The sequence below is a fragment of the Myotis daubentonii genome, chromosome 19, assembly GCF_963259705.1.
Source record: "Myotis daubentonii chromosome 19, mMyoDau2.1, whole genome shotgun sequence".
NCBI classification, from domain to species: domain Eukaryota; kingdom Metazoa; phylum Chordata; class Mammalia; order Chiroptera; family Vespertilionidae; genus Myotis; species Myotis daubentonii.
The window spans coordinates 9,402,122-9,473,788 of NC_081858.1; the positions used below are offsets into that span (position 1 = coordinate 9,402,122).

General features: G+C 46.0%; 1 protein-coding gene and 6 pseudogenes across 1 annotated transcript; all 7 read right to left on the reverse strand.

The window, feature by feature from the left end:
* Window positions 1-4,583: 4,583 nt before the first annotated feature.
* Window positions 4,584-6,119, reverse strand: LOC132221781 (tripartite motif-containing protein 75-like; annotated as a pseudogene).
* A 585-nt stretch (window positions 6,120-6,704) lies between these two features.
* Window positions 6,705-8,153, reverse strand: LOC132222133 (ATP-dependent RNA helicase DDX39A-like; annotated as a pseudogene).
* Window positions 8,154-11,983: 3,830 nt separating this feature from the next.
* On the reverse strand, window positions 11,984-12,364 carry LOC132222043 (baculoviral IAP repeat-containing protein 5-like; annotated as a pseudogene).
* Window positions 12,365-33,115: 20,751 nt separating this feature from the next.
* On the reverse strand, window positions 33,116-34,509 carry LOC132221775 (ATP-dependent RNA helicase DDX39A-like; annotated as a pseudogene).
* A 4,108-nt stretch (window positions 34,510-38,617) lies between these two features.
* On the reverse strand, window positions 38,618-39,441 carry LOC132221645 (PHD finger protein 10-like). Its single transcript, XM_059675877.1, has one exon. It carries the CDS (start codon window positions 39,403-39,405, stop codon window positions 38,719-38,721), a length of 687 nt encoding a protein of 228 aa, XP_059531860.1. The 5' UTR covers window positions 39,406-39,441; the 3' UTR covers window positions 38,618-38,718.
* Window positions 39,442-39,469: 28 nt separating this feature from the next.
* On the reverse strand, window positions 39,470-40,414 carry LOC132221643 (mediator of RNA polymerase II transcription subunit 8-like; annotated as a pseudogene).
* A 5,242-nt stretch (window positions 40,415-45,656) lies between these two features.
* LOC132222199 (DNA-directed RNA polymerase II subunit RPB2-like) lies at window positions 45,657-51,850 on the reverse strand (annotated as a pseudogene).
* Window positions 51,851-71,667: the final 19,817 nt, after the last annotated feature.

Consider the following 71,667-nt stretch of genomic DNA (forward strand, 5'->3'; position numbering starts at 1 on the left):
GGTGGTGGTGACTCTGGTGGGTGGCTGTGCAAATGCTTGTGAGATGAGAGCATCAAAGCATATACCATGTTCTTCTCAGGCCTCTAGCAATCAGAAATCATGAGAGCTGTTGCCAAGAACAATAACTAAGCCTGGTCCTTTGGACACTGTCCTACCCAATCATCACCTCAAGGACCTCCTGAGATCTTTGCTTCCAAAATATTTGTTCAAGATGCTTTAAAACAGCATTGTGTTAGAGAAGAATACAAAAATGTGGTCCCAAATATTTTTGAATTGAAGTCTAGACATCTTATAGTGGAGTAAACCACTCAACCAATAACTGAATGCCTGGCCTATTCTGGAGACGGTTTTAGGTGCAGAAGAGACAGACTTGGGGGCCAAAATTCCATATGGCCCCAGCAACACTTACTGGGTTAATGCTTGATTTAGCTCCTGACACCACTTGTTGTTTTAGGGGAGTCCCTGCCTGTGTGAAATGTTCTCGTTGGGCACACAGAATAAATCGTCGTGAAGCAGCCTCTGCAGCAAAAAGGCTAAGAGTACGTAGAGGAGCCTTGCACTTGGTGTCTGACCTGGGCCTGAAGCTGCCTTGGTTGTGGGTAAACTACTTACCCATACCTATCCTCTGCTCTGGATCTGCAAAAGCAGTTCCATCATTTTCAGAAGAGTTCATGGGGTCCTGGAACTGAGCTGCTCTGCAGCATGAGAAAAGGTCTCAGACGCCAAGTGAGTTTGAGGGAATGCTATATGTCGTATTCTTCTCTTGGAGGTTCACATGCATATTAGCATATTGAAAGCTCTGAAAAGTTCTGCAAACGAGTATTTAATGCTGTGTAAACTAGTCTCAGGAACCACAAACTACTTCTGGGTTAACAGTGGAACCAGGATCCTGAGTGCTAACTTATGACATGAGAAAAAATTAAGTCCCTGCGATGCAAATTTAACTCATGTTCCACTTGAGTCCTTGGTCAAGAAAAGCCTTTAATTGTACCTGACTGTAAACCATGTTTTTTGTTTGTTTGTGTGTGTTTTTTAAATATATTTTATTGCATTTTTTACAGAGAGGAAGGGAAAGGATAGAGAGAAGCATCGATGAGAGAGAAACATCGATCAGCTGCCTCCTGCACACCCCCCACTGGGGATGTGCCCGCAACCAAGGTACATGCCCTTGACCAGAATCGAACCTGGGACCCTTCAGTCCACAGGCGGACACTCTCTACGCTGAGCCAAACTGGCCAGGGCTGTAAACCATGTTTTAAGATAAAGAAGGGCCACCTCATGTTCAAGTGACTTTATATTCCAGGGGAATCCCTTAACTGTCACTTTAAGCTGATCACATCAGAATGGGAAAGGCTGTCCCCTCTCCTGAAAGAAACGCAGAAGATGGCAGAACTGTGTAACTTATTCTGCATGGGAGAGTCATGACATCTGAAAGACCAACTTAATGGAAACAGTTCAGGTTCTTTTCTTGAGATCGAATTAAAAACTTGTCCTCAGATTCTGGACAAAACGTTCATATTTTCACACCCAAGGCAGCTTTCTAGAAATTCTCATTGAAAGTGGAGAAACATTAAACCTAAATGTTAAATAGGGTGATAAGTAATTGAATTTAGGGAAAGTGGGGTCTCCTTAGTTGCTGGGGTGCCCGGCTTTGGGGACCTGCCAATCACAGTGAGCAAAGTAATGTGGGATTTGATATTTTGAAGGATTTTTGGGTTTGTTTTTTGGTTTTGTTTTGGGGTCGATCTGTTTTATAATCGGCGTAGTCACTGGCTACACCCAGAGCCCTGCAGACTTTTAGGTTCATCAAACGGAAAGGCAGTGCTTCTGAGAGGTTCCCTGGAGCCAGACAGATCATGGCAACCAGGAGTTAAAGACAGTTCACTTAGGCGCAGTGGTCGGCAAACTCATTAGTCAACAGAGCTAAATATCAACAGTATTTCTTCAAAATTGACTCGCCCAGGCCAAAAACCGACTTCTGTGCATGGGCCACGAAGTTTCAATCACACTGTACGTGCGCCTGCACGTGGTATTTTGTGGAAGAGCCACACTCAAGGGGCCAAAAAGCCGCATGTGGCTCGAGAGCCACAGTTTGCTGACCACGGATTAGGGGGTCTTTTACGACTTCATTCACTTTCTTCTCCTGCAGCTCCCTGGGCTCAAGGATTCTTGTTCTTCATGATCTTCATAGTTTCTGGGCTGAGCTTTTGAGCAAGGCACTCTGCCACCCTGTGTCCCTCAGCCAATTGCTCTCAGAAGCCCTGCTCTAGGTAGTTGTCAAGGTCACGGTGGGAGAGGAGGTCCTTGAGGTACTAATTAAGCAGGACAAATATATCTTTTCCTTCTGGCATTACTGAGTCAGCTCTTATGCCTGAACTTTAATTAGAAAGTCAAGTTTCCTGTCCTTTATCCATCCCTGATCAATCATTGGTTCTTTTTCTTCTTTACCCTCCTCATCTTCATGATTTTCTGCTTTAGAGTTTTGGGTGTTTTTGTTTTTGTGTTTCTTTAGTTTTGAGTTGAAGGAGCGAGCCTCCTAGGCTTGTAGTCTGAAGCATACCTGGCTGGCTTTGGGCTTCTGGACACAGGTTCGCAGATTTGGGGGCAGAGATTCCATCTGGCTCCAGCAATGCTTGTTGGGTTAGTGTTTGATTTAGCTCCTGACGCCACTTGGTGTTTGGCGGGAAGAACTCTTTGCTCATTGGTGGAAGGGCTGGAACAAATATAGTAAGTGTCCCAGGTCATAATTCGGAGGCCAACAAACAGGACATAAAAGTACACTGACTATTAAAAAACCCAATATGGAATGTTCATATAGTGCGTGTATGTGGAAAAGATTAAAAACCCATAAACCTGTGCAAGTTAATGAGGACAGATGGTCTGCACAATGGATAGGAGAATAAATCAGGGCCTTCCCTTACCTGTCAGCCCCATCTTGGGCTGCAGGCTAACCTGAGTCTCTTCTCCCCCCTCCTTGCCTCTCCCCCACTGCTGAGACCAGCTGGAGAGGAAATGGAACAGTTCCCAAACTGAAAAGGAAGTTCACCTCAGAGTCCCAGCCCCGGGAGGGAAGAGGAGGAAGGAAAGATGGCACAGAAGGAACTTGGATAAAGAGATGTAGCAACTTGTTGAAATCGCCTGGCCGTGAGTTTGAATTTTGCTCATAAAACCCAGACGTACTGCTTAAGGGTTGAAATAGGTGACTCCTAAAAGCTCATTTTGTTGGCCATTTGTGTTTTAGATTGGCTTCAGGGGGAAGCCCTGGTGTTTGTATCGGCAGATGCTTGCTTTTGGAGAAGCAGAAAGGGGGATTGCCACATCTCCCCTCCATGTGTGCTTCCCTGGAGCACCTAGTGGTGCATGTGTGTAGATTCTTAGCCCGAATAAGGAACAGTAAGCAAGCTTAAAGGTGTAATGCAGTTTTCTCTTCTGGAAGATCATCACCCTTTGCCTCTGGTTCTCATCTGATGTTGCTGTAATGAAGCAGGTGTTTCTTAAAGAGGTTCATCTATCCATTCCTGCAAGAAGGATGGTCTTTTCAGAGGGGCTGGGTGCCCTGTATGAAATAGATTTTCAATCTCTCCTTCCTTCCTGGGGGAAAGAGGCCAGCAAACAAGCCAACCCAGCCTATTAACTGGTGTTTCTGAGACTTGATCACCCTCAAAGATGGAAGGAGTCCTGTTTTCTTATTCTTCGGCTAGCCTATGTCTTTTGATTGGAGAATTTAAGCCATTCACATTTAAAGTGACTATTGATAGTACATATTTATCACCATTTTATTCTTTTTTTAAATATACAAAAACTTTATTGAACTGTGCCTTATAATGAACATTCTAATCCAAAATTTCAGAAGCACTTCAGAAAGAATTGATCAATCAATATTCCAAATTCTCCACAATTCCATTTGTTCCCACACACCTTGCTCTTGAAGAAAAATCGTGGGGGGGCGGAAAGGGGGAGAGAAAGACAGAACAAATATTCAAATCACAGAAGTGTTTTTAATAAAATATTGGTGCCAACCCTGGCCAGTGTGGCTCAGTTAGTTGGAGAATTCTCCCATGAACCCAAAGGGTGGGCAGGTTCGATTCTGGGTCAGGGCATGGGTGCATTCTGGAGGCAGCCAATCAATGGCGCCCTCTCACATTGATGTTTCCCTCTCTAAAAATCAATACAACCAAAGAAAAAATGTTGATGCTGGATCACTGATACCTGTATATAAAATTCTACCCACAAAAACCAGGTAATACCTTCAACAATATATATATAAAGTAAAAATAAGGTCCAGCTGGTTTAGCTCAATGGATAGAGCTTCAGCCTGTGGACTGAAGGATTCTGGGTTCAATTCAGTTAAGAACACATGCCTCGGTTGGGGGCTGGATCCACAGTAGAGAGTGTGCAGGAGGCAGCCAATCAATGATTCTCTCTCTTCACTGATGTTTCGATCCCTCTCCCTCTTCCTTCCCTCTGACATCTATAAAAATATATTAAAAAATAAAGTAACAATAAAATTATAATTAAAAAAATTCTACCTACTGCCTATAAATCACAGGAAGAAAATGAGGCAAAGTAACAGTTCATCCTTCCTAATCTCTTAAAGCACAGATGGTAAGAGGTTTGGGATCACATCCGATATAGAAGTAAGGCTTGAGCACCTCAGAAAATGTATCCCTGAAGGAATGGATGTTAGACATGTCATTCAAACTGTAAAAGGAAACATGACCCAACTCATAGTCCAGATAGATGCCAATCCCTCTGGGCATATCCTGCAGCACAAGGGTGACAGGAACAGGCCCTTGAGCCACATAGTCACCATCCTTCAGCTGAATCATCCAACATCTCTTCTCCTGTCTGAGCAGGGGCTGCTTTCTCTCCTTGGAAAGGGAGTCTTTACAGACCCCCACGGCCCACTCAGGCTTGTCATCCACCTGGACCGCCCAGTAATGTAGGCCACAGTCAAACCCTACAGAACCCAGGACAACTGGGTCGACTGCAAATCCCTTTGGATTCCGATGAACTCCTTGCTTTTTCCTCACAAATGTTACAGACTTTTTATCCTCAGACACAAGCAGATTAGGATGTGCAGTTTCGGGATCCAGAGTAACTTCTCTAAATGTCTGCATGATTTGCAGCAGGGCCGACCACTGTGGAGGAAGACTGAATTCTTCTCTCTTATACTTCAAGCAATAGACATCTGGAGGTTCTAGGTTATCTCAACGGTGGAGGATACCCTTGATGTTCATCAGCAATTTCCCATCTGACACCACACTCGTCTCTGCCATCTCCTTTCATAGAACTCTAAGTTTGGAAATGTGGTCTGAAAATGCAGCTTTGTTTGCAATGAGATTCCGTAGAATGTGCTTCTCTTCTGCACTAGCCTTGAGTGAACTGCCTCTTGCTCACACTCTACGGATTCTATCACATTCTCATATTCAAAGGCTAACTTTGCTCTCCGGTTTTCCACCTTTTCTCTCAGTTCTGATCATTGCCTGTCGTGGGTGGATACTAGTTCCTGAAGGTCTGCCACCTGCTTCTTCAGGGACTCAGCGTAACTTCTGAGCTTTTGCCTGTGATGAGAGGCAGCCTCCTCCATGGGCCTCACCTGGTGGCCCAGGTGGTCAAGGGGCTGAGTGCACAGGGGGCTCAGTGCCACGCTGAGCAAGGAGATCCGGCCAGTCCGCAGGAAGTTCATGCAAGATCCCATGGAGGTGTTGGTGGATGACGAGACCAAGCTCACGCTGCATGGGCTGCAGCAGTACTATGTCAAGCTCAAAGACAGCGAAAAGAACCGTAAACTCTTCGACCTCCTGAACGGACTAGACTTTAACCAGGTGGTGATCTTCGTGAGGTCGGTGCAGCGCTGCATGGCCCTGGCCCAGCTACTCATGGAACAGAACTTCCCAGCCATCGCCATCCACAGGGCCATGGCCCAGGAGGAGCGCCTATCACGCAATCAGCAGTTCAAGGACTTTCAGCTTTAGGTCCTCCTCACGGAAGAGGGTCAGGGCCTGGTTGTGCTTCTCACACAAGCGCCTCTCTTCCTGCTGCTTCACCTTGGCCCCTGTGATCTGGAGGAGCTTGGCCATGTCAACCATCCTTCCCAGTTGGGTGTTGCTCCACATGTCACCATTTTATTCTTTAAGAAAAGAGGAACATAGTTATAAAGAAGAGCCTTTAACATTTCTTGTAATATTGGCGTGGTGGTAATGAACTTTTTAAAGCTTTTTTCATGTGTGGGAAGCTCTTTATTCCTCCAATATTAAATGACAGCCTTGCTGGGTAAAGTAGTTTTGATTGTAGGTCCTTGCTTTCATCACTTTGAATATTTCATGCCAATTCCTTCTGGCCTGACATGTTTCTTTTGAGAAGTCAGCTGACAGTCTTATGGGAACTTCCTTGTAGGTAACTGTCTTTCTCTTGTTGCTTTTAAGATTCTCTTTGTCCTTAACCTTGGTGTGGGTCTCTTAGTGGAAGGACTCTTGAACTAGAGCTGGATGAGGTGTCCTCCACTTCCTCGTGAGGGAGAGCATTCACTTTCAAGTTGGATAACGTCAACTTCTTCCAGTTTAGGAATATTTAGTCATTGGCTCAGGATACATCAATAGGAAGGGCAGAAGGGATTGTGTTGGAACACTTAACTGAAATTTTAAGAACTTTCCAATGAGAAAATAGGATTGGGGTTTGACTGTTCCAGATACCTTTTTTTTCCATAATACAAATTTATTGTTACACAAATGTACAGTGTTTGAACAGAAAAAGAAAGCCCCACTGTCGCCTAGAAAGAGGACTTGAAGCAGCACGTGGGAAGCAGGGTGGCTCCGGGATGTCAGGTGTGTGGTTACCGGCTCTGCTCAATGTATGTGGAGATGTCCCTTTCTTCAGGAAGCTCCGCCACATCGACTTCAAACCTACCCTGAACCTCATTGAGGATTTTGGCATTATTCTCATGGGACACAAAAGTGATAGCCAGGCCTTTGGTGCCAAAGCGACCGGCATGGGCCACCCGGTGGAGGTAGGTGTCCGAGTCCTCAGGCATGTCATAATTGAAGATGATGTTGACTCAATGTCCATCCCTCAGCCAAACAGATTGGTGGCCACCAGGATCTGCCGCTGAAAGTCCTTGAACTGCTGATAGCATGATAGGCGCTCCTCCTGGGCCATGGCCCTGTGGATGGCGATGGCTGGGAAGTTCTGTTCCATGAGTAGCTGGGCCAGGGCCATGCAGCGCTGCACCGACCTCACGAAGATCACCACCTGGTTAAAGTCTAGTCCGTTCAGGAGGTCGAAGAGTTTACGGTTCTTTTCGCTGTCTTTGAGCTTGACATAGTACTGCTGCAGCCCATGCAGCGTGAGCTTGGTCTCGTCGTCCACCAACACCTCCATGGGATCTTGCATGAACTTCCTGCAGACGGGCCGGATCTCCTTGCTCAGTGTGGCACTGAACATCATGCACTGCTTCTCGCGTGGCGTCAGGCGAAAGATCTCCAGTACGTCCCGCCGCATGTCCAGCTGCTCCAGCATCTTGTCACACTCATCCAGCACAAAGTGCTTCATGTTTCTCAGGTTGAGGCTCCTGTTCCGCACGAGTGCCGAGATGCGACCTGGAGTCCCCACCATGACGTGGGGATAGTTCTTCTTCAACACCTCTTTGTCCCTCTTGATGGAAAGACCCCTGAAGAACAGGGACACCTTAACACTGGGCATGTACTTGGAGAAGCGCTCATACTTCTTCCTGATCTGAAAGGCCAGCTCCCAAGTGTGGCACATGACCAGGACAGTCACCTGTCCATTGACGGGCTCGATCTGCTGTAGGGTGGCCAGCACAAAGACTGCAGTCTTGCCCATTCCAGACTGGGCCTGGCATAGGACATCCATGCCCAGGATGGCTTGGGGAGTACACTGGTGCTGAACCTCAGATGGATGCTCAAAGCCACAGTCCACTATGGCCCTCAGGAGCTCAGGCTTCAGCACAAAGTCCCGGAAGCCAGAGCTGTGGATGGAAGCGTAGGACCCCTTGACATCTTTCTTGGGGGGTACTGGGGTGCTCTCTGTAGGAGCCTGGGGCTCTTCATCTTCTTCATAATCCAGAAGCTCGTTTTCCACATCCTGTTCCGCCATAATACTGGTTCCCCGTTCGCCTCCGCGTGCTCAGAGAGGCTACAATGAGCTAGAGTGCTTCCTGCCTCCTGCATTGGATCACAAGCCCATATTTTTAATTAGCTTTCCAGGGGAACTCTGCCCTTCCCGGCTGCACACTGTCTCACCAGCTCTGTATACTTCGCCAGTTCGGGGTGGGTATTATTAGTTTCTGCTGCTCACTCCATTTGCTCCGGGACAAGACCTGGGACGCATCTGCCTATTCCGCTGCCATCTTGTCTCTCCTGTATGGTCGGTCGGTGCAGGCCCTCTTCCAATTGCAGACTTCTGACTTCTTGTATTCTCACTTGGGGAATGTCTGTTCCAGATACCTTATCAAAAGGATTCCAGCTCCCTCCCTGGCAAGTTCTGCAAGTTGCTACACCTCTTTATCCAATTACATTCTGCCTTTGGCTCCCATGAAAAGGCTGTTACTTGCAGTGGGGTGTACATTGCCCTTCCTGAAAGAAAATTTCCCACCAGAGCCCTTTGATCTAGGCTGGGGTTGGGGGGTGCTTATGCTTCAATACCATCTTTTTTTATAAAAAGACAGTAATGCTTATTTCATGGGAATGAAGGTGGGAAGTTAAATAAATGCTGCCATTTTCTGAGATGGAGGGACTAGGGAGGGATATTAATTAGCATAATCGAAGTTTGTTTTCAATACTGTGAGCCCCATTTGAAACTTTCCCTTCCAATGCAAAGACACGTACAAATGTATTATGCACAGCTAAAACTCTCCTCTCCTGAACTTTGTGAAGCACATCGTAGTCTATTTTAGCTAGAGGTGAAGACTAAGTATTAAGTTCACACTACTTGGGTGGCCCTGGGCTGGTTACTAAACTCTATCTCCCTGAACTCAGGTCGGAAAGAAAAGTGTCTCACTTATCCCAGTGATCTACCAATCTTATTTGTGTACATAACTGCCTCTAACTAGACTGTGAACTCTTCAAGAATAAGGACTTTAGCTTTTGGTTCACCAAATTTCATGTGGACCAGAGCAGAAGAAAGACATTGTATAAAGTGAACATAAGGTGTGTTTCCCAAATTTTCCCTCCAAGGGGGAAACCTTATGGTTGACTCTTAAAGTCATGCAAACCTTTAAGCTTGCTTACTGTTCCTTACTCATGCAAGGTCTTCTCTCAATGTATTTATTTACTAGAGGCCCGGTGTCTGGGGTCTCTCAGCCTGGCCTGCACTCTCACAATCTGGGACCCCTCGGAGGATGTTGGATAGCCGGTTTCAGCATGATCCTTGCAGGCCCGATCGAGACAGGAGGGAGCCTGATCCTGTCGTTGAGCATTGTCCCCTGGTGGTTAGTGCACGTCATAGCAACCATTCAGCCATTTGGTTGCTTAGGCTTTTATATAGAGAGATTTTTACCTTGAATTGGTGGAGATCATTAAGACCCACAAAGGATGTTAGCTCTGCCCACCCCAGGCCCACATTGAATGTGTACTTGTGGGAGTTGTCAGGGGTCGCGGGGATATGTGAGGGAGCCCTCTTGCCCTGAGCCTCTTCTTCCAGCTCTGGATGCCAGCTGTACTCCCTGTGAGTCCATCTATGGCCCCTGAGTCACATCTGATTCAGTGGGCCTGGATGGAGCCTGAGATTACAAATTCTAAGGATCTCCAGCTTAAGGTGAGGCTGCTGGTCCATGGCCCACACTTTTCGTCACAGGAGTCTAGACTGGGGCTTGGCAAATGATGCCCTGCAGGCCAAATCCAGCCCCCAATAGGCATTTTTTGTTTTTAAATTCAGGCTTTAAAATTGAGGATTTACATTTCATTTAAAATTAAATTCATATAACATAAAACTATTTTAAATTGAATCATTAAGTGGTATTTAGTAAATGCACAATGTGTATAACCAACTCTATTGAGGATGGTGTGTGTTCTCTGGAAAACTCCTTAGGACTATTTTGTCTTTCTGATTAAAGAGCAAGACTCCAGCCTTGTAACTGCCCCTCATTCCTCCAACTCAGGAGTAATGGCTAAGCCTTGTCCCCATCCCTCAAACCCTGACTTAGGTCTTTATATGCATGGGAAACCCTAAGGTGGAATATTTAAGAGATGTTCTACGTGGACATACAATCTTCTTTGTGCCTACCTGCCCCTACTATATGCCCTCAAAGTTCTTTCCCCTGTTCATAATATGTGCAGCCAACTATATACCTGCACAATCATGGACAAGGGAACCTGTCACCTCCTCTGAGTCTGGCTTTTCCATGGCCTAGAATGTGGTCCATCTTGGTCAACATTCCATGTGAGCTCAGAGAAATGTGTATTATGCTGCTGCTGAGTGAAGTACTCTATAAACGTTCATTAGATTTCCTTGATTGGTGTTGTTTGGCTTAAATATCTTTGCTGAGTTTCCTGTCTGCTGGGTCTGTCAATCACTGATAGAGGGGTGTTGAGGTCTCCAACTATAAAACTGCCAGGTGAAACTGACGAATCACCCTCAGTTTTCACCTCACCTATCTGATGCTGTAACATGCATGAGCACTAAGGATTGTTATGTTCTTAGATATGACTCCTTCATTATGTAAAGCCCCTCTTTATCCCTGATAACTTGCTCTGAATTTTGCTTTATTTGAAATATAGCTACTCCCTCTTCTAGTCAGTGTCAGCATAATAGATTAATAATGGGATGGAGAAAACATCTGTTTTAATTTTCTTTGTTTTTTAGAGTTGAAACTCAAATATCACTGAATTTATTATAAGACTGCAAACAAGAAAAAGTTATTTAAAAATATTTTCTCAAAAGGTTTTCCAATATAATTTTAAAATTTTTTCCATGTCCTACTTTAGGAAGACTCATATTAGAAAGACAGTGAATTGTCAGCTGCCTAACCAACATTGTTAATGGAAAATAACTGTTTGCAGAATACTAGAAATATGAAGCCAGGAGCTCCTTTCCTGGGTTTTCCTCCCACCCCCTCTCACCCCGCCTGTGGATGGAGCCGTGTAGGGCAGGACCCTGGGACAGCCCACTCATCCAGCTGTAGAGGGTAGGGCACCAGGCCGGGCCCTGGAAATTCATGTCTGGCATTGAGGACCTTTCCTTGTCTGTTCTGGGGAAATGTTGTAACCTTCCAATGTGCCCATTGGAGGGGCAGGATCTTCAACGACCTCAAAGCAAGAGGCCAGCTTTACTCAAGATTCCAGTCCTCACTGTCCCTCCCAGCCACTCGGGCCTCCCAGCCACTCAGGCCTGCCATGGGAGGGGCTCTACCTACAGTCCTGAGGCAGCCAGCAGTTGTCTCTCTGCAGCCTTGAGGATTACAAAATGATGACCAGGTGAAGGAGACCCCTAATACAGCACAGCCAGAGATCTGGCAGGTAGAAGGGTGGTCACAGGACTTGTTAAGGTGAAATAATAGAGTATTGGGAACACAAGACATGCACAATATAAATTTAGATTATGCAAAAAACTGAAATTGGTGTCCTTAATTCTCTATTCATCCAATGGACCTATGATCGCATTCATATCAAATCTGACTCAACAACCGTCAGCAGGAAACCCAGACACTGTGCTGTGCAAGGGTTCTGCCCACATGACCAAACCTATCACCTCCCACCCTGGCACCTCCAGGATCAATGAAGCAAAAACTATCAAAGGAAAAAGAATGAGCCACTGTACTTGGCAATACCAGGTGCAAAGACAGAAGTAGGCGTGGCATCACTTTCAAGAGAAAACAGAAATGGAGTTTAAATGTTCTCATTTCAAAATGTCCATGTTCTGCTTTCCTAAGTCACTGTTACCATCCCACAGAGCAGCTGGTAACACTGGGGACCGAGCCTTGGCAATGATGCGCTCTGCACTGGGACCAGGGAGTATGCAGGAGGCATCACTCCATGGCTGCCAGCTGCTCAATGGCACAGAGGACTTTCTTTGTGGTTTCTTCAAATTCTCTCTGCTTACTGTTGGCTTCCTTTGCCATTTTCTTCAAATTGCTTCTTGACAGAAAGGAAAGGAAAGCACAACCAGACAAATACTTGTTATGTTCCTCTGGTGGGGCGGGAGCTTCCCTAGCCTTCCAGCTCCTTGAAGCAGAAGAAACACTAGGCCAGGTGGGGCTTGCTCTCAGTGGGACAGTGGATGAAGCCGGCCACGGCCATCCAGTCCAGGGTGCAGGTGCCGCCCTCCAGGAAGGGCCAGTTCTTGATCGTGGAGACACCATGGTCTTGAGGTAAAGCTGCCAGGCCGTGGGCAACAGCAGGACACCCATCCCACTGCCACCCTGAGTGGTGCGTGATTCAGATCGGGCAGTTGGCAGCCTAAAGTAGCTTCTTGTAGACAAAAAGATGGGTGGCTCTTCTAATTTAACAAAAATTTGTGAAAAAATGAATTTATGACTCGGTCATTTTAGTGGTGCGTAATACGCCATAACAAACTCACTGATCCCTGAAGCAGGAGTTCCTCATAGTTTGGGGGGGCAGGGGGCGGAGGGGTGGCCACTAATCAGTGCTGAGTAAACACTGTTGCATGTATGTCTTTGTGAACCAGTACTTTTACTACCATGGGAGAGAATCCCAAGAGTGAGATTACTGGTTTGAAGAGGGTTACAAGTAATTATCTTTTTTTTTTAGGATTTTAAAAAAATTATTTATTAAAAACATCATGTTTGACATTTGGGGCTTTAAGTAAAGCTTTATCTCAAATACATATTTTGCAAAGAACTTAAAACAATGAAATTTAACATACCCCAAGAAATAAGCTTTTTTGGTCTCACAAAAATCACTGACACCAACGTGAGGGAGCATTTCTTTCTGTAAGACTTCTTTTGCATAGTTAATTCTTTTCTCTTTAGTGACACCAGGCTTTGCCCCTCTTGAGCCAATGAAATTTAGTGCAACATTCTGTTCTTGGATGACAAAAGCTTCATCGAGAGAAGGTTTAACCATATCCAACATCTCTGCAACATCAAAATCATAAATAATATGCTCTAAAATATCTGTCAGACACGAAACCTAATGCTCTGAACACAATAATAATGGGAACTTCTTGCTTGATATATGGTAGAGTTGCCACAATGCGCTGGCCAATAGCATTCTTTTTTGCACCCTGTCCTCCTCTTGCCAGCATGCTAACCCAAATAGTACTGGTGGGTCGGGAAGAATTCCCCAAACATGATCTACACTCTCCTGTGTAGGCATATTTAGAATCCTTTTTGACAAACACGTAGACTGTGTTCGTTGCCATTTTTTCTTGCGCAATTAGATCCTTTTCTGATCCATTAATAATGAAATAGCCACCAGGATCCAAGGGGCATTCATTTAACTCACAAAGATCACCATCTGTTAAGCCATTCAATAGGCAGTAAGTTGAATGCAACATAATTGGAATTTTTCCTATACAAGTTTTCTGATGCTGAGTCTGAAGTTGTTCTTCACCTTTTTTAATGACTATTTTTGTTATATCAACATAAAGTGGAGCAGAATACGTGAGGTTTTGTAATCTGGCCTCATTTGGCATCAGTGGTGAAGGAGCACCATCGCTTTCCCAGTAAGTAGGCTTGGAGAGAGAAATTTGTTCAAACTTCAGCAAATATCTTGGCGGTTCTTCCACTTCTCCACTAGCATGCTGAGCTTCAGCTTGTAGGTCTATAGGTGGAGCATCTTCCACAGTTCTTTGAACAGACATCTGAATAAACTCATCAAAAGAATCCAGCTGCTGTCTGACCAAGCCTTTCTCGTCAAAATACGAACTGATTACAATCCAGCATGCTTTTTGCCACAAATCTGAGGTGATTTCATCCTCATCCTCATCATATTGCATATCCTCGTCTGCATCATACATTGTGGCAAATGGTCCGCGAACTCCTAACGCTGGAAATCACAGACAAAAATGCCCGCAGCAACCACAGACACATGCAGCGTGAGACAAAGTGATTTCCGCATCCGGCGTTCCCAGAACACTCTGCGTCTTCCCCCGAAGGCCACCTATAAAGCCAACGTAAGGTTCGCGCATGCGCGAATGGTAGGTTAGCGTGGTAAGGGTTAGAAATGCGCAGGTACCGATTGTGGGTCAACGCCTCCTATGGCTGATTGCGGGGACCGAAACTGCAGTCTGAGGATCGGATCCAGCCAATGAAGTTTTGTTTGTTTTTCAATGTTGTTACACAAATGACATCTCTGGCCTGGCGAGCACAATCTAGATCCTGGAACCTTTGTCACAGCTTTAAGCGGGCTCTCAAGCCTCGGAGCCTTGATGGCGAGAATTAACGGGATTAGGAGCAGGAGGAGGAGTGAAGTGTGGCGGCTGACTCACAAGTAATTATCTTACTAGCTGTTGCCAAATTGACTTTCAGAAAGGGCAGTGTACACCCTGCTGCAAATAGTAGTCTTTTCATGGAAGCAAAAGGCAGAATGTAACTGGGCAAGTGTCCAGAGAGTTGGAATCCTTTTGATAAGGTCTCTGGAACATTCAAACCCCAATTCTGTCTTCTCGTTGGCAAGCTCTTAAAATTTCAGTTAATTGTTCCAACACAATCCCTTCTGCCCTGCCTATTGATGTATTCTGAACCTACATCTAAATAACTCCTAAAACAGTTCAGCCAGTATGGCTCCTTGAACATCAACCCATGGGTCAACACACATGCCCAGGTTTCAGGCTTGATCCCCAGTGTGGGGCATGTAGGAGGCAGCCGATCAATGATTCTCTCTCATCATTGATGTTTCCATCTCTCTCTCCCTCTCTCTTCCTCTCTGCAATCAAATTATTTTTTAAAAAATACTTCCTGCCCTAACCGGTTTGGCTCAGTGGATAGAGTGTCGGCCTGCAGACTGAAAGGTCCCAGGTTCGATTCCCATCAAGGGCATGTACCTTGGTTGCGGGCACATCCCCAGTAGGGGGTGTGCAGGAGGCAGCTGATCGATGTTTCTCTCTCATAAATGTTTCTAACTCTCTGTCCCTCTCCCTTCCTCTCTGTAAAAAATCAATAAAATATATATTTTTAAAAATACTTCCTAATCACAGATGTGCAAATATCCCATCTATTTCCAATCAACGTTCCTTGCAGGATATGTTGGGATAAGCATTTTGTGTCAGGAGAAAAAACCTGAATATGGTTGAGTCTTTAGACTCATTAAGTTTGAATCTTTAGCCAACACCTGAACTGGAAGAGTTCAGCAAATGGTTAATCATTTTTTGCCCACTCTATCCCCCTTTTCAATAGATGGGCATTTCAAAACTGCAACTTACTAACAGGGAAGCTATTTGGATGGGATATAACAAGGGTGTTAAACCAAATTGTTTGTGGCTTTGGAATGTGGGACAGGATTTTGCACCAGACTTTATCTCTATCCCCGCTTGCCACTAATAGGTCATTAACTTATCTAGGCTATGAATGCATCCTCATTGCATATGTCCATCAAACCATAAACCCACAGCCACCCTGGCAGACTGCACATGCGATGCTGCAGAGGCCTCTGTTTTGGAGCCAAGTGCTTTATATAACTCCCCAGTGGTGGCCCCAGCCAACTTGCTTTTCAACAGCTCTGTGTGGCACCCTTGCCTGTCTCTTGGTGACAAGCCCGGACCTTCTTCAGGCATTTTCTCAGCGGGTTAATCAAATGGCATCAGTGGGAATGTTTACAACTTGCTGCCACTTAGGGAGCTTTATCAGAGCCCTTTTAATATCAGCCCCCAACCCAAGGCTGATAACGGACCTGGAGGGGAGGAGGGGATGGACAGCTTTGGGAGAGCTGGTAAAGACCAGAAAACAAGATGTCAATCTAATCTGAAAGACCTCCCAGAGGGTCTCGGCCGTGGGGTAGCAGATTGGTCTGGAAATCATTGATATCACACATTTCTAGTGCCTGACAGACGCTTGGCATCTAGAGCTATTGGTCCATTCAACACTAGAGTGCCAACCATGTACCAGGTTCTGTTTCTATGGTGATAAGATGCTGTTCTTTCTCTACCTGTTCATAAATGTCTTGGGCTAAGACTTAAGCCTGAGTCTTATTTATGCCTCTGTTGTATGGCTTTGAACAACTTTTTTTGGTCATTCTTGACCCCTGTTTTCAGGGGGTATTTTCTTTCTTTTTTTTTAAAGTATTTTAAAAACATTCTTATTGATTGACTTTAGAGCAGTGGCTCTCAACCTTCCTAATGCCATGACCCTTTAATACAGTTCCTCATGTTGTGGTGACTCCCAACCATAAAATTATTTTCGCTGCTACTTTATAACTGTAATTTTGCTACTGTTGTGAATCATAATATAAAATATCTGATATGCAGGATGTATTTTCATTGTTCCAAATTGAACATAATTAAAGCACAGTGATTAATCACAAAAACAATATGTAATTATATATGTGTTTTCCGATGGTCTTAGGCGACCCCTGTGAAAGGGTCGTTTGACCCCCAAAGGGGTCGCGACCCACAGGTTGAGAACCGCTGCTTTAGAGAGAAGGATGGAGAGAAACATCTATTTGTTGTTACACTTATTCATGCATTCAGTGGTTGATTCTTGTATGTGCCCTCACCAGGGATTGAACCTACAACCTTGGCATATCAGAATGATGTTTAAACCAACTTGGCTACCCATCCAGGGCCCTCAGTGGCTATTTGCTGAATGCCACGTGTGTATTTATCATCTGAGATGTGAGGTGCTAAAGATCAGCTTTGACCCTAAGGAGCTTTGATTTTTCATCTAGACTTAGAATATACCTGAGCTTTATCAGACACCTTTGGGAAGAATGGGATAAAGACATTAAGACAGGAAACCTAAAGGCAAAGATACCGTGAGGGGCTCCAGTGAAAGATACCAAGAGGGACCCTCTTCAAAAGTCCGAACTCGCTGCTTTTACTTTCACTGGGAAATATATCATTGGTATCACTCATCTTTCAAAGTGTAACACTTTTAATCCTCTACCAACCTACTATGGATAGTAGAGGCATTTTATGCTAAAATAGGCCGTGTGCAATTATCTGACTCTGGATTAACCACAATTTTAATACCAGTCGGATTTCATGCCTTCCTATCCAGACTTCTCACTGCAACAATGGCAGGGCCCCTAGTGACAAAGGTAGCCTTGGTACCATAAGCAGAGTATTGCTGCCTTTTGTTGTTTAGAATTACATTATGCATTGAAATCCAGTGCTCTGAAGTCGTGGATTGAAGGGCTGGATCATCTATCAGTGATTCTGGATCTGAACTGACTATAGGCTAGACCAGCCGTGGGCAAACTACAGTCCGCAGTCCGGATCCAGCCTGTTTGAAATGAATAAAACTAAAAAAAAAAAAAAAAAAAAAAAGACCGTACCCTTTTATGTAATGATGTTTACTTTGAATTTATATTAGTTCACACAAACACTCCATCCATGCTTTTGTTCCGGCTCTCCGGTCCAGTTTAAGAACCCATTGTGGCCCTCGAGTCAAAAAGTTTGCCCACCCCTGGGCTAGACACACCTGACGGTGAAATAAAAGGCACTGTAGTCACTCAAGTTGGCAGCCTTAACCCTGTGCACCTTAAGTACCTTTCTGAAATGATGGTGGTTCATTGAACTTTTGTGACGACATCTCCAGGTGCTTAGTACACAACCAGCTAACCTGCCTTGAGCCCTCAAGGTAGGTGGTGTGTGGGGAGCGATATAGGGTTAAGCCTCGGACTGACCTGTTGGCAAAGTCACAAACAGGTCTTCCGAGTCTTCAACAACCCAATCTGAGAGGTGGCTGCTGACTTACACGTGCTATCATTTAAAAAATAAAAAAGGGGGAATTTGCCGGAAGCTGGTCCATCCTTGACACAGTCGCTGCAGGGAAGAAACATCTGCACAGCATATGTTTCAAGGGACCTGGCGTATATGGCATACTGTTCTTAATATGTTTGCTCCCCTTCTTAGCACTATGTGTTTTAACCAAGGTCACCTCTCCAAGAAAGGTTGTTTCCCCAGGTGGGGATTTTTCCCTGGAGTTAGGGATTAACAGGACTAAGGAAAGGAATAAAGCCCCTTAACTAAGTTTGAGGCAGGTAATTAATCACTTTAACTATGAACAATCACTTAGGATAATCTCCTTCAGTTACTTCCTTATAGCTTAACAGAACAATAGAGTAGTGACCTTGGAATGGAGATAACAAACGCCCTAACCTTTGGAATAGAATGGATAGGATTAAAATCAACTGGTATAAATACAGATGTAACAGGACAATAAAGACCAAACCTGGCTGGAGAACCTGTCTAGAGAACCTGGCTATGATGATCAACTGAACGCTGCCTCCGTGTTATTCCTTCTTCGCCAACTCCATCCACACCTTTGGGAACCCCTGGACCTGATGGGGCTGGACCCCAACAGTGGTGGAATTCCACCCATGGGACACATGAAGTTCACAAGGTTAACCAGTGAGTTAACAGAAGGAGAGACTCAAACTCGGGTTTAAGGCTTTTCTATGTGCAAGCTAACTCCAACTTCCACAGGCAGTGTCTGCAGTCAACATGGAGTAAAGAGTTGACTTTCAGATTGAGGAAGTGGATTGATTAGGTGATGGAGTTTAGGTTGTGATCTGGATGAGGGTTTTGGCAGGAGAGGGCTGAGCTGAGTTTAGTTCAAGTTTAGCTTCTTGCTTCAGCATTCACCTCTCCACTGTGTCTTGAGTTCTAGCATGTGGTGGAAACTCCACTTAGAGAATAGACTTGGAATCTTCAATGGGTACAGGTCTGTGTTTGGGGGAGTGGTGACTGAGTATGTAACTGCTCTACCCAAACTCGGCCATTTGGCCTCACCTCACACCCATCTTCCCAGGGCCTGGGGCTGCCGGCCCTATTGGGTGGATCCCATTTGCATGTGTCTTTTCTTTGCAGACATTAGTTTCTCCATTCCTTTTCTTCCAAAAACTTCTAATTCCCCGCTGAATTGTTTGTTCCTATGAACGAACACCTTTAATTCTTTTGAGTGGAATTTGGGGAGGGAAAAGAGAAACGTAATCAGTCTGCTATATTCACCTGGAAGTTCTAATGGCATCTTATTTGGTATTCGAATTTTTAAATTTTAAATGCCCTACACAACTAACCATTACTTCAGATCCATAGCTTTTATAATCATAGCATTTATATGAAAGTGCTATTGTTTGTAGTTCATGAGGACCTTGCAAAGAGTATACTCAAAATATCCAGTAAAGTTTCTGTATCTCTTAGGGTAATCAGATAAGGAGTGAAGAAAGACAAGTTACAAACAAAGACTCAGATGGATGAGTTGCTGGAGCTGTGTGGGTGTAACATAATTATTCACCTTCTGATCTGGTGGGCTGTTGTACTGAGAAGATGTATCAGTTATCACCTAGTAGTTGGTGGTTATTTTTAAGTGTAATTGGACTTGGTTCATCCAGACAAACATTAGGAATGGTCTCTTGCCAGCCTTATATTTTGTTTCAGTGGCATCTGTAACATCAATTTTAACCCGGTTTTACCAAAGGGCACCTGGGTAAGCTTTCTGCCAAGGGACTGCCATAAATGCCATGATTCTGAAATGTCAGCAGAACTGCCTCTTTGAAATGGATACATGGTCACAGGGAAAGCTGTAGACATAGTCAATGAGGCTTTGCCCTTGGCTGGTAATGGTCATGGTTAACCCTCCTCTTACTGTGCATACCTCACTGTGGCTTTGAGATTGAGCATTAATCCAACCAATGAATTCCTTCTAGGTGACTTCATGATGTTTTGTTGAAACAAGTTTTATTTCCTCTAGTCATTACCAAGCGTTGAGGCTGATAGTCTTAGCGAGTGCAGACATCACTTCCAGGGAAGTAGCTAACCTGAATCTTGGCTCACTTCCTTTGAGGTGCTCAGTGTCTCTCAAGCTGGCAGTTTCCATTGTGAGATCTGTGACTTCTGTTGGCTGGTCCTAGTTTTGACCTCTAAAGCTATAGGTTACCTCCAGTGCTGGTCAGATTTTCCAGGAAACAGACTGAGATGGAGTGAGGAGTACAAAAAAATGTATTGAGGAGTTAGACATATGAAGGGAAAATGGAAGCAGGAGTGAACAGAGGCAACCATTGGACCATGATGTCTATGTGGCAAAGTCTGAGGGCCTCTGGAATCATGCCTGCCCACTAGAGGAGCCTTGCATTCCACTGGCTCTTGGACCACTTCCGTGCATTTCCATATCATAGCATAATTCCCCTGTGGCGTGAAGAGCTACTGTGTTTAAGTCCTTCACCCATGCCTTAAAAAAAACACTTGCAGCTGAACATCTACTCTTTGGATGCTGTCTCAATGATAATAGGGTTGCTAGATTTAGAAAAAATTCCGAATTCCCAGTGAAGCTTAAATTTCTGAAACGTCTTCTAGTATGAGTATGTCCAAATTACTGCATGGGGCAATACTTTTATCTGACAATCAATATAGGGAAGTAAACACAAGCATTCTAGAAGTTATACTAATGTGAAGAGAGCCCAAATTTGAACTAACTTTGGCAGTAATATGGTTAATGTCTATTATTAAAGGTTTTTAAGTTTCTTCCACCTAAATGCTAGGAAAGGTTTTTGTTTTTGTTTTTTGGGCTAAATAAATCTGATCTATTGGTTAACCTGTGGTTAACAGCTCTGCCCTGTACCAATCTGCTCCACTCTGCCCTGCTCCTCATGCTTTTCTCCTCTCTAGTTTGTTGAGACATCTTTGGTATTTCATCTTGTTCAAGTGCAACTAGGGAAACGTGGTCTTCAGTATTTGGTGGAAAGGGAGCATGACACAGTCTGAGCCGCGTGGGGAGCTGACTTATATAGACAGAAGTCCTCATCCCTGGTCCCTGATTAGTCTGTCCTCATGCAAATGAGGACTCCAAATCCTCACAGCTTGATTGGTCCAAAAGGCACTGTCCTAATTGGTCAGAATGGGGCCACTGGTTGGTCAGTGAAGATGCTGATGGGGATATAGCTGCGTAGCTCCAATTGGATCAGGAAGCCTCAGTCCTATTGGTTGAAATGCAATTCCAGAAGCCCCTTTATAAAGACTCAGATGTCGGGAACACAGTGCCGGCAGGTAGTTCAGTGCAGGCTTCTCCCCAAAGTGCAGTTTGCATGAGAGGCACCCCTGTAGGAATGGCTGCTATGCTCTGTTTTAAAGTTTGACCCCAGGAGCCCTCCTCAGTAGGTATCTTCTTTCTCAGGGTTTATATATCCTTAAATTAATCTTGGTGAAACTGTAAGATTAACAGCCTAGAGTGAGACTACAGTTGGCAATGTAAGTATTCTCAGCTTTATTAACTGTACCGTTATTAATTAGACCTATGTCTGTAAGTCACTGATAAAACATTGAACAGGATATATCATTTCTGTGTGCTCCACTAAACTCCTCTCCTGGCGGATGTGACTCCGTTAATCTATGCTCTGGTGCTTACCTCATCCAAATGCACTTTAACAACTTGCTTCATTGGCAAAGGTATTTTGGGGTTCATGTTTCCAGGAGCTAATGTGGTTGCTTGGTGTTGTGCATCAGAGTTCAATTTAATATCTTACTAGGACATTTGGGAGTTTATTGAGAATTTTAGCCTTCTGAAAATTGTTGTTTTTTCATTTCTAGCCTTGAAGAAATCATAAAGTAGCTAAAGATGATACTGCAGGGTTGTGTTAGCTGTTAATACCCAGAGGCTTAAATCATTAAAGCCAAAAATTCTTACAGCCCTATCTTTATCTTTGTCCATATTGGTTGCTAGGCAATCAGAGTTTGATAACCAAATCAAAAGAGCATAATCCCATAGCTTAATAATACTGGACATGAAAAACAAAGAATTACCCTAACTCAAGTGTCTGCTCTCAGAAGAGCACTGCCTGTCCCAGAAAGCTGGTCGGGTGATCCCTCTAACACACAGCTACTCAGTGAGCAAAAACTTATGCAAATATTCTGTTTCTGCTTAATATCCAAGTATCTCCCCTCATATATTTAGTAATTACAGAGGGGGAATTTACAGTAGAGAATCCAGGAAGACACCACTTGAACCAGATACTCATGGTTAACATCACCAGCAATACCTACTGATGTCAGGTGCCTCCTGGTATGTACTGAGAAGGGTACAAGATCACTTCCCTAGCGTTTTCCTCCCAAATGCATAACCTCAATCATGAGACATCACATAAGCCCATACTGAGTGACAATGTATGAAAAACGGAGCAGAACTCTTTAAAAAACCAAGTCATGAGACAAGTAAAGACTGAGAAATTTATCAGATTGGAGAAGATGGAGACCATGATGAATGAACGCAACATGGTGTCCTGGATTGATCCTGGAACCATAAGGATAACACTAGTGAAGCATCACAATCATAGGTCATGAGCCAGCTAGTCAGCTCTGGGGATGAGAAACAAGATGTCCTTGTACTGGAATGTGAAGGGCCTTCCTTTGATAAGGAAAAGTATGTGAGAATGTTTACATCGGGACAGTAAGCAGTTCTGACAGAGGCCAAGCTAGGATGGCTCCAAGCAACCTTCTTGTTTAACACTCTGAATCCTGCAAGTGAACACAACCGGGACCCAGGTGCTGGCCCAGGTTCAATGACTCTCCTGAAGTTTGCCATCTACAGACAGGACTCCTTTTTCTTCCTCTGTTGATGATTGTTACACTTTGGTCCCCATAATCAGTCCTCTGTTTGAAGACTTCTTTTGAAATGTTACCCTTTCCAAGGACAGGCTTGCCCTCAGGTCTTCTTTACTCAGCTCTCAGAATCCCCTTCATAGATGTTCAGTTCATTCCTCCCAGTCTACTACCAGGATCCCAGGCCTTCCTCCCTGGTAAACAAAGCTTTGTGGGGATGTTAAACCTCCCTGGTAAGATCTTAGGTTTCATCTTTACCAGTTCAAGGAGTTTTTTTGCTTTAGCTCATCCTAGCTATCAAAATAGGTACAAGACCACAGACTGTGAATAGCAGTAAGATGCTATGGTCTAAAGCTAGTGTAAGGAAATGCCATTCAGTGCTCCAGCTCCGTATTAAATTTGTGTTGAAGCTTTTGATTAATGGCCCTTTTATTGCTTTGCCTTATATCACCTGTTTAGGGTACCTAACTTCCGTTGGGCCCTTGTGGGAGTAGGTAGGGTAGATGGCAGTATTTGGTTTTCCTAAATCGCTGGTCTAATACAATGAAATTCTATGTTGATTCTCATCAGAGACTCTTTATAGGTAGGAACTCAAAGCCTGGACATGAGAAACCTACCTGGAACCACACAGTTGTGTATATATGAAGATACTCAATTTCATTTCCTGACTGGAACTTTCCTGGTTTAAAAAAATAAAACTTGTTAGTGACAGAGACTAGAACTTGAATCTTCTGACTTTTTCATAACAATCATTTATTTAATTTGCACATCACTATGTGCCAGAATCATCGGGTACAGATATTTGCCCTTTTGACATATATACAAGTGGGGAACATCTGTCAGATAAATCCCAAGCTATAACTTTGAAAATTTTATAAAGAACAGGCATGCAATATTAAGGGACTTATGAGCAGATCTGACCTATGTGAAAATTCATAAACTAACTATGGGCATGTACACTTGAGCTGAAAATGGAAGGATGGAGGTAGAGCTTAACCAGAAAATGATGTGGAGAGGGAGTGTTTTATGTCATCTGCAAATAATGAGTTTCATTTCTTCCTTTCCAATCTGGATGCCTTCCATTTCTTGTCTGATTGCTGTGGTTAGAACCTCCAGTATTATGTTGAATAAAAATGGTGAGAGTAGGCATTCTTGTCTTGCTCCTGATCTTAGAGGAAAAGCTTTCAGATTTATTCTATGGAGAATGATGTTAGGCCTTTATTATGTTGAGTTACCTCTATACCCATTTTGAGATTTTTTTTATCATAAAGCATTTGGCAAAATACTCTATTTTCTGCATCTATCCCTAAGATTGTTTTTTTTTTTAATCCTTCATTTTGTTAATGTGGTATATCACTTTGACTGATTGTGGATGTTGAACCATCCTTGTATCCCTGGAATAAATCACTTGATCATGGCGTATGATCTTTTTAATGTATTGTTGAATTTGGTTTGCTAATACTTTGAAGATTTTTTTTTTTTTTGCATCTATGTTCCCTCTTCTGACTCTTGAAAGAGTTTGAGACAGACTGATATTGATTCTATGAATGTTTGGTAAAATTCACCAGTGACATTGTCTGATCCTGGATTCCTGTTTGTTAGAGAGTTTTTAAGTTACTGATTAAATCTTCTTACTAGTAATTGGTCTGTTCAAATTTTCTACTTCAGGATTCAGTCTTGTAATATTGTATGTTTCTAGAAACTTATCCAATTCTTCTAGGTTGTCCATTTGTTGGCCAGAGAGGGGAGTGTTTTAGATAAGTAGGTTACCTATCTTCTGACCTATGAAGAAGTTTAAGTCTAAAAATGGACCAGGCCATCAGAAAATGGCTATGCTTGAAGTATTCTTTCTTCTCTCTGTGCCCAGACTCCTTTTCCCCTTCTCTCACATAGAGTGACGACCAGTCATCTCTGTTGGGACTCTCCCAGATTTACCTCAAACAGTCTGCATCTTGGGCAGACTGGGATGGTTGGCTACCCTAATCACACTAGGGCTTTATCACTGAGTATAATCGACGGCAGCTTTTGTCAGAAAAGTCCATGCCTTTCCTAAACTATTCTACCAAGTACCAATATCCCACAAAATTAAAAAGAGCCACCATAGCTATTCCTTGCATAGTAACTGACTATATTAAACATCAAGAACACTGGAGTTCATGCCTAAAATGACACAGTAGATTGGCAGATGCCAAAAGTTCAACCAAGAAGTCACCTGATGCAAGAATGCATGAACTGTCCTATCAGTGCATTATTGAGGAGCCAATTAAGAATGGGGAGTGGCTGGTGTAATTGCCATGGCTTATGAGTCAGAGTGGGGCTCAGCAGAGGTCAACCAGACTTACACTCTATTTTCCTCCTCCTCAATCCCCCTTGTATTGTCATCAGAAATCCTAGAGTGGCAGATAGCTGAGAGCATGGGCTACATAGGCAAACCAGAGTTTAAATCTTAGCTCCACCTTTATTAGCTATGTGATGCGGGGTGAATGTCATGGCCTTTCAGCCATGCCTCACTTTCCCCTTGCCCAGCTTTAGAAAGTAGGACTAAAAGAAATTAAAATAAAAAGTAGAATTAATATATTCCTTGCAGAGCTGTTAGTAATGAACAAGTATGAAGGCAAGAAATTAGTATGCTGCCTGGACAAGTGGTAGCTATCGCAATAAAAGTAGGTAAGCCCTCCCAAAGACCTGTGGGAGTTTCAGAAGCACAAGTTTGCATGTTGCTAGGCAGCAGGTCTCCATCTTAGAGCTTAGTTGCTGAAAGCTCTCAGAGCTGGACCAATCCAAAGCCTTGCTGATGGAGGGCAGAAGGCCCTAACTGGGGCAGGAGCTATGCAGAGAGGAAGTGGGGGTGGGAGGCCAAGTGCCTGGCCCTGCAGCTGTGTGCCATTACCTACAGCAGTCCTGGGTAAGAACAGTCCTAATGCTGGCCATTTGTCCATAGTTTTATTGCTTTAATCTTACCATACTGGCCAAGGCCAGGCCATGATAATATATTTAAGTAATGAGGCATGACAGCCAGGGCCTGCCATGGTGATTAGGACACACCTAGTAGGGTGTGAGAAGGTCTAAAGGTGAGAGTCCTAATCCCTTAAATGCCTGCAATCATGAGATGGCAAATGAACACAGAATGTTTAGACCCAGAGCAGAGCTGATAGCCAGTTGCAGACCCTCACTGGAACCAGGTAAACAGCATGAGAGTGAAGGGCTCTTTCAGGTTCAGGTGGATAATAGTGTTTGGTAGACTGTGGCCAATTTCAGACACTTGGCAATCACATGTACATCTTGGGGTGACTATCTCTGAACCCCCACAGGGCCTTCACACAGTTCCTGGTATATCAGGACTCATTTAAGCTACTAAGCAGCCACTGTGATCTCGACAGCACCAAGTTCATTCTGCTGGGGAACCAGATGAATGTATTATAGTTCAGTGAATGCTTTGGGGGTCAAGAACAAACTGTCTTGGGAGCTCTGAGAAGAGGTCCCTGAAACCCAGTGGCAGGATGCCGGCAAAGGCTTCCTGGAACAAGTTGTGTCTGAACCAACTTGCCGAGTGTAGGATTTGAAGCAGGGGAATGAAAGAAGCATGTGATAGGAGAGACACATTGTTTGGACCCAGTAGAGGTTGACTGGGTCACTTCACTTCATATTGCTTAAGCCTTTGGAAGTACCATTGGTTAAAGGAATAAACTTGGGGATGAACTGTCTCCTACTCCTTGCAGGAGTAGAAGGAGGAATAGAGGAAACAGAAGCAAACTTGGACAGGGTAGGATGTCACAGCCAAGAAGTGTGCCATTATCTCAGTTCTCCACACACCCCCAGGGCAAAGGGATAACTGCAAACCAGGTGGTCCTAGCCTCTATCCCACCCTCCACCCTCCCTCCCTCCAGGGTCCCAGCACTTCCTGCCATGGCTTATGAGGCAGAGGAGGGCTCAGCAGAGGTCAACCAGACTTCCCCTCTATTTTCCATCCTCCTCATTCTCCCTTATATTGTCATCAGAAACCCTAGACAGGCAGATAGCAGACAATGCCTAGTGCCAGCCCTGAGCCTGCCGGAGCCCTATGAAAGAAGGGCGCTTGAGCGTACGGTGTGTGTTCTCCCTGACAGCCATCAGCAGGAAATGCATTCATTTCCAACCTGTTGGCAACACACTGACAGTGAGAGGAGCCACAGCTGTTGGTGTGGAAAGGCTGCAGGGGAGAAACAATTTCCTAGCCCTGAGCCACTGCGGAAGGAGAAATTGAACACTTACTTGTAATTTCCCCCTGAGGTCGGTCAGGGACTAATCTAAGTAGGCACTTGGGCTGAAGGGCAAGAACACTGGAAGCTGGGACTTTTTCCAGTGGACAAGTTCAGTCCCAGCCCCCTACGCCAGCACCACCATAGCCCTAATTCTAGGGACTCTAAAGACTTTTTAATCTCTTCTTAGGGTTGATCCCTCTCTTCTATTAAAAACAACAACAAAACCCTCAGGTGCAAAATGGTGTCACTTATGCTAAGTGCCCATGATATCAACCCAAGACTTAATATCTGATCTAATTGCAATTTCATTCTCTATCAGAAACATTGTCTTAATCAACCAGGCTGGAATTTATTTGCCAAACACCAGTAAGGTAATGTCAAATGGACCCTCTCCATCCCCTATAGAAAGAGGAGGCAATCTCCATAATTAAAATCCTTCTCCTTTTCATCCCCTAAGAAAAATCCTTTTCTTCTCTAATAGCTCCCTTGTCCCACCCTTCTTCCTATAAAATCCTTCCATTTTGTATCCAATTCCTTGACTTCTTGACAAAGGGCTGCAGAAACAATACAGCCCAACTGTTGTCCTCATGTAGGACTCGGATGTGTAGAAGGAGAAACATACCACCAGAGACCAGAGGACTTCGTCGGTAACTGGCTGGGATTGAATTAGGTACATACTGTGACGTGGCTAAAAACATAGCGTAGGAGTTAAAGTTGGTTGTTGAGCCCTAACCAGTTTGGTTCAGTGGATAGAGCATCAGCCTGCAGACTGAAAGTTCCCAGGTTTGATTCCGGTCAAGGTCATGTACCTTGGTTGCAGGCACATCCCCAGTAGGAGGTGTGCAGGAGGAAGCTGATCAATGTTTCTAACTCTCTATCCCTCTCCCTTCCTCTCTGTAAAAAAATCAATCAAATATATTTTAAAAAAATATTAAAGTTGGTTCTTGAAATCCAACTCTGCCATGAGCTAGGTGGTTTCAGGCAAGGTGATAGCTCTCTCTGAGCCTCAGACTCATCTGGCTGGAAAACCAACCTCACAGGGCTTTTGGAAGTCTAGAGAGGACTGCCAAGACTCATCCATCTTCTAAAAGAAGATATAAATTTGTTCCCTGGTTTTGGCACCAAAAAAATAAAAATAAATAAATACATATATAAAAACTCGGGGGAATTCATTTTTGATTAAAAAAAAACACAAAAACTCTCATCAACGTGGGAATAGAGGGAGCACATCTTAACGTGATAAAGGCCATATATGACAAACCTACAGTAAACATCATTCTCAATGGGCAAAAACTAAAACCATTTCCCCTAAGAACAGGAACAAGATAGGATGTCCACTTTCACCACTCTTATCCAACATAGTACTGGAAGTCCAAGCCACAGCAATGAGACAAGAAGAAATAAAAGGCATCCAAATTGGAAAGGAGGAAGTAAAATTCTCATTATTCGCACATGTCATATTATACATAGAAAACCCTAAAGACTTCACCAAAAAAACTATTAGATTTAATAAGTGGATTTGGCAATGTAGCAAGATACAAAATCAACACCCAAAAATTAATGGCTTTTTTTTATACACCAATAATGAATTCTCAGGAAGAGAAACTAAACAAGCAATCTCTTTTACCATTGCAACAACAACAAAAAATTAAAATACTTAAGAATAAATTTAACCAAGGAGGCAAAAGACCTGTATTCGGAAAACTACAGGACATTGGGGAAAAAAGAGAAGAAGATATAAACAAGTGGAAGAATATACCATGTTTATGGATTGGTAGAATTAACAATATTAAAATGTCCATACTATCCAAGGCAATCTACAGATTCAATGCAATCCCTATTAAAATACCCACAGTAGCCCTAATCGGTTTGGCTCAGTGGATAGAGCATCAGCCTGTGGACTGAAAGGTCACAGGTTCGATTCCAGTCAAGGGCATGTACCTTGGTTGCAGGCACATCCCAGTAGGGGGTGTGCAGGAGGCAGCTGATCGATGTTTCTCTCTCATCGATGTTTTTGTCTATTCCTGTCCCTTCCTCTCTGTAAAAAAAATCAATAAAATGTAAAAAAAATACCAATAGCATATTTCACAGATCTAGAACAAATACTCCAAAAGTTTATATGGAACCAAAAGGTAGCTGCAGCAATCTTGAGAAAGAAGAACAAAGGTGGAGGAATCACAATACCAGATTTCAAGTTATACTACAAAGCCACCATAATCAAAACAACCTGTTACTGACACAAGTACAGGCATATAGATTAATGGAACAGAAGAGAGACCCCAGAAATTAATTCAAGCCATTACACTCAATTAATATTTGACAAAGGAGGCAAGAGCATACAATGGAGTCAAAACAGTCTCTTCAATAAATGGTGTTGGGAAAATTGGACAAATACATGCAAAAAAAATGAAACTAGACCACCATCTTACACCATACACAAGAATAAACTCAAAATGGATAGAAGACTTAAATGTAAGTCATGAAACCATAAAATTCCTAGAAGAAACCATAGGCAGCAAAATCTCAGACATATCTCATAGCAATATGTTTATGAATACATCTCCTAGGGCCGTGGTCGGCAAACTGCGGCTCACGAGCCACATGCGGCTCTTTGGCCCCTTGAGTGTGGCTCTTCCTAAGTCTTAGGAGTACCCTAATTAAGTTAATAGCAATGTACCTACCTATATTGTTTAAGTTTAAAAAATCTGGCTCTCAAAAGAAATTTCAATCGTTGTACTGTTGATATTTGGGTCTGTTGACTAATGAGTTTGCCAACCACTGTCCTAGGGCAGAGGAAACTAAGGAGAAAATAAACGAATGGGACTACATCAAAATCAAAAGCTTCTGCACAGCAAAATGAAAAGGGAGCCCACTGTATGGGAAAACATATTTGGCAATGATACATATGATAAAGGGTTAATATCCAAAATATATAAAGAACTCATACAACTTAACAGAAGGAAGACAAATAATCTAATTAAAAACTGGGCAAAAGGCCCTAGCTGGTTTGGCTCACTGGATAGAGCGTTGGCCTGCAGACTCAAGGGTCCCAGGTTCGATTCCGGTCAAGGGCATGTACCTTGGTTGCAGGCACATCCCCAGTAGGGGGTGTGCAGGAGGCAGCTGATCGATGCTTCTCTCACATCGATGTTTCTAACTCTCTATTCCTCTCCCTTCCTCTCTGTAAAAAATCAATAAAATATGTTAAAAAAAAAAGGGCAAAAGACCTAAACAGACTTCTCCAAAGTGGACATACAGATGGCCTAGAGACATATGAAAAAATGCTCAAAGTCACTGATCATCAGAGAGATGCAAATTAAAATGACAATGAGATATCACCTCACACCTATCAGAATGGCTACCATCAACAAATCAACAAATGGCAAGTGCTGGTGGGAATGTAGACTGGTACAGCCATTATGGAAAACAGTATGGAATTTCCTCAAATTAAATATGGAACTGCCATTTGACCCAGTGATCCCACTTCTAGGAATATATCATAAAAAACAAAACAAAATACCAAGCAGAAAGAATGTATGCACCCCTATGTTCATAGCCACACAATTTACAATAGCTAAGATCTGGAAACAGCCCAAGTGCCCATCAGTAGATGAGTGAATAAAAAAAGCTATGGTACATTTATACCATGGAATACTATGCAGCAGTAAAAAAGAAGAATCTCTTACCCTTTGAGACAGCATCAAGAAGCCTGGAGCATATTTTGCTAAGTGAAATAAGTCAGTCAGAGAAAGACAAGTATCACATGATCTCATTCATATGTGGAATCTAAGTAACAAAATAAACTGACGAATGGAATGAATCCAGAGACATGGAAGCATGGAACAGAGTGCAGAGTCTCGAAAGGAAGGCGGGGGAGGATGGGAGGTAATCAACCAAGGACCTTGTATGCATATATGCATGGCTCATGGACACAGATAATGGGGTCAGTGAGGGCCTGGGATGGAGGGATGGGATGGGCTAGAGGGGGCCAATGGGGGAAAAGAAGGGACATATATAATACTTTCAACAATAACTCAGGGGTTTTGAGTCTGCTCTTTTTTATTTGACTAGATAGAGATCAGCCAAGTCATACCAAAACATGATAATTTGTCAACTAAACTTATTTCTCCTTCAAATCCTGTGTGTCCAGAACTGGTGCTAAGATCTCATCCTTGAACACCTGTTTGACACCTCTCCACCCAGCATTGGTAAAAGGTGATCATCAAAGGCACAGAGGACTTCCACTGCTCAGGCCCTCTTGTTTTTGTCAGTGCGTTTGAGGATGAGGCTGTATTAGGTTTTCCTAATGACAATTGCTAAACCTAAGAGAATAGTGGCTTATCCAAATGGTTGTTCTATTAGAATCTGGAGGCGATTTATGTAGGGTTGGCATGATGTTTCATGATGCAAGGACTCAGGTTCCGTCAGTCTGTTGTTCAAGGCACACATTCCCAAAGTTGCCTCATGCTTCTAGATGGCTGCTGGAGCTCCAGCCATCATCTGGATGCCAGCCAGGAAGAAAGCAAAAGGACCTCCTTACTCTAAGAACACTGCCTGGAACCCAAACTCACTGATTCTACCTATATCCTATTTTGCTGGACATTTACTGACATAGCCAAACCTAGCTGCAAGAAAAATGGGTCTTGTTCTGGGCCGTCGGGTCTACCCAACTAAAAATGGGAAGTCTCATTACTGGGAAAACGCAGGAGCTGATATTTGAGGCTAACTAGAAGTCTCTAGTTAATGGCTTTGGAGTTCTAAAACCAGTGCTGTTGTCTGCTGTTAGCTTCTTTCATATCTGTGAAATGGGCATGCTGTCATCCTCATAGGTGTGTGAGGATTGGCTTAGATGATGGGGATGTCTCTCCAGTTCTAACACTCAGATCCTGTTACTCGGATCCTTCCCTTCAGAGTCGGGCATGCTGACTTGCACACTCCACGGCGTGTACCTTAGTGAAAAGGCTACCACTCCAGAAAGAAGTGTCTTCATGGAGAAATGCGAGTTGGATGTAGACATCTGGGCCTGATTTAGGAAGCCTCTGTGAGATGGATGCCTTGCAAAGAACAATGCTTTTCTCAGAGGCCGCCAGCATCACAGGGACACTTAACTGCTAAGTACAAACAGCTGTCCCACATCTGCAGGATCCATTTTCAACCACTGTATACAGTAGACACTGCTGATCATGAACTCGGACCCAGCAAGGCTCAGGTCCTACAGCGTAGACTAAAGGGGCTGCCCGGGTTGCAAGGTGCACATGTTGATTACAGATAGCCAGGAAGCTCCGGGAGGCTGCCCCGCCTTCAGACTCGATTTCTGAGCTGAGTAAAGTGAGACTCGGGCTGTCTTAAACTGTCTTGATTTGTAAAAACAAGATAAAATTGCATATGGCTACCCAATGGGCTTGAATGCTACCCTCTCCCTGACCCTAAAGAACCTGGATACAACAAATCAGTATCATGAAACATTAGAGCAGAGAACCTAGAAAATCACCTGATCCATTTCCCTGTCTGGGCAGGAAGATGTACTTTAGAAGTTTGAGAAATATCCATTTTTTCATGGAAGCAGCTCACATTTTATTTAGGTATCTGTTTTTGACCTATTTATTGCCCTAATACTAGAAAGTGCTTCTTAAGTCTCTGGCTAGAAGGTCTCAGGTGACTGGAGAGATACTGGATTGCCTCAACGTTAAATTTAGGAGGGTGACTGGGACCTACTTTCAAACCGCACCTTCACCCCCACCTCAGGGGCAGCCCTGCCCACTATAGCCATCAGCTCTACTTTCTAAAAGAAGAGCATAGACACTACCTCTTGTCCCTGGCCAGTGTGGCTCAGTTGGTTGAGTGTTGTCCCATGCACTGAAAGGATGCCGGTTCAATTCTGGGTCAGGGCACATGCCTGGGTGGCAGGCTCGATCCCCAGTACAGAGCATGCAGATGGCAGTTGATCAGTGTTTCTCTCTTCTCCCTCTCCCTTCTTCTCTCTGAAAATCAATAAAAATATTGTTTATTAAGGAGAATCAACTACTCTCTGCCACTGCAAACAAGGAGACTTCCTAGCTTATCAAGAACTTGAATGGTTGTCCTCAAATAAATTGGTACCTTACCTTTGTTCTAAGAAGCATTTAAACGTGCCTTAACAAGCCCATATTTTTACTTATTTTTCCATAATACAAATTTATTGTTACACAAATGTACAGTGTTTGAACAGAAAAAGAAAGCCCCACTGTCGCCTAGAAAGAGGACTTGAAGCAGCACGTGGGAAGCAGGGTGGCTCCGGGATGTCAGGTGTGTGGTTACCGGCTCTGCTCAATGTATGTGGAGATGTCCCTTTCTTCAGGAAGCTCCGCCACATCGACTTCAAACCTACCTTGAACCTCATTGAGGATTTTGGCATTATTCTCATGGGACACAAAAGTGATAGCCAGGCCTTTGGTGCCAAAGCGACCGGCATGGGCCACCCGGTGGAAGTAGGTGTCCGAGTCCTCAGGCATGTCATAATTGAAGACGATGTTGACTCGCTCAATGTCCATCCCTCGGCCAAACAGATTGGTGGCCGCTGAAAGTCCTTGAACTGCTGATTGCGTAATAGGCGCTCCTCCTGGGACATTGCCCTGTGGATGGCGATGGCTGGGAAGTTCTGTTCCACAAGTAGCTGGGCCAGGGCCATGCAGCGCTGCACCAACCTCACGAAGATCACCACCTGATTAAAGTCTAGTCTGTTCAGGAGGTCGAAGAGTTTACGGTTCTTTTCACTGTCTTTGAGCTTGACATAGTACTGCTGCAGCCCATGCAGTGTGAGCTTGGTCTCGTCGTCCACCAACACCTCCATGGGATTTTGCATGAACTTCCTGCAGACGGGCCAGATCTCCTTGCTCAGCGTGGCACTGAACATCATGCACTGCTTCTCGCGTGGCGTCAGGCGAAAGATCTCCAGTACGTCCTGCAGCATGTCCAGCTGCTTCAGCATCTTGTCACACTCATCCAGCAGGAAGTGCTTCACGTTTCTCAGGTTGAGGCTCCTGTTTCGCACGAGTGCCGAGATGCGACCTGGAATCCCCACCATGACGTGGGGACAGTTCTTCAACACCTCTTTGTCCCTCTTGATGGAAAGGCCCCCGAAGAACATGGACACCTTGACACTGGGCATGTACTTGGAGAAGCGCTCATACTCCTTCCTGATCTGAAAGGCCAGCTCCCGAGTGTGGCACATGACCAGGACGGTCACCTGTCCATTGACGGGCTCAATCTGCTGTAGGGTGGCCAGCACGAAGACTGCAGTCTTGCCCATTCCAGACTGGGCCTGGCACAGGACATCCATGCCCAGGATGGCTTGGGGAGTACACTGGTGCTGAACCTCAGATGGATGCTCAAAGCCACATCCACTATGGCCCTCAGGAGCTCAGGCTTCAGCACAAAGTCCCGGAAGCCAGAGCTGTGGATGGAAACGTAGGACCCCTTGACATCTTTCTTGGGGGGTACTGGGGTGCTCTCTGTAGGAGCCTGGGGCTCTTCATCTTCCTCATAATCCAGAAGCTCATTTTCCACATCCTGTTCCGCCATAATACTGGTTCCCCGTTCGCCTCCGCGCACTCAGAGAGTCGACACAAGCTAGAGCACTTCCTGCCTCCTGTGTTGGATCACAAGCCCATATTTTTTTTTTGAGTTTTACAATATTAAAAATTTATTATATTCAATGACTTCTTCCTCTTTCATACATTATTCAATAAATCTTATATTATTTTTTATGTTATAGGTACACATGAAAGGGATCTAAGATATAATGGAAAGTAATAGGTATGCCTAGCCTGAATGCAATGCATACATTGTTTCATTATGTGTGTGTGTGTATGTGTGTGTGCGTGTGTGCAGGCATGTGTGTATCTGCCTATGAAATACACTATCTATCTATTTGGGCCACTGGATTAATCACATGAGCGTTTCAGCTTTGATACTCTCATTTCTAAAAAGGGGAAAATATCGTTTAAAGTCATTTCCCAGAATTACAGGGTAGATGAGTTAGTGATTAAAGCACTTTGAAAATATTATCAATGCAAATTAACATCATTAAACATTCTTATTCATTGTATGTGCTTTTATAAAGAAAAGCTTAATAAACTCAACACATTCAAAAAAGAAAGTAACCTTTTCTGATTTTTTAATAATTTTGAAAATGTTTCAAAAGGTTTGCCATTCAATCAGGTCACAAAGCTCTGGGGGAAGTGTAATCTTTGAGAATAAGACTAAAAATATTCTTAGCAATAAATAACACCTCTCAATTTTTTTAAAGTCAACAAGGTAGTTCGGAGGGAAAAATAATTCTTTTCTTTATCCCTTAACTTTAAAACTTAGTTTAATCTCATTTTCCATAAGATTCTCATTCTGTACTTTTAAACCTAAAGTACTTTTCTGATCATAAAAAAGATAACATGTTTATACATTATCAGGAACTCAGAGGATCTTATTTCATGAAACGCTCGAAGTTTAGGTCAGTGGGAAATAATTTTAATTAAAGAATTGTACATTTTCTTCCCACATGTCTTGCTTTTTAAAAAATTAAATCTTTATTGTTCAGATTATTACAGTTGTTCCTCTTTTTTCCCCCCATAGTTCCCCTCCACCTGGTTCCCACCCCACCCTCTGCCCTTACCCCCCCCCATGTCCTCATCCATAGGTGTACGATTTTTGTCCAGTCTCTTCCCGCACCCCCCCACACCCCTTTCCCCGCAAGAATAGTCAGTCCATTCCCTTTCTATGTCCCTGATTCTATTATGATCACCAGTTCATTCTGTTCATCAGATTATTTATTCACTTGATTTTTATATTCACTTGTTGATAGATGTGTATTTGTTGTTCATAATTTGTATCTTTACCTTTTTCTTCTTCTTCCTCTTCTTAAAGGATTCCTTTCAGCATTTCATATTAATACTGGTTTGGTGGTGATGAACTCCTATAGCTTTTTCTTATCTGTGAAGCTCTTTATCTGACCTTCAATTCTGAATGATAGTTTTGCTGGGTAAAGTAATCTTGGTTGTAGGTTCTTGCTATTCATCACTTTGAATATTTCTTGCCACTCCCTTCTGGACTGCATAGTTTCTGTTGAGAAATCTGTTGAGAAATCGTATGGGTACTCCCTTGTAGGTAACTGATTTTTTTTCTCTTGCTGCTTTTAAGATTTTCTCTTTGCCTTTTGCTCTTGGCATTTTAATTATGATGTGTCTTGGTGTGAAGTTGTCCCAGAGGCTCCTTACACTATCTTCATGTTTTTAGATTCTTTTTTCTTTTTGTTTTTCCAGTTGGGTGTTTTTTATTTCTTCGTATTTCAAATATTTGACTTGATTCTTGGGATCTTCTAGTCTGCTGTTGGAACTCTGCATAATATCCTTTTTTTTTTTAATTAAATCTTTATTGTTCAGATTATTACATTTGTTGCTTTTTTTCCCCCCCCATAACTCCCCTCCTCCCAGTTCCCGCCCCACCCTCCGCCCTCACTCCCCACCCACTGTCCTCATCCATAGGTGCACGATTTTTGTCCAGTCTCTTCCCACATCTCCCACACCCCTTTCCCCCCCAAGAATAGTCAGTCCATTCCCTTTCTATGTCCCTGATTCTATTATAATCAACAGTTCATTCTGTTCATCAGATTATTTATTCACTTGATTCTTAGATTCACTTGTTGATAGATGCATATTTGTTGTTCATAATTTGTATCTTTACCTTTTTCTTCCTCTTCCTCTTTTTAAAGGATACCTTTCAGCATTTCATATAATCCTGGTTTGGTGGTGATGAACTCCTTTAGCTTTTCCTTATCTGTGAAGCTCTTTATCTGACCTTCAATTCTGAATGATAGCTTTGCTGGATAAAGTAATCTTGGTTGTAGGTTCTTGGTATTCATCACTTTGAATATTTCTTGCCACTCCCTTCTGGCCTGCAAAGTTTCTGTTGAGAAATCAGCTGACAGTCGTATGGGTATTCCCTTGTAGGTAACTGAGTTTCTTTCTCTTGCTGTTTTTAAGATTCTCTCTTTATCTTTTGCTCTTGGCATTTTAATTATGATGTGTCTTGGTGTGGTCCTCTTTGGATTCCTTTTGTTTGGGGTTCTCCGCGCTTCTTGGACCTGTAAGTCCATTTCTTTCACAAGGTGGGGGAAGTTTTCTGTCATTATTTCTTCAAATAGGTTTTCAATATCTTGCTCTCTCTCATCTTCTGGCACCCCTATAATTCTGATGTTGGTACGCTTGAAGCTGTCCCAGAGGCTCCTTACACTATCCTCGCATTTTTGGATTCTTTTTTCATTTTGCTTTTCCGGTTGGATGTTTTTTGCTTCCTCGCATTTCAAATCATTGACTTGATTCTTGCGCTTCTCTGGTCTGCTGTCGGGCGTCTGTATAATATTTGTTATTTCAGTCCGTGTGTGCTTAATTTCTAGTTGGTTCCCCAATATAAGATCGAGGGTCTTATTAGTTTTCGTGTAGATCTCATTAAGTTTATCGGCAGCTTCTAAACAGTTCTTGAGAGACCTTAAAAGTGTGGTTCTGAACTCTATATCTTCCATTGACAATTTTGTCCTGTTTCTTTGTCTCCGCATTTTGTTATGCTTCCTTGGTGCACCCCCTAGTGGTCTTTGTTCTCAGTCTTATAGATAAATCTTGATTGTTGTAGCTAATTCCAGGGAGGGTTTGACCTCCAGGCCAAGTGGCTATGAGAATCAGCTGTGTCAGTAGTGAGAGAACTTCTGTCCTCTAGGGAGGTGCTAATCTAGCCTTTGCCTGAGGCTATCTGGCAAATGCCTCTGTGCAGGGCTTGGGCGGGGCGGGTCGCACAGGATCAACAGGGTGGGCCGGAGAGAGCAGTTATGGCGGCTCTCAGTCCTGTCCCAAGGGGCTCTGCCTCTCTGAGTCCCAGCACCCGCTGCAAAGCTCAGAGAGAAAGCTGCACTCGCTCTGACCGAAGCCAGACAGTCCTGCTTCTCCTGTTTGAGTCTGGGTCCCTAAAGACTCGCCCGGACCTGGTGCTCAGAGTCTGCGACTCCCTCCCGATTGAAAACAACAACCGCGCCCTCCGCCGCCAGCCCGCTCCGCGCACTCCGCACCTCAGAATTTGACTTCAGCACTGCGCCTCCTCTGAGTGTCCGTATGCGTTTCTCTTTCCTCCTAGTTGTAGGACTTCCACTCAGCCAGCGTTCCTGTGGTTCTGGGTGATCAGAACTCTGCATAATATCCTTTATTTCAGTCAGTGTATGCTTAATTTCTAGTTGGTCCTTTTTCATAACCTCGAGGGTCTCACTAGATTTCTTGAGGGTCTCACTACATTTATCGGCAGTCTCACCAAACTTTTTGAGGGTCTTACCAAATTTATTGGCGGTTTCTAGAAAATTCTTGAAAAACTTTAAAAGTGTGGTTTTGAACTCTATATCAAGTTTGCTTTCCTCCATTTCTGTCATTTGTGACCTATTTCTTTGTCTCCGCATTTTTTATGCTTCCCTGTGTTGACAGAGTGGCTTTCTGTGCTAGGTGTCCTATAGGGCCCAGTGGCTCAGCCTCCCTAATTACCTGAGGTGGACACTCTTGGTGCACCCCTTTGTGGGCTTTGTGCACAGTCTTGTAGTTAAGCCTTGACTGTTGTAGGTATCACTGGGAGGAATTGACCTCCAGGCCAATTGGCTGTGGGACTCAGCTGTGAGAATCAGTGGGAGAACTTTTTTTTTTTATTTCAAAAATCTTTTATCGGCATAAAAGTGAGAATTGGAAATAAGTTGGCACCAAATAATTCACTTAAATGCATATTACAGTATTGGGGTTGAGAAACTATTTTATCCCTCTTTGCTGTTTTTCCCCCTTCTGCCCACTTTCCTGGGTGTTGGGGGAGCTCGCTGACAACAGTCACAAATCCAGCGACCTGATGGGATAGCACTGAGGCCCACACAGAACGTGTGGTAGCCTCTGTCACACACACCACAGAACATCATTTCCTCTTCATGGTAGGGCTGTCCACACACAATGCAAGTTTTACATTCCATGCACTGCCATGGGTAGGTCTTAATCATAGAAACAAGCTCCATGGTCATATCCAGGCAAGAAGGATGGCCGCTGTTCTCACACTGGGAGCAGTGTATAAGAGGTTCAGCCTTCCCTTTCTTGTTGGACTCCTTACCCTTCAGACAAATTCCACATAGAGCATTGGGAATGACCTTTGGAGAAGTGCCCTTGTTCCTCCTCTTCTTGTCCCCGCGCCCGTCCTCAGCATCGTCCGAGTCGCCCTCGCTGTCGAGCGCGGGCAGCTCTGGATCCAGCGGTGGCTCGTAAAGAGCCGTGTTCAATGGCAAGTAGCGCAGCTCATCCGGCGAGTACCTTTTGTAATATTCCTGGAACTGTCCGGGGATGAGGGCCACCGGGTAGGAGCTGACCTTGATCTGCTCTGTTGGTAACACCTTGTACTTCCCTTGAGGCACCTGGATGACGTGTGTCTGTAAGTCGAAGTATGCCCTCCTCTCCTCCATGCGGTCCCGGTTCAGGCTGCTGTTGAACTCTGTGGCTTTTTTTTTTTTTTTTTTTTTTTTTTGTCTGTTGCTGAAAGCCCATGTTCTTTTATTGTACCCATCTAGGTCAGTTTGGGCAAAAGGCAATTTCACTGCCTAGCTCTACAAAGAGCATCTGGGAGTTGAGGTCACTGGCCACACTCACCGCTGGTAGGGATGCATTGAGGCTGACTTGATGTTGGTTTTTATTCCACTTGGCATTTTCCCTCGTTGACCTGCTTGGGCCATTTGTACCCCACTGAGAATTGATTGCTGCTGGCTTGGAGCACCTGTCATCTGCACCCGCTGTGATCCTGAGGCTCCTGCAAGGATTGTTCCAGTTCCTGGCTGGCCTGGCCGGCCAGACCCACTGCTGCCTGAAGGTCTCCAATTAGACAGCCCTTTTCCAAAGGCAACAGCTGCCACCAAGGCATTGGTGTCTGCAGGGTTAAAGGTCAGCTTGTTTGGCCGGAGACCTCCACTCTGATTCTCGTTCCTCTTTGCTGATTTTCTCCAAAAGGTTTGAGCACATTTTATTTAAACTCTGGATCTGCTTCTGAGCTACATCAGCACTGATGCGGGCGGCATCTGTTGTCAGTTGCTTCTCTTGCTCTTCAACCTCAGGGTCAGGCTTGGTTCTCAGATGGTCAGGGACTACCTCATGGCTGAAAACAGGTACTCGTCCTTCCGTCTGCCACATAAGATCTTCATCACGGTCTGGGGAGAACACCAGAGGGTGTTGATGACCTGGTTACGGAACAGTGGTGTCTTTTCATGCTTCAAGACCTTGTTCAGAGTGTTCAACTGTCCAGAGAGCAAGGCAAAGCTGTCCAGGACAGAGGGCCAGGTCAACCGGTCATACTCGTTCTCTAATTTGTAAATGAAACTCCCCAGTGAATTCTTCAGATCAGCCACTTGACTCAGCAGTGCATCTAATGATGCTTCAAGCTGCTTCTCCTCCCTCTGCATAGCAGCGGCAGTGTCTGCGGCAACCACCCTTGGTGGCTTTCTTGATAAACTCCGCACTTTGCTGGCTTCCACTTTCTTCCTATTCTGCTGCTGCATTTGCGAGTACTCTTTGTAGTGGTCCGTGATGCGCTGGCGTTCTTTCTCTTGCAGAATAACTGAATACTCAGCAGCACCTCTGAGAGAAAGCCGCCCTCGAGTTCCACTCGCTGCCAGTCAGCCCAGTTTCTCCCTGTATGAGTCTGGGTCCCCAGAGACTAGCCCGGAACTGGAGTTCAGAGCAGTCGGGAGCTTGAGACTCCCAATTTGTTGGCGTCCAACCCCAACAGATCCAGGGGTCCCCAAAGATGTGGACAGAGTCAGCGAAGAAGGAATGACACGGAGACAGCATTCAGTTGATCAGCAGCCTAGCCAGGCTCTCTAGCCAGGATCTCCAGCCAGGTTCTGTGTCTTATTGTCTTGTTACATCTGTATTTATACCAGTTGATTTTAATCCTATCAATTTCTATTCCAAAGGTTAGGGCGTTTCTTATCTCCATTCCAGGGAGTAAAGATTATGTAGCTTAAGGGTGATTGTTCATAGTTAAAGTGATTAACTACCCACCTGGCATTTAGTTGTTTCTTATCTCCATTCCAGGGAGTAAAGATTATGTAGCTTAAGGGTGATTGTTCGTAGTTAAAGTGATTAACTACCCACCTCGCATTTAGTTAAGGGGTTTTATTCCCTCTCTAACTTCAGGGAAAAATCCCTACCTGTGGAAACAACCTTTCTCGGAGAGGGGACCTTGGTTAAAACACATAGCACCAAGAAGGTGAGCAAACATATTAAGAACAGTATGCCATATACACCATGTCCCTTGAAACATATGCTGTGCAGATGTTTCTTCCCTGCAGCGATTGTGTCAAGCAGCAAGGATGGACCGGCTTCCAGCAGATGATGTGGATCTTCGTCCCATGTTGACAATCTGTATGGTTCACTTGTTTATTAAAAAACAAACCAAACCACCAAAGCTACCAGGATCAACATAAGAATGTCCAAACGCTTCTGCTGGGCTCTGGGACTGCGAGACGCTGGGAGGGGAGGATTCTCGCCCTCTTTCCCTTTGTAGGGGCCTTCACCACGGCTCCCGGTCAGCTATCCAGCAACCGCCATCTTGAAACCTCCTGCCCCACCACAAGCCCATATTTTTAATTATTAGCTGTATGGTCGGTCGGTGCAGGCCCTCTTCCAATTGCAGACTTCTGACTTCTTGTATTCTCACTTGGGGAATGTGGCAGGCAGCTCTCTCAGGCCTCCTATATAAGGGCACAAATCTCATCATGAGGGCTCCACCCCCAGGACCTAATCCCCTCCCAAAGCTCCAGCTCCTAATCCCATTGGCTGGGGCAATAGGATTTCAACTTATGAAATTTTTTTTCCCCCAGATGATCAGCATAGTTGGGTCTCTCCTAAACGTGCCTTAACATACAAAGAATGACCAGGTGTTGTTCAAATGGGTTTCTATTCAGCAAAGAGCTTCCCTTTGTGAACATTGTTGTATTCTGCATACATTCACATCTACAAATGTGTTTGATTCACATCATTGATAGAGATAGGATGAGCTAGCATTGAGGTTATCGATGGGGACCAGACATTGAGTGAGAACCCTGCCCAACCACTGATTTTCTGTGACTTTGAGGCATGGATGTGGTAACTTGGCCAGTTTACTCAGATGTATATGAGATAAAAACAGCACAATTCACTTAATCCTAAAAACACTTTGAAGTAAAGCAGATAAAATGCTTAGAACTGTGTCTGACATGTAGTAAGCAGAGTATTAAATTTTTGTCTGTCATTGTCATGAGGAGTGGTCTAAAACCTACCTGTGCAGGTGACATAGTGAGTACGTTTGCGGTTACTCTCTCCTCCATCTTGCAAATTAGAGAGAACAGAGTTTGCCATATGACTTTTTTCAGGAATTATTCCTATATTTCTCACTTCAGAATTCTTGAACCACCCATTCTAGATGTTTGCATTTAAAATATAGAATCATTTTTACCTTAGAATAGCAGAGAAATCAATTGCAGGTTGCTTCCGTGGTGGGAGCGGGAAAAGAAAGCATCAGTAGATTTTCTGGAAAAATCGAGTTAAAAATCCAGAAATATGCTTCTCTGCTCCCTCCACTGAGTGTGTGCGTGCACATGCATACATGTGGACAGGGGGACTTGAGGTGTGGTTTCCCCAGGTTTCTTTTCTCATTCCCCCCATAAGCTCCTCTCTCATGGTAGCATTCAGAAGGCAAGAGAACACTGACAGAATTCCCAGCAACAGTCCTGAATAGTACCCTGGTTGGGAATGGATGCCAAGTGCTGATTGCCAGTACCTTAGGTCTGGATTGTGTGAACTAGTCACTGTGGCTAAGGGGATGTTACTCCTGGTTTGTCTGAGGCAATCGGGACACATCTCAGAGGGAGGCGTTTGTGCCACTCAAGGGCAAGTCAGCCCAAACTGAATTACTTGCAGGGTGAGGCATGGTTCAGCCTGAGGGTGCTTAGGGCTCTGGGGTCCTTTCTCTGGTCTTTGAGTCTCCCCAGAACATTCAGGTATGGGGGTGTAAAGTTGCTTATAGATAAGAACAATGGTCCTCTCATCGTATTGGGTTATTCAAACTTGTCCAGGATGCACCTTCAGTGCACATGGTTTGTTGTGAACTTGTTTTGACTTGACCATAGCTGACCATCTCTGTAGGGAGATGGCTCTTGGGGTACCCGACACCATGTGAAGCCAGAGGCTCCCAAGTCAAGAGCCGAGGGACAGGAGCAGAAAGCTGTTGTGGACTGCTCCTGTTGAGGCTCTCTCCTGACCTGGCTCTGGGGCTAGAGTAACCGTGCGCTGCGTGTGCCCTCTGCCAGCCTCTTGGGGTGTACTTGCCTCCTTTTGATTTCTGGAGAAAACGGTCATCTTGGCCAACACCTCTGCCTTTCTCTGACCCTCACCTTCTTGGACCTGAGTTTACTCGAGTAGGAAACAACCGTCTGTAGAGACTCAGGAGAGCCATTTGCAATCCCACTGGAATGGTGTATGGAGCTTGTGCCTTACGCACCTCCTGTTCCCCCAAAGAAGTTAATGTCCAGTGTGACCTAGAGATGGGATGGAAGAGGCATTGGTGCTTTCTTCTTACTGGAAGTCATTTGTCATGAACGTGTTTTGATTGGCCCATAGCTGCCCAGCTGCTGGGGCTGATGGATTTGGTTCATTGTGAACTTCCCTTCTGGAATCTTCTGCTCTTGAAAATGTTTACTGGTTTTGAAACTGCCTTCTCTGCACCCCTCTCCTGGCCACTGTGCTACTGGAACCAAGAAACTCCAGCTTCCCCTCAGCTAACCTTACTTTCTTACTTCGCATCTTTGGTCTTAAATGTCTTCTCTAAATGACCAAACTAACCAGATGTTTTAGAAACTTTTCTAAGCCTGTTGCCGTTGGGTTAATGAAGGCCTATCACTTGAAGGTAGGATTGCCCCAAATGATCTATTTTGGGAGAAACAACCAGGAGGAAGCTACAATGCTTATTTAGTTTTGTTTTCTCTGCCATGTATCTTTTTCTATTCCCAGGAATCCTCTGCATTCACCAAGATGGAGCCTCCAGGTTCAGGGTCAGTTAGTTCCCTGGCCCTGATGAAGGACCTGAACAAAGCTAGTCATAATTGCTCAGTGCAGGGGCACAAGTAGCATCTCCTGGATCTGGCCTTAATGAGCCTGAATACTTAGTTCAGAGTGTCCACCCCCACCCTGACTTCCCTGTGGGGGTGATTACCCCATTTCTGCCCCTTTAAGAGTGGAAGCAAGGACACTCGGCTCCTCTAATGAGACCTGACAGTGGCTCCAGCCTCTGACTTCAGGAAGGAGGGGAGGCCTGGCCTTGGGAGCAGGCTATCTTTTGAGTGTCTCCTCCCTGACCCAGGAGAGCAAGAGTCTGTTTCCCTGCTGCTAGGGGGCACGGAGGGGATCTCTATCTCTAAAGAAGAAAGGGAGCATGCGGCTTGTTCTGCGTCAGCTCAGAAAGGAGGGATTAAAGTCAAACGCCGAAGCAGTCAGACATGGAGGAGGGGCAGAGATCAGGGGAGCGTCCCTCTGAGGCTGATCTGGGATGACAGGTTGTCTCAGATTCCAAACCTGCTCCCTGCTCTCAGGGGTCTGAGTACCTGAGGACCAGGTGCTGCTGGGAGTCATAGGATCCCTGCCTGGAGCCTTTTCTTGCCCTTTCATGTTAATATCCTTTCCCACCATGGAGCTCCAAAACCATGGAAATGTCAGGTGTCCCCTAATGAGCTGCACCTAGCCTTCTGGTCATTTCTTCTTCCTACCGCCACTCTCCCAAGGGACATGTTTGGGGTGGAAGGAGCTCAGGCTCAATCTTTCCTCCTTTCAGATGCTTTCTTCTTAGATATTGGAAAAGTTAAGGTTTGTCATGAACTTGTTTTGACTTCACCATAGCTGCCCAGCTGGTGGGGCTGGTCCAGGTGGGTTCACTGTGAACCTTTCCTCTGGAATCTTCTGCTCTTGGAAGATGAATATATTCGTTCCTTTCTATTCATATTTGCCTCTAGATTTCTGTTCCTGAAGCTTGATTTCTAGATTTGTCTGTGGACTACTTTTACTCGCAGATACATAAATATGCCAAAAACAAGCTCCTCTGTATCTTGATCTTAATAGAACTCATGTCTTGTCTCCTTGCAGGTCCATGTATCCATGCATGGTCGGGAGTCATGTGCAGACCTCATTTAGGAATCCACTTGGCCCATCCTGTGGCCCCCATCCCTTGGCGTCCTCTGCTCTTTGCTGGAGGGAGGTATTAATCCTCAGGAGAGCACATAATCTTGTTAACTAGCCTGTAAGCCAATGCTCACCTTGCTTTCTCCCACCTTTAATCTTCCTTACCTCCCTCATTAATTTCAAATGTATCAAAGAGGTTGCAAAACTTACTTTCCGGAGCATCTGAGATCTTGCTCTTCAGGGTATGTCATCAGTTTGGCTCAAATAAGCTCTTATAAAAATTCTCTACAGCTTTGGATGTTTCTGACATTGACAATGAGAATTTTCGTCAATGTTGTCACCAACCTGTCCCCAAATACAGGGACTATTCCATTGATGCTTTATATAGTCTGCAACCAGGAACTCCCTAAGATGGTAAGGGTTCTGGCATGCAGAGCCAACTCTATATATTGGTGGTATAGATTTTGGGGGTAAGCCGGATTCAGGTAGGAAGAATTATTTTTTTTCACAATGTAACACATTTATTTGTTATTTTAAAAAGCCATGTCATTAAAATAAGACACAAAAGGCATTGATAAGTGTCTTGTTGAGAATTTTTAAAAGAGCTAAATACTCATCATTCGAGGTGCAATACTCATAGACATAAGCTCTTGAAACAACAGTTTGCATGCATAAGGCATTCGCACCAAAGAAATCTGGGTTTTATTCCGACAGCCCCTGCATTCATACGTATGGGTCCTGTTGTTAGCAATCACCATTATTCCACAAAGATTGCAAACATGAACCTGATATGGATCTGATGCCTCAGACAGTCTTTCCCTTAAAAACTGGGCTGCCCCATGGGCAGTCTGACAGTCTTGTTCCATTTCACCAAAACGCAGGCCACCATCCCGGGATCTACTCTCCATGGGCTGTCTGTTAAGGATCTGAATAGGCCCCCTAGCACGAGAATGAATCTTGTCATCCACCATATGCTTCAAACGCTGGTAATAAGTGGGGCCGATGAAAATTTGTGATGTGATTTTTCTACCAGTGAATCCATTGTACAAGACCTCAATTCCTCTTAGATGGTGCCATAATCGGACAAAAGGTTAGAAATCTTCTGCACATTAACGGCATCATTAAATGGAGTGGCATCACCAATTTTGCCTTTGTTAGCTGAAACCTTCCCTTGAAGACATTCAATCAAGTGACTAATTGTCATACGAGAGGGGATGGCATGGGGATTTATGATGATATCAGGGGTGATTCCTTCGCAGGTGAAAGGCATATCCTCTTGTCTATACGAATACCACAAGTACCCTTTTGACCATGTCGACTGGCAAATTTGTCTCCAATCTGTGGAATTCTAACAGAGCGTACCCTTATTTTACAAAATTTATATCCTTCCCGGTTGAGAGTTACCATAACCTGGTCCACAATGCCTGTCTCACTTGAGAAAAGTGCTACTGTCTCTCTTGGTATAGCGTCTATTAGTGCTCTCCAGTTCATCTTCATTTTCAGGCAGGGTGGCTGTTTTGCCTATAATAACATCATCTCCCGATACACGGGCCCCGGGAGCTATCAGACCATCATCATCCAGCTTGTCGTATATAGCATGCCTCATACCCTGGCATGTTTCACGTGTAGGCTTCTCAAACTTCTTCTTGGTCAAGTCCTTTTTTAGACTCCTGTTCTTTGTATGATCGATAGAAAACGGACCTGAAAAAGCCTCGGTCTACCGCTGAACGATTGATGATAATGGAGTCTTCTTGATTATCCCTTTGCGGTCGTATTAAATTTGGACATGGGTGTCGTACTGGTCGGAATTAATTTCCATTGAAAGAGCAGTGATACATAACATGCAAGATTATGAAGGATAAACAAGATTTATTAATTCTTTTTTGGAACTACGTCACTACTAGTAGAATCACTACAAATGTTATCACTTTCTACGTCAGAGTCAGTATTCAAGGTGCCAGAATAAAACTCTCATCGTTACTTTCAGATTCGCAGTACACTTCTTTCGGTAACTTTCTTTTTGCCATTTTGGAGTATTATTTTGAAATATCTTAACAAGCGAGAATGCCTAATTACAGTTAAACATAATCTGTAAAGCTTTATTTGAAATTCTGCGATGTATCTCCGAAGCTTGTCGATTTCTTCACTCTCAAAAGGTGACTGACTCGCCACGGTGTTTTGCACGGTGAGTGTGGAATGACCGCGTTTGTTTATATTGAGTTTCGATATCTCTGATTTGTCGGGGCAATGTTTTGGTTCGTGACAAGATCACTTAGACACTTAAGAGCTTTCAGAGAAATTATGAACTGATACATGAATGAATAGAGTTAAGATTCGTATGGTTCCTTGCTGTGGTGGCTGAGAGCAGACATACGACCGTAACGGTAAAAAAGCTTTGGTGGCTGAGAGTAGACAAACGACTGCAAAGGGTTAAAGCCAGTGTATGATGCAATGGCCACAATTGAATTGATACCTACTGGCAACTCTCTAAATCGCAGATATTCCATAGACGGTGTAGTCACAAGCGGTTTTTGAGGATAATAGAGAACATGGGCCAATGTATCCATACGGACGTGAAAGTTGGTGATATAAACTCCCATGGCCTGCTTACCCATAGCAGACTGGTATGTGTTTATAGGGGACTGGTTATGATCAGGAAATGGAACAATAGATGCACAGATACCAAGAATCATTGATGGGTGAATCTCACAGTGTGTATATGTGGAACAATAAGCTACTTCTTTCTCTTGTAAATCATTTGGAGTCATTGCCAGCATCACTGTTTCTTCTTCTAGAGTCTCAATATATTCCACTACCCCACTGGCCACAAGATCCTGCCAACTGTGGTTGTTATATTCTCTCTCTTTCAATTGATCAATATGTCTCTTCTTCAACAGAAGCTTTTGTTTTTCCACAATCAGAAGTGGTCTACAAATACGACCGGCATCTGTATAGATCCGAATCTCCCTCTCTCGAATATCTCTGATCATAGAAACTTCAGACACAATGATGTCCATCTGACGCCGCAATTTCCTTAGAGTGTTCATAAGTTGTTCAGGATCTTTATGTATTCCAACCCAGCAGCCATTAACAAAAATCTTGGTTGCGTCAGCAATAGCTGCAGGAGAAATTTCTTCTAAATTTTCCATACTCCATTCTTCTAAAAATTCCAGAATTGGGGAAGGTTGAGACCCAACTGAAATATAAGCCATTAGGGCTAAATTCTTCACAAGTCCTACAGCATGGCCCTCTGGAGTCTCAGCAGGACACACCATTCCCCACAACGTATTATGCAACTGTCTTGGTTTTGCCAGCTTGCCATCTCTACTGATTGGAGAATTTAAATGACGCAGGTGAGAAAGAGTAGATGCAAACGTCAGGTGTTTCAACACCTGAGATACTCCAGCTCTGGCTTGATGAGCTTTCTTTTGGTCACCCCAGTTTCCAGTAGCTAAAGAGTATTGTAGCCACCAGATATAATCCTTGTTTAATTGCCAACTCCAAGTTAAAATCCTTTCCTCGATCAATAAACTTCTGTGCATAGATCCGAACTTCTTTAAGCAAATTCTTAAACAGGCCTCTAAATAAGAATGCAAGTAGCGGTCCAGCAAGATCCAATCTTTTGTTTCCATAGTGATCTGTCATCTAATTCTCTTCTACCCAAAGCTGCTAGAAGTAACCTATGCACCCTATACCCCAAGAAATAAGCTTTTTTGGTCTCACAAATATCACTGACACCAACGTGAGGGAGCATTTCTTTCTGTAAGACTTCTTTTGCATAGTTAATTCTTTTCTCTTTAGTGACACCAGGCTTTGCCCCTCTTGAGCCAATGAAATTTAGTGCAACATTCTGTTCTTGGATGACAAAAGCTTCATCGAGAGAAGGTTTAACCATTTCCATCATCTCTGGACCTTCAAAATCATAAATAATATGCTCTAAAATAGCTCTGTCAGACACGAAACCTAATGCTCTGAATACAATAATAATGGGAACTTCTTGCTTGATATATGGTAGAGTTGCCACAATGCGCTGGCCAATAGCACTCTTTTTTGCACCCTGTCCTCCTCTGGCCAGCATGCTAACCCACATAGTACTGGTGGGTCGGGAAGAATTCCCCAAACATGATCTACACTCTCCTGTGTAGGCATATTTAGAACCCTTTTTGGCAAACACGTAGACTGTGTTTGTTGCCATTTTTCTTGCGCAATTAGAACCTTTTCTGATCCATTAATAATGAAATAGCCACCAGGGTCCAAGGGGCATTCATTTAACTCACAAAGATCACAATCTGTTAAGCCATTCAATAGGCAATAAGTTGAATGCAACATAATTGGAATTTTTCCTATACAAGTTTTCTGATGCTGAGTCTGAAGTTGTTCTTCACCTTTTTTAATGACTATTTTTGTTATATCAACATAAAGTGGAGCAGAATACATGAGATTTCGTAATCTGGCCTCATTTGGCATCAGTGGTGAAGGAGCACCATCGCTTTCCCAGTAAGTAGGCTTGGAGAGATAAATTTGTTCAAACTTCAGCAAATATCTTGGTGGTTCTTCAACTTCTCAAGGAAAACTGGGTTGGTGATGAGCAGAAGCCCCAATATTTTCCTGTGGGAACTTCAGTGATGTGGTGTCTTCTCATTGTCTACATACTTGGAATGCAGCATCCTTATCCACACTTTTAAAATTACATATAACGTGGGGAAATGCCTAGGCAATCTCTGGCCACCTTTCCTCCTCTTTCCCTGCCTTAACTTGTATCCTTGCCTTCATTTGTATCCGAGTGAGGACTTGGGGGGCAGAAGGTTTATTTGTAAGCTGTTTCCAAGAAGCCAGAGCAAAGACGAGAGAGGGACAGGGAAAGAAAAAAAACAGTAAAAACATGACAGTGAGACTGTTATAATGGTGGGCGGTTGGGGCTCATCCCGAGGGGATGCTCTGCGTCACAATGTAGAGTACACCGCAGATTGACCCTCGGAGGGCAGGAAGCTGGGCACTCATCTGTGCACTCTCAGCTTCCGCTGGCTCAAGTTTTCCCAGGGATGTTAACTTTTCTGAGTTCCTAGGCTGCCCTGTGCATAAGTGACTTCTCACAGATGGAAAGAAGAGGGCATTAGCAGGTCCTTGTGCTGAAATCTTCCCCCAACAGGTAATTAAAAAACTATAAAATACGTTAATTGGACCAGGTGAGGCTTTCTGCACATAGGAAAGAAGTCTATGGTAGATCTTTCTGGAATCAGGCCTTTGGAAAGAACACCAATCCTCCACATGTAGGGATGCCTTGCCAATGATGGCTTGAGAAGAGTGAAATCCATGCAGCTCTATGCTTATGATTTTGTCACTTTTCTCTGTGTGTGTGTGTGTGTGTGTGTGTGCGCGCGCGCACGCGAGCGCAATAAAATTTTACTGTGAAGCAAAGAATATGGGTAGAACAACACTCTGCCTTGAGAATTCCGCCCACAATTCTGTCATATTATATTGCTAAAATAAAATCGGATCGAGGACTCATCCAAGGCATGGGGAGATGTATAAGGGTGAAGGGAGTAAGACCTCACATGCCCCCTTCTCATGCCACTGATGGAGGCTTGCAATAGCTTCCCCCCCCTGCCTAGGTCAGCTGACTGAGACATTCTTTTCTGCCTCCCCTTCATTTCTCCCCTCAGTTTCTGCCCTAAATAGATAGTGTGGCCTCTTTCCTTTCCCATTCGCTCAGCAAAGTCCCCAACTTCTTAAATCTCCTCCCTGCAGAAGGCGGTAGCCCCCCAGCTCAGGTGGGAGGCTGCCACTTCTCTTAAACCAGCTTCCTCCTAGGTACCCAGATGCCCAGCTCAGCTTCCACCGGCTGCGTCTGTTCGTGAGGCCATAAATCAGGAGGCCTCTGATGGGGTCAGGCCTGCTCACATTGCTGATGGCATTAGGGTAACGAATGGGGAGTGGGTGTTTATATTAGTTTTGGCTCTCGAGTTGAAGGAAGAACGCCAGCATTTAGCTTCGTGATAAACTCAGCACCAACACATCCCGGGTCAGCAATTATGCTTTAAAGATCCCTTGGGAGGAGCTGGGGCGGAACCTCCCTGGGAAAGTGTGGCCACCCGAGCAGGCCTGCCCTGATGTGGGAGGTGGATGAGGCGTAGCACCGATGGAGGCAGTCTGGGCTGAACAAGGGACTAGTGCTAAGACTGGGCATAGTCTATTGCTGGTGTTGTGTTGGAAACACACACACACACACACACACACCCCACATCGCTTCTGTTCTGTGCCCCCACCACCCTGCTTCCTCCTCGGGGAGTGGATAACTGTGGTAAGCAGCTGCTTACTGGAAGACCCAGAAGTTAGTCATGCGAGCAGCTTATGGGGACGGTGAGCAACACCCGTGTGAGATAAGAGAGGAAGCAGAAGCAGGCAGCAAGGGCCTCAGGTCAAGAGGCAGATCCCACAATGTCTCAGAGCCCATGGGAGCTCCAGAGGAGTGCCACACTGGGCAGCTATTCACGGTCTCCAGGACTCCCACTCTACTCGGCCATAGCAAAGACCATGGTGACAGCATGAATGGTGCCATGGACCCCAAAGGTACTACCCTATGACTGAACAGCAAGTTCTTCTTGAAGGGTACCCAAGCAGTGCACCCCCAGGCTGCCACATGGAGATTTCCCTACCCATACTTCGCTTCTGAGAACTCAAGTACTTTGGAGAGTCTGGCAGATGCATCTCGATAACATGCCCAAGTTAGCTAAGCCTTGTAGAATGTGTCACCTGTAGCTCCTTTATGACTCTCCGATCCTCATGGCGGGATAATTTGAGAGGTGCTTTCATTGCCCCACCAATAAATAGTAGTATTCCCCTTTATAGTGCTTCTCAAAGCCAACGTCAGAAAAGGGTCTGGAGCTATGCCTTTAACAGACTCCTAATATCTCCAAGTGTCTGCTTTGTTGAAGACCCCAAAAAGCATAAAGGGAATATGGGAAGAAGCCACTAAGGGTGCCTAATGGTTGAGATTGCCCACAGGAGTGTCAACTCTCCAGTGTTTTCAGGCCTGTGCCGAGTCCTGGCTCAGTCCAAAGCCGGGCAAGGTGGAGAAAATGCCAGGCAAAGAGGCAGAGACTCAAATGCTGGATGCGGGCAGCTGAGCTGAACTCAAGTCAGCAGCAGAGTGACCAATTATGTTTTCCAAAAATGATCACAAGACTATCTCCCATTTTTTTTATTCCAAACTCAATCATGAGGAGGGATGCACAGCCTCAGCCCTGGAACTTGGTCCAGATTTGTGACTGCCTTGAATGATACAAGATGCAGAAATGTCACCACATCAGTGGAGACTAGATCATACTCAGTGATATAACTTACACCAAGCACTCTGTCTTTTGGGATTTTTGGAAACCACCACCATGCTGTGAGGAAGCTCAAGCATCCCTGAGGAGAGGTCCACCTGAAAAGGAACCAGTAACCAGCACCAACTCACCAGCCATGTGAGCCAGGGCCAAGAATCTACTCCCATGAATGCTCAAATTGCTCCGGTGGATACCACGTGAAGCTGCCTTGCCCCCTATGCCATGTCCATTCAGATCCGTGGACAAAATAATCAGTGATTGTTGACTATTGAACGCACTCAGCCTGGGCAATGGATACATGATACAAAGAGCATTCCAACTCTGAGATCCCAACAGTGAGGGTTGGGAAAAGAACACATCATTAAAAACTTTTTAAATTATAGTTTACATTAAATATTATTTTGTATTAGTTTTAGGTGTACAGTATAGTGGTTAGACAATCTTATACTTTACAAAGTGTTTCCCACCTGGCGCCATGCATAGTTATTACAATATCCTTGACTATATTCCCTATGCTGTACTTTACATCCCCGTGACTATTTTGTGTCTATCAATGTGCCCTTATTAATCCCGTCACCTTTTCCACCCAGTCCCCAACCCCTATCCCTTCTGGCAACCATCATTCTGGAGCTAGAATAACCCTTCAGAGGTGTCCCAGGATAGTCTGGCCCAGCCTTTATACCCCTGCATGGGTAGGTATGTCACTGGCTGTGAGCTACACAAGGAAGGGCATGACTTTGCCTAGGCAGCGGTCTATAACTAAGACAATCTATAACGGGTGGTTCAGCCCGAGGAAATGCAAGGAGAAGAATGGGGCAGGAAGTGACAACTGGAGGAGGTGACCTCTGAGCTGAACTGCGAAGGTCCCATGAGTAAGACTTGGCTGGGTGAAAGCTGTCAGGGGAGAGAGGGAACGTGTAGACAAAGGAAACATACCAGGTAAAGGGGGGAGCAGACACTAGTCCCATTGCTGTCCTTGGCCATGCTAAGCAGGTGCCTGTTTCAAGCCTCTTCCCCTAGATACCTGCATGGCTCACTTCCTTTGCACTTGCATGTTCTTGGAAGCCTTCCTGAGGAAGTGACATTTGAGCTGATGACTTGCTGAAACAGCAGCCTGTGCTGTACTCTCCCTGTCCCTCACCCTGCTTGGCTTCCATGCTCTTATCACTCCCTGAAAGAACTACCTTCTTAACTGTCTTCTGGTATGCACTCTCTGTCCCAGGATAGGAAGCTGCCTACTCTGTGTTCCCAGCACCCCCCAGCCCTCTGAGCGGCACACACATCTGGCTGTATTCAAGGCCTTTGCCCTGCGTGAGTGAAGGGATTGGAGAGAAGCAAGGGCCAGGGGGTAAAATGTAAGGTGACGACAGGTGCTAGGAGAGGACCAAAGGGTCCTGGTTGAGAAGCTTGTGTAGAAAACATGGTCCATTCTGATGCATTGCCAGGTGCATTGACACCTGGAGTGGATGTTTTGGGAAGGACAGCGTGGTCGTCCTCCTGGAGCCCTGGAGAGACAGGGACCTGCACTACAGCTGACAGGAACCTATCCCTCTCCAGGCCAGATGGCACCTTAAGCCATCCCAGGTGTGGACCCTATCAGACCCCCCCTCAACCCCCTCCCACCCCGAAAAGGCCCTTTCAGAAGGGTCCCGTCAGCTTGCCTTGAAGTCTCACACCTTCCTGGGCAGGATGCTCCTTTATTGCAAAATCCCCAACTGATTGTTCTCAGGACCAAGCCCTTTGATGGTTTTATTGTTCCTAAATTCACAGCAGGCCCCAATAACTTCAGAGCAGGTAGGGAATGCAGAGCTGGGAGGCTACGGGAAGCGAATGGCCCAGGATCAAGGCAGGAGATTGTAATTTCTAAATCTGCTGGACCAGACTTGCCTCTGAAGGCTTCCACGTGCGGGGTGGGGGCGGGCCCTGCAATCTCCGGCCCAGAATGCCATGACTAAATGGATCAAGGTGGTCTTCCACCTTCCAGAGCTTCTGAACACACCTGCCTCTGCTGCGTGTGACATGGTGGGTCCATGCAGCTGGCTGCCATTCTGCCCAGAGATGACCAATTCTGGGACCAAGAGTCATTGGAGACTTGAATTGATGAGGCTTCATACTGGCTTCTACTGGGACCAACTTAGTTGATTTGCTGGCTTAGGGTCTGTTTGAGAGATCTCAAACTGAGACAAAAATATGGGTACAGCCATGGCTGGTGTCGCTTGGTGGTTAGAGTGTCGGTCCATGCTCTGAAGGATCATGGGTTTGATTCCCAGTCACATACCTGGGTAGCAGGTTTGATCCCTGGTCTGGTTAGGGCACATGTGAGTGGCAATTCCCAGTGGTATGCTGGAGCCAGCATCATTTCCAACTGCCCATTGAGTAGGTTGAAGCTGGCTGGGGTGGATGTATTCACACCATAGAAATTGGCAGATGCTGTAAATCAGAGAGCCAATTGTTAACCATTTTCCAGCACACCACTGATAATGCCTATGAAAGATAGGAGGGAGAAGAAGCATAGTTGGGCAGGGAGAGTCTCAGCCTATTCAGCCTATACACCAATCAAGAGTTCAAAAGCAAAGACTGGCTTCTAGAAGAGAAGGTTATTGGGCAGAAATGACCAGACCCAAGTGCCCCTGCCATGCTCAGTTATTGTCACGGAGCCCCCGGGGAGAGCATGATTTCGGCTTGAAAGCTGAGGCTGACCCTGGTTTGTCAGCTAACCCATTCCTGCAGCTGAATGGAAAGGTCTGAGAGGTGCATCTTCATGCACCTCGGAAACCGGTCTCTCTGAACAAGACCCACAGGCATACTCACTAGGTCCTGTCATGAGACCACTGGCTGTCGAGCTCCATTTCTGCACCCCCATGAACTCTCTGGACCAGACTGTTTTACTGCTTGTCTATTTTTGCTTTCTGGTGGCCAGTTGGGTTTAGTCAATGGAGATGGAATCAGGAGGTCAGAGTGTAAGAAGGGGGATGCTGGTTATTTATTGACTCCAACCGCAGAACCTCAGACCTGCTATGCCCTTTACAGAGTTGTTTGCCCCTAGTGTGGCCCAATATGGTGGCTCCTCCGTGCGGTCCCAGGCGGAAGGCAAACGCCAGGAAATTCAATCAAGGGAATTTAATATAGAGACTCCATTTCAAAGGCCCAAGAGCATTGCTAGATCAAACGGGATAAAGTGAGACAACCCAGCGATTAGCAGCAGCTGGGAGGCTCTGCTCAGAGGATGGAGGGCAAAAGGAAGGGGCGGCACCGCCTCCCACTTTGGATGGAGCCATCGGGTTGCATCTGGAAAGTCTTTGGACTTTTCCAGTGGTAGTTGGTGACTAGGGAAGGAGCGGGCCAGCGACAGGAGCTGGAGGTAAGGATGAAGCCACACATGAAGAGGAGAAGGAAGGGGAGAAAGGAAGGAAGGGGCCTGGTTCTCCTTCTCTGCTGACTCCAAACCAAAGGCAGCTGGCAAGAAGCTAGGAAACAGCAGGCACCTTTCTGTGCAGAGCTGAGCAGAGGAAAGGGGGAAATCAACGTAAAGGCAAACAGGTCATGACTTCCAAAGCAGTCCTGGCCTTGCACACAGTAGGTATTCACATATTTTAAGACTGGCATCTTCTCTCATTCAAGGAGAAATGAAATGGAACAGACCTTCAGGGATGCAGGAGAGCCCATCTGTTATTGACAGTCTTCTGACTCTTAGCAGGCCCAGATTTCATATCCATGGGCTTCTGTGAGATACACATCCTGAAAATAACTACTCTCCCCTCTTTTAAATTGTTAGCTGGGTTGAGTTGGACTGATCTGTTTCACGAGTCTTGATTAGAACAGCCTCTGATTGCAGGAAGGCATGGCTTTGGGTGGGAGAGTATCTTGCTACATAACTTTCCATTGCTAATTATTGCCTTTAGGATCAAGTCCATTCCTTTTTCCAAAAAGCCCCAAATGCAGGCTGTAGAGGTTCAACTAGACAGCTGCATCCTTCTCTTTCACTTCTCAGGATCCAGCCAGGATCATCTCAGACCTGGTCTCAGTTCGCTATTGCTGTGTAAAAATGTCTCAGGACTCAGTGACTTGAAGAGATAAGCATGCGTTATTGTTACTGAGTCTAGGATTTAGCTGGGAGGGTATTCTGGCCTCAGCTGGGCTCATGCATGTACCTCCAGCCAGCTGGGGTTGGGTAGGTGGCTTTGGACTTTGTCATGTATGGGAGGGTGGGGATCGACTGGTCTAGAAAGGCCTGGTCTGGGACAGCTGGGCTGCTTGGTCTTTCTGTCATCCTCTAGCAGGCTGGCTTGGGTTCTCTCACATGGTGGTAACATGCTCTCTGCACTCTTTAGACTCTGCTTTAGACTCTAGTTACAGGGAAGTAGTAGATGCCATAGTGTCCCACCCAGATCTTTCTGGACCAAAGCTTCCTTCCTCAGGTGCTTTGAGTTTGGGCTGCTGATGACTCACCCATCAGTTGCTCTCTGGGAACTGCTCTCTGCTGAAGTTAACCACTTCACCCAACATGCTTCCTTCCCGTGGGCTCTCTGCGTTCAATGGTTAGTCTGTGAAGGTGTGAAGCTCATCTCTCCTCACTCCACTGTGGAGCTGGGATGGGCTTGGAGAGTTGTCCCAAGGCTCTCCATGGGGATCAGCAGAGGCCTGTTTCAGCTGCATTGCCGTTCAGTGTCTCCCGGAAGCCCAATTCTCCTCCCCCAGTTCCCACAGGTGCTGTTTCTGAGGACCCTCCCTAGTAAACCCACCTGCTTGCAAACCTTGGGAAACTCACCTCCAACATGTGACTTTGTTACTGTGGTTGAAAGAATTAGACCCACATCTTGAATGTTCACCAGCATACCACTAGTGACATGTCAACAAGCAGCTCTCCAGGGGAAGTAGTTTTCATTTGTATGTTTGCCAATTATCATGGTGTAAATACTCCCACCATGACCCAATTCAAACCATTGAAGTCATTGAATGTGGAAGTGGGAAGAGAGATGTGCCAGATGGGTTTACAGGTCGGCTGAAGCAAGCTCCAGGCCACCACTGACCCCAACCCAGCATATTCACCGTGTGCATAGGTAACAAACAACATTACTGTGAAGCAATACCTGCCCTTACTGTATATAGTGAACTCTGGTTTCTTCTCTTTTTCAAAGCCCAGCTCAAGTCTCTAGATTTAAGGCCTCTAAGAAGTGACCTGCAGTTTGAAATGTGTATTAGCAATGGTCCTGCTTGGCACAGCAAATGGCAGCTGAATGCAGGAAGGAGGGCATATGAGGCAGGAACCCTCCTGCCTGTCCAAGTGATCCAAGATTTAAGTCAGCCAGTGGGGAGAGAAGGGTGAGTGGGGGTATTTTTTGTTTTTGACATTAAAAAGGTTGCAAAACCTCTTTGTAGATTTAGTCCCCCCAAAGTACTCCATTTAAGTTTTCTTATAATACCCTGGGAAGTGGGGAGAATTAGCTTGTTCAACAGGAATTAGTTTTCAACTGGGGCTTATCCCAAGGAAAGCAAAGTCCTTCCCTAGTTCACTAACCTCCCTCACAGATACCCCCTAAACCAAATAAAACTTGTGGGTCTTTCTGACACCACAGGTCAAGCAATCAAGCCAGGAGTTCATTGGATAAATAAGGCCATAGTAAGCCCTTAATACCCTGCCATTAATCGACATCACTTCCCGTAAGATGGTCTAGGGCCGTGGTTGGCAAACCGCGGCTCGCGAGCCACATGTGGCTCTTTGGCCCCTTGAGTGTGGCCACAAAGTTTCAATTGCACTATACGTGCGCGCCCGCACGTGGTATTTTGTGGAAGAGCCACACCCAAGGGGCTGCAGTTTGCTGACCACTGGTCTAGGGCAGCGGTCACCAACTGGTGGTCCACGGACCACTGTGGTCCGTGAGGTCTGAAAGATTGGCGACCACTGGTCAAGGGCTTTCTCCAGCATTTGGCTGACTGGCTACTGCAGGGCCCAGTGCAGCTGCAGGCATGTTGTTTGGCTCCTGCAAACAGAAAAATTGGACATAAAAACCTGGAGCTTGGGCTTCCTTCGACCAAAGTCTGGTGACACTGGACTTGCATTCTCTCCTGGCAGCCCAGAAGTTGCAGGGTTCCCCTGGGCAGCAAGAGTTTGAGACCCGAAAGGTGCAGTGGTGGCTGTTGGGCATCACGGGCCTGAGGTAGATTTGGGAACCGGTACCCTCCCACTGCATGTGGTTTGATCTCAGGCGGACCCGAGATAGGCAGGAACATAACTCGCTTCCCGACCAGCGTGTTCCTCCAGCAACTGCAGCCCTCACCTTGGCTGTTTGCAATTGGCTGGGAGTGGCAGTCTCCTGGTGCAGTCTCTCTGTTCCCAGGCAGCTGAGCCTCCTCTATCTCTTTGAAGATTACAGGGCTTTAGCATGCCTTTAAAGTGAATTTTTCCCCCTGCGTTTTATTATAATTAATGACCAGAAAACTCTCCTCTTTTTTCCCCCTTTATCTCTTAAATATGTTTCTTTCCTCTCTAAAAACGCAATATTTCTTTTAACCCAGGATATGGATGAGCCTGTCCCTAGCAGGGCAGGCCCGGCTTCATCTGTCAACTTGATTATGCAAAGCCTCTGTTTTCAGCTGGCATCTGAGGTGGATTTCAAAGCCATGACTCATGTGTGCTCCAAGGCTTAGGACCCGAAGCACAACCTCCTTCCGCAGGCTTTCGGCACAGGCCGGCTTCGGGGAGAAGGTCCTCCTAGGGGCTGGTGGCTCAGTGGTTGACAGCGCCCTTGGTGAGGGCATGTGAAGGCATCGACACCGCACTGCACAGTTCCGCCAACCTGAGCTGCCAGTCTGGTCCTGGAACCCCCGAGTCCCCTCTCCTCGATGTAAGAGACACATCTGCAATAGCTCAGACAAGTGGGATTGAAAGCTCATCGGATAAATGTGCAAAGATGTAGGTAATGCGCTTAGATTGTTTCCAGTTTTGTGTGCGCACGCACAAGCGCTCTATGGTACATGCACACAACAGAGCAATACACAGATGTCCTCAATATTAAGTGCAACTTCCAGAACAGTTACAGTCTGCCCATGTGCATATATGCATATATGCACTGAACATATCTCAGACAAGGTTCTGAAATCTCAGCCCTAGTGACGCTTGGGCCCGGATAATTCTTTATCGTGGGGGGCTGTCCTGTGCACTGGAGGATGTTTGGCAGCACCCCTCCCCGCCCCCCACTGCTGCCAGGAGCAGCTTCCAGGTGTGTCCCCAGAAAAAAATCATTCCTAGTTAAGAACCGCTATTGACAAAAGCAAAATGTCAGTTCTTTTGGATAGCAAAACTGGGGAGTAGGAATAAGTACAGGATCTTATTAATTTTTAAAAATTAACTTGTATTGCTTTGGGACAGGGAGCTATGTTAATGGGAGACAAAGTGTAGGTATCCTGATTGAGAACCAAATATAATGTATAAACTAAAGGTGGAGTATTTAAGTACATGGACTTTCTGAATTGTAAAAGTTTCTTGAAGACACTATTAGTATACAAACGTTAGACATTCATTGCCCTCATTTGGGACCGTGGTTTACAATACTGGGAACCTGGCCTACAGCCCTGGCGGTGTTCGTTTAGGGCATAACAGTTCTAAACGTAAGGCAAAGTGTGCATGTCTCTCTAGTAGTCACACTGTGTGCTTCTCAAAACTAACTTCAGTGGGAGAGCCTTTGCAAAGTATCATCATTTAATTGTCTGATCAACGGATGGGACACATGTTCCATCGTTCCAGTCAGGAAAGCGAGGGGTGGGACTCAGATGGCACAGTGTGGGCGGAGGCCCAGTTCGCACATCACACCCACGGTGTCTTTCAGGGTGCTGCCTTCACAAACTGCTCCTTGGAAAGGTGGCTGGAAAATCATTGGGGGAAATGCATTCATGATCAGGGCTCCAACTGCCTTTGATTCAGTCAAATGGTAAAAACCCATTCCTGGGGCTGTGACTTCAGGGGGGCTAGAGTGGGGCCCAGGCCTTGGATGCTTTGGAAGCAACCCTGGGGGATCCAATGGCACCTTCCCCCCTGGTTTGCAGGCCATTTTCTGCGAGTCCATTGTTAGAGGCCCTTGGTGATAAATGAGGGGCAGAATTGAAACCACAATGCAATCCTCTTCCGCTGTGACAAACCACCTTGAGGAGGCCTGGGGTGGAAGTTTGACAGGTGGGCCGTGGCCACGAGGCCTTCAGCTATCTCGGAAGACAGATCCCGGCTCAGAATCCCTGTGTGTGGGACGTGGACGGGCCCTCCCACGCGTGCCGTGCAGCTAGCAGCAGCGTTTCCGGAGGCTTTGCAGGCGCAGCATCCGAGCCATGTGGATGAATTGCCAGCTGAATTCGATCAGAAGCACTGAGATCTGAGAGTCTTAAGGCTCCAGGCCTGGGATTTCTCAGCCATTAAGTACTAAGTGTCTCTGTGCCCAACACGGTGCTGCCTGGGGAAGGGAGGCTGGAACATGAGCACATGGGAGGTCTCAGCTCAAAGCCAGTAACAATTTCCGTGCTCCACCCCCCAAATTCCACCCATTCCTTAAGGCCCAGTTCTAATCGCACGCCACCGAGAAGCCCTGCCCAGTTTCTAATGATGAGCACATCATCGCATAAGCAAAGGAGAATATGAACTCAGTGCGACCTGCGTCAGTGAACTGGCTCCTCCAGGTCTGGTTGTGGACAGGTCTGGATTGGAGAACACAGCTCCTTAGAAAGAATGGGACAGAGGCTCAGGAACTCACACCGACAGCAGCGAGTTGGCCTTCTGTGGTGGGCAGTGATGAGGACAGGAGGGCTAACCCTGCTGAAATCCAAATAAAGTCTAGAGCTTAATTCAGAGTATAACGCCAATGCTGATTTCTTAGTTTCGATAAATGTGTTGTCAACCAATGGTTGACGCCAGTTCACACCAACAGGAATTCCCAAAATGGGTGCAATGAAAAAAACAAACTTTATTCAGTGCAAAACAACTCAGTGGTAATACAGCATGGCCATGATGCTGCCCTGGGGCAAGCCCCTTCTTAGGCGAGGCAGCTCCGTTCTGCTCCAGCTGCCTTGGTCCACTCAGCTCTGTCTCCTTGCTCTGCTCCAGTGAAATGTCTTTGCTGAAGTCCGAGGGGCAGTGACTTATATAGGCAGAAGTCCCCACCCCTGGTTCCTGATTGGTTTGTCTTCATGCAAATGAGGACTCCATATCCTTGCAGTTTGGTCCAAAAATCACTGTCCTGTTTTTTCAGAATGGAGCTGCTGTGATTGGTCAGTGAAGATGATGGGGATATAGCTGTGCCGCTCCAATTGGATGGGGAAGCCTCAGTCCTATTGGTTGAAATAGGATTCCAGGAGCTCCTTTATAAGGGCTGACTCAGATGGCAGAAACAGTGCAGGCAGGCAGCATAGTGCCGGCTTCTCCCAGAAGTGTAATTTTCGTGAGAGGCCCCTGTTTAGAAACAGCTGCTAGACTTTGTGGTTTTGTTTGTTTGTAACTTAAGCCCAGTTAAGCCACCAGGTGTCCTTCTTAGGCATCTTATTTCTCAGGATGCACAGTGTCATGGTAACATAAGATGTCAACATTAGGGAAAGCTGGGTGAAGAACACAAGGAACATTATGTGATCCTACATGCCTGCCCACACAGGGATGCAGGCTGCCAGCATTTTAGGACCATGGGCTCAATGTTGGGTTCATGTCCCAGCTCCGCCACTTACCAGCTGAAATGTTTTTGCAGAAGCAGAATGGGGAAGTGCCCTAACCCTTCACCTCCAGTTCCCCACCTATAAAATGCTGATAACAGAACGAACCTACCTGTTGGGGATTAAATGGCGTGAAGTGTCTGTGCACTGGTGCCACACAACTACTTTTATTAGAACCAGCTATTGACATGACTTACTGTGCAATTGGTATTTGTCAACCAAACCAAATAATTCAGGCCCTTGGTTACTGGTTGGATGCAGTTTTCTAGTCTGGTTATCCCATTGTTTTGTCTGTGAGTGGCCAGATGGTAGCTCTGGCTCACACCTCTCACCAGGGCCTACCACACCCCTGACCTCTGGGCAGACTCCGACCTCCTGCCCACGCCACAGCTTTGCTGAGTTTCCCTCCTGTGTCCAGCTTCACTGAGCACGGCCGTTGGCCCGAAGCACATTTCTAATGAGACAGAAAGAGCTTTTCAGCAGGAATATTTATCCCACTGGCCGAAGTCACTCTGCACTGAGTTAAGTCTATGTAGGGTGCTCTCAGGAGGAGGGAAGTGTTCCTGGCCACCTTCATGGTAAGAGGAGAAAATGGGAACAACCTGAGTGCCCACAGGAGGGGATGACAGAATGGTGACCCATGCAGGCCACTCCGCAGCAGCCAAAATGCGTGAGGCAGATCAATATGCAACAACGTGGCCCAGCCAGCGTGGCTCAGTGGTTGAGTGTCAGCCTATGAACCAGGAGGTCACATTCGATTCCCCAGTGTGGCACATGCCCAGGCTATGGGGTGTGCAGGAGGCAGCCAATCAATGATTCTCTCTCATCACTGATGTTTCAATCTCTCTCTCCCTCTCCCTTCCTCTCTGAAATCAATAAATATATATTTTAAAAATAATATGGAACAATGTGGAATGATCTCCAAGACAAGTTAGGTAAAGATGTGATGTGGGATGCAGTGGTCTATGATCTTTAAAAAACTAGAGGTGTGTCTTTAAGAACATATATGGAGGAATTTAAAATGCAGAGAAAAGACCGAGCACAGTGCTGGCCAGTGGAGCTTGCTGTAATGACGGCCGTGCCCGGTGCTGTGGGCACTAGTAACGCGCACTTCTGAGCCCTTGCAGCGTGGCTTGTGTGACGGAAGAAGTGAATGCTCATTCTACTTCCTCTCACTGGCAGTTGCCTCCTTGTCTAGTGGGTACCCTGTGGGGTGGCCCAGGTCGGGAAGGCTGCAGACCAAACTTAACAATGACCTTGGGGCAAGAAGGCGGGCGTCATGGGAGGCCTTTGCCGCATTCTGTATGATTTGTCTTATTTGGAAAATATACTATACTCCTATAGTACATTTAAAAAACAATACTCTTTTCAGTGCAGTGTGGTACCCTGGACTGGATCCTGGGTCAGAAAAGGACAGTAGTGGACACATGGCTGCTCTGAACCAGGCCTGCAGTGAGTTGATAGTAACATACCAGTGCTTGCTTGGGCTCTGGCCAATGCACATGGGCGCGTGAAGTATGAGGGAAAGCTAGGTAAGCATGTGGGGGATTCTCTGCACTGTCTTGATAAAACCTCTGTAAACCCCAGACCATTCCAAAATAGAACTTATTTTCAAAATTAATTCTCATACGTTTGGTGCTAGGTTTTGTCTAGATTTTTACAAAAGCCTGACACTTGCAACTTCTCTGATGAAGAGCAAGAGCATCTCGGGAACCCTGGTTGGTCGTGGGCTCAGTGTGTTTGGGAGCCTTGGCTGAGAGGAGGAGGCTGTCGAGCAGCCGGAAGTGCCGGGGGAAGGCGTGGTGCCTGCTGGTGACTGGTCCTATCCCTCCAGTGCCTCCAGAGACCTGCAGAGACCTGGTGGCTACCCAGAGGTGCGGCGAAGAACCCAAGACACGTCTGTCCTGACGCCACACCTCCCTGAAAAGGGGCCACTGAAGCTGGTGCTCCTCCCAGGTCCCTTTCAGCTCATTCTAAACACACCTCAGATTCTGAAAAAGGCGTTGGCCATAGGACCCCACATTTCTTCATCTGTGGTCTTCGCAGCGCCACCTAGCAGTAGAGAATGAAGATTTCCCATTATTTCCATGTTAATGAAGAATTTAGGGAGGCCCTTCATGGATCTGGGCTTCAAGATCACGGCCAGAGACCCCGTGTTTGAGTTCTTCAGTGTCAGGCACCATTCTGGGGGGTGGTAGACAGGCGAGGTCCCCGCCCCCATGGAGGTACCTCCTTGCAGATCACTTTAGAGCATGCCCTCTGGGGTCCAGCAAACCTTGTTCTGTCATTTATTTCTGCTACATCCTCGCTGTAAGGGTTTCAGAAGCACCTGCCTCACGAGCCCATGTTTTCTCGTGATGATTCCTAAAGCGTCAGGGTAAGAATTAAGTGTTCTTAAAATGACAGCAGCCGTTCTCAAGACCTGAGACACCGTGACAGCTACCATTTCCTCACACTCACCGTTATGCCCCCAAGTGGGAGAGCAGCTGGAACCACACACTCTTCTAGAGAGTTCCCTGGTCGAGCTGGGAAAAGGGGAGGGAAGAGGCTGTACCTCTTGATGACTTTATTTGGGGGCTCACGTTAGAAATTATGTAGCAATGGTCAACCCAGACCTGGGAAAAGTCTGGAATCTTCCATTTCCCCGGATAGAAGGTTCATAAGTCTTCTGCCTAGCCTGTCCGGTTTGAAAGGCTGGAGACCCGTGTTTTCCTGAGAGGAAGAAGGCAATCTCATGATAAATAGATATGCCTGTTTCAGCCAGAGCATCATGGGAGTTTAATGAGGTCTCCCAGCCATGTCAGGAGCATCGCACATAAGTACTCGGTGACTTCGGGGTTGGCGGGGCCGGCGGCTCCCACACCAGCCCATGGTCACGTGACCACATCTGCCTTTCTGAGCATCGTTCCTGATGTGAGTAAATGATGGCTGTTTAATCAAAAGCAGATCGCCCCTCTCACCCAGCGAGCACCTCACCAGCTCAAGCCAGCCGTCCCCCGGGCCTACGAGCTTTTGTGTCGGGGTCCAGGGGGGTCTTTGCACGTTCTAAAAGCAGCGCCTTCAGAGAGCCGTCTCTCTCCGGTTTCCTTCTCAGCACAAGCCGGCCGCCTGTCTGAAGGCAAGAACAGGAAGGCCGGTGGCTGAGGGTCACCCGTGCCCCTACTTTGCCAGCAGGCTGCTGGCCACCACTGGCACTGCTCCTTCTGCAGGATCCTTGCGAAGCTCAGGCAGAGGAGAGGTGGAAACCGAAATCTGAGCAGCATGTGCTCCCACTTTTCTGGGGGACCCTTGTTGGCAGAGAAGGGTGAGGAGGCCACTTTTTATTGGAGAATAATTTTACAGTTGCCTAGCCAAATTGGGGAGCCTTTTTTCCGCCAGGGGCCATTTGGATGTTTATAACATCATTTGCGTACTATACAAAATTATCAACTTAAAAACCAGCCTGTTGTATTTGGTCAAACTTTTAATGAACTCCCCCTAATGCCTTATATGCCCAAATGATCTTGCAGGCCTCATACGGCCTGCGGGCCGGGCATTCCCCACCCCTGGTTGGACCCAGCTGGATTAATGCCAACTGGTCATGTTGTGCTGGTATTCAGGCAAGGCCTCTGGGAGCCACCAGGATGGTGTGGAGGAGGCTCCAGAAATCCTAGCAACCCTCACCCCAACCCCCAAGAGCCTTCAGAGTCTCTGGGGGTCTGTAGGGCCACTTTCCCTGCGGCGTCCAAGGGGCCAGAAGCCAGCATTAGCTCTCCTCCTCCCCAAGGAGCAGCCAGGCCTCGCCTGTGCATTCCCAGAAGAGCCCCTCCTTTCCAGACTGGATAGGACCTGAGGTCCCCCAGCCAGGACCTGGCTGGCCCACAGCCCCTCTAGCAGGACGCTGGTCACTGCTCTACAGGAGAAGAGAGAGGTCAGGCCAGGCCACCTTCTCTCGCGGAGACTCGAGATCCCAGCCCTACACCCCATCTTCAGTCCGTAGCTCGCAGGCCTAGCACTTCGCATTCCCTCTCTTCCAGGAGACTCATCTCTTCCCATTGGCTCGCTGGCGCCTCTGGAGTGTCCTGCCAGGGATTACAGAGCACAACAACCCACACATTGCAATTAGGAACTGTTTTGCAGGCATGAACATAAGACAAAATGTAATCCACAGGTTAAGTGCCCCTCTTTCTTGCAGGCCTCTGGCCATGTGATTTCTGTGACCTTATTCACACCTCTGGGCCTCAGTTTCCTCATCTGTGAAAGCGGGGGATAGTGCCCGTCTCCTAGGCTTGCTCTGAGGCTGAAATAAGCAAAATGTTCCTGAGCACTGAGAACGGTGCCCGGCACATTGTGTCTACAAGTGTTCTTCTACACAACCACGAATCCTCACGAAACCCTCACAGAGGAAGGAGCTGTTGTCTCCCTCTCACCGGTGAGGAAAGAAGAAAGCGTGGGCCTTGGCCGGTGAGGCTCAGCTGGTTGGGCGTCCTCCCGTGCACCAAAAGGTCACTGTTTTGATTCCTGGTCAGGGCACATGCCCAGGTTGCAGGCTCAAGCCCCAGTAGGGGCCGTGCAGGAGGCAACCAATCAATGTTTCCCTCTCACATCAGTGTTTCTTGTTCTCTTTCCTCTCCCTTCCACTCTCTCTAAAAATAAGTAATATACTTTTTTTTAGAAAAAAGCAAACTTGGGGACTCTGTGCCCAAGGGTCACACAGCCAGCAAGAGGCAGCTCAGAACCCCGAGGCACAGGTGTCTAACTCTAGTCTTTGCCCACATACCCAGTTTAATACTGTCCTTCCCTGATCTGGCAACTTTTTAAAAAGAAAAACCATCTTGCCTCGCGATCCTTCTGCATTTTGCTGGAACACTATCCATCAACCTGAACACTATTATTCAGACTATGGGTGTTTTTTAGTCCACAGTTTCTTAGCCACTCTATCTATATATATAAAAGGCTAATATGCTAAGTTTCCAACCATCCAGGTAATGACGCCACGTAGCAACACCCAGCTTCCTCTCCCTAGTGACTAGCCTCCTTGCAGTTTCTTCAGCCCGGGGACATGACTTGCTTTATAGCCAAGTGGAAACATTTTACACTTTAACCAAATGTCTGTGAAGCGTTTTCCTGTGCCTCATCTCATTTGATCCTCACAGAAGTCCTGGGGTAGGTAGATAGGAGACTCGGTGGAATCCTATTTTCTTTCCATTAGCCAGAAAACAGAGATTTAGAAAGCTTAGAAACTTGACCAGCCTGAAAAGAAGAAATGGTGGACCTTGAAAATGACTTCAGGTTTCCTCACTGCACAGAAGAGAGTCAAACACTGCTGCAGTTAAATATTTTACCCTTTGTTCTCCCTGCATGATCTACAATAATAATCTGCTTCATGTTGATATTTACTGCTGTGTTGCTGACAACTACCTGAATGAGAAGTTGGGGTGCTGCACTGGGCTGGGAAAAGCTTAGCTAAATCAGAAAGCAGGTCTAATTAAGCAAGTTTATTCTATATCTATAAAAGGCTAAGTTGACTCATGCATGCATGATACATATAAAGCTCTCGCTGGCGCCAATCACATGTGTGTGTTTCAATCTGTCATTGTCGATCATGAATTTGGTTGACACTTCTATTATAGAGAAAGGGAGAATAGTGATATTAAAATATTTCTTCTAATTAATTTCCTTTCAATGTGCATGAATTTGTGCACTGGGCCACTAGTTGTCCTATAAAACTGCCTAAAATGTTATTTTATAATCTGGTTCACCAAAATCCAAGGAGAGGAACCATATTAACCTGGTGTAGCTCATAGCCAACTGTTCATCTATGAAGAGCATTTATACTGGACTTACTACATATTGAGCGCTCCTCTATGCCCTCTGCCTATGTTAATGTCTCCGAGCTGCCATTTCCCCATCTGTAATGAGAAGGAGGGGAGTCATTTTGAAGAGGAAGTGAGTCTTCTTACCTGCGAGTGTCACATAGCAGGAGACGGAACTACAGTCTGGAGCCTGGCGTCCTGGCTCCAGACCAGCCATTTGGGCCCAGCCAAGCGTCCCTGGCCCTTCACTTCCAAGTCTCCCCTGAAAGCCAAGTGCACCATGGGGCCATGCAAGGTGGGCACGCCTGGCAGCGGGCAGTGTGTTTATTATTCCTGCCCCACCTTCTGGAATGAGGGTGGCTCAGGCTGTGGAAGACGTTGAGTAATAACCGGAGAAAGGGCCGCTCTGGTTCCCAAATAAACAGGCTCATGAGTGATGAGGGCACCCCCTTCCCTCCCACCCCACCCCCACCCCACCCGGGCAGCTGCCGCTGCCAGCACCATGCGCGCGTTTCTTACACGAGGGCGAGTAAACACCACCCGGACCCACTTCAAAAGGCTCCTCGGGCAGCCCAGCCGCCGAGGGGGCAGCTGCTGCTGATGGAACCGACGTGCCTTTGGGGGGCTGGGCTCAGGCGGTGGGGCTGGGGTGGCCTCCGGTAACAGACGGCCCCAAGATGTCCAAATACATCAGTGTGGAGGCCTCAAAGGCCCGGAGAACGAGAGCAGGAAAAATAAATAATTCCGTTATCTCTGATGAATTTTTCCCTTTGATCTCACACCCCCCCCCCATTCTCCTTCCATTGCTCTTTCTCCCCACCCCCGTCCCTGATTTTTCTCTCCCACTACCTCTTTTTTTAAACCTTTCCTCGTACTTTGATTTATGCCTCCAACCGTTCCACGAGGCTGACGTCCCCTGATGAATTGGTGGGGTTGTTCTGTTCCGAGACCCCGAGCAGGCGGCTGGGAAAGGGGCCGGGGAAGGGCGGGCTGGTTCCTTCCCAACAGGGAAAGACCTGGCTGCGGTGAGGGTGCTGCGGAGATGCCGGCATGCCCTGCCACCCAGGGCCGCCAGCCTCTGCGTCCACTGGTCTCTTCCTGTGTCTGAGCCAACCTGGGCCTGAGAGAAGGATGCTTTTCTACTATCCCTTCCTCCTCTGAGGGTTATGCATTCAAAACCCATGAAGTGTTCACTGCGTGCCGGGCTCTAGGAATGGAGGGGTGAGTGCGGTCATAATCTAGGATGGGCCCTCGAGATGCTCCTGGTCTGGTCTCAATCAGGGCAAGGCTGCGCCCAGGTTTCAGGCTCTGGGGCCCGACTGCCCGGGTTGAAGTTCTAGCCCTGCAATTCACTAGCTGTGTGACATTCATGTAAGAAAACTACTCAGCAGCTCTGTGCTCAGGTTTCCTCACATATGAAATAGGGTAACAGGGCCCCCATCAGAGGATTAAATGAGTTAATACTAGAAGTATTTAATAGCAGCCACGGAGTGCCAAGCACATTTCTGTCATCCGTTAATGGGGTGAAAAGCAGAAAAAAGTGAGGATCCCTGGGAGTAGCTAACAGAGGCCCATAAACTAGCTGGGGGCTTCAGAGAAAGCTCTTGGGGGTAAAAGTAGCATAGACCAGCATATGCAAAGGTCCTGGGGCTGAAGTATTCAAGGAATTCTTGGCACCTGGAAAGCTCATGGGGCTGGGTGGCAGTCTTGTAGGACAGGATCAGGAGTTTGGTTTTCACCCTGAGAGCATGAAGCAAGTTTTCAAAGACTCGTGTGGCTGGTGCCTGGGAGTGGGGACTCGTGCTGAGGCCAAGAAGGCAGGTACATTCTTGTAGTTGTCCAGATGGGTAGTGAGGGTGTGACGGGGCTTGAAGGAGGATGACAGCTTCTCTCACTCTCCTTGAAAGAGAGTGATGAAGCGTCGTCATTGTTGAAGGAATCGCACCCAACTTCACTGAAAAGAGCTGGTGCAAAGGCAGCCTCCGAGTTTGTGAGCAACTGGGCTTTGGGGTGCCATCGATTGCACTGAGGGGAGACGGTGGCCTATTTCCTGTTCGATTTGCCAAGTGGAGCTGCCGAGCTCATCTTGCAGGAGAGATTTGCAGCCAGGCAGGTGTCTGCACACTCCGAGTGGGACAAACGCCAGGCAGCCCAAAGGTGACTTCAGGAAATGATGATGATGATGATGGCAAAGGTTCCCAAACTTGGCTGCACAGCGGGGTCTTTTAAAAAGTGCCGATGCTTGGCTCCCACCCCCAGACGTGGATTTGCCTAGTACAGGATGTGACTGGGCCTCTGAGTTTGTTTTGTTTTGTTTTAAGCTCCCAGGTGATCCTGACATGCAGCCAAATCTGGGGACCCCTGTAGTAAAACCTCACATATTAAATTTGGGCCAAATACTGTGCTAAATGGTGGCATACCCCAACTGTCATCACTGGGACAACCTCTCTGAGGGTGTTTCTTCATCTGTCGAGGGGAGATGGGAGTACCTACTCTGTAAGGTTAAATAATTGCCCCAAATGACTTTGAACTTGAGTCATCCGGCTCCGTGTAAGGGGCTCATAGCTGTTATGTGGCACTGCCTTCCATCTGGGACTGACGAGGCTGGGGCGGTGGTGAAGGTCATCCCATATTTGAAGTCCACCTTGGAAATTCCTCTGGAGCTTCTCCCATGGTCCAGGGATTCAGAGCCAAGAATGGGCATGGGTGGGGGTTGGGGGATGGGGGGTGAGGGGTGGGAGGCGGGGTGCCCAGAGGGGTCTCGCCGTCAGAGCTGCTGCAAAGTCTGAGTTGCTCCTCATTCAGCCTCACATGGCTGCCTGGGTTGGGGGCGAGAAGCACGTAGTTGGTAGCACCCGAGGAAGAGAGGCTGGATTTGGGCACTGGAAGTCATGTGACCTCTAAGTCATTAGCCCTTCGGTTTCATGGTTTGGTATTAGGGAGGTTGCAGACCAGACTTTATGCTACCAAGGCCTCCCCATCTGCCTTGGGCATCACACGCTCACTAGGTGGGCCTCGGAATGTTGGCTCTGTTGTGGCCATTCTGCTTCAGACAGTACCATAACGAGGTGGTGTGATTCCTCCACTTGTATTGTTACAATAGAATATGAATAAGCCACAATTTTTCCATCCTGCTTCAGGCATTTGATGGTTTTTAGTCGAGGACAAGGGTGAGTAATGTCACCATGGACACCCTTGGGTGTGTCTCCTGGTGCTGGAAGTGGAATTGCTGGACCACTTGACTCAGTGAATGATGCCGACCTGGTTTCCAAAGTGACTGGACCCTCCCACCAGCCGTTCACGAGATCCGCTGGCCCACATCTGGCCAGTGCTTGCCTACCTGAGTGATGGCTTCCACGTCCACCATCTCCCACGTGCCTTGTGCTCCTCTCTCCGCCTCCGTGCCATCCTTCCTTTCATGGTCTTCATTTTACCTTCAAAATGCTTCTCTGAAGGAGGAAGTGGCAGGATCCCTATTTCACGTATAAGCAAACTGAGGCTCACCCCAAGTCACACTGCTGGAAGGGGCAGACCCATAGCTCATTTCCACCTTTCACTCTGTATCAGCCACTCCAAGAACCACAGCCTCCCCTCCCCCGTAAATGTGGATGAGCGTCCCCCGGGTCCCCTAGAAGGGTAGCAGAGTGGCATCTTCCCCCGCGGGGAGCCACTCTCCTTGTAGGCATCTGACCCAATTCTAAATGTTGAAGGTGATGTG

Bases quoted from the DNA above. Each gene is read 5' to 3' on its own strand.
- LOC132221645 (XM_059675877.1), bottom strand. From the start codon at position 39,405: ATGGAGGAGAGGAGGGCATACTTCGACTTACAGACACACGTCATCCAG.